At 43.6% G+C, this 72,089-nt stretch overlaps 1 protein-coding gene across 1 annotated transcript; it reads right to left on the bottom strand.

Moving 5' to 3' along the window:
* Positions 1-14,894: 14,894 nt before the first annotated feature.
* Positions 14,895-55,418, bottom strand: si:rp71-17i16.5 (phosphatidylinositol 4,5-bisphosphate 3-kinase catalytic subunit gamma isoform). The gene is given in 19 exon segments (XM_034172149.1): positions 14,895-15,590; positions 22,157-22,233; positions 22,236-22,298; positions 22,301-22,312; positions 22,482-22,565; positions 22,568-22,592; positions 23,003-23,094; positions 23,097-23,131; positions 24,422-24,474; positions 24,476-24,526; positions 24,632-24,744; positions 24,747-24,774; positions 28,028-28,083; positions 28,086-28,122; positions 32,613-32,852; positions 36,758-36,823; positions 42,801-43,464; positions 43,628-44,808; positions 54,844-55,418. Coding segments are annotated over 19 exon segments (3,375 nt in total). The 5' UTR covers positions 55,084-55,418; the 3' UTR covers positions 14,895-15,332.
* Positions 55,419-72,089: the final 16,671 nt, after the last annotated feature.

Raw genomic sequence — 72,089 nt, 5'->3', positions numbered from 1 at the left:
GATGAGCAGAGGTTGGTGGAAATTCCACCTACCCTCTGGTCCCAAGGACCCTCTGATGTAGGGCTAGTAAAAGGAGTCCTACCAGTGCAAATTAGACCAAAAACGGAATATCGCCCATGTGTCCGGCAGTACCCTTTGAGACCCGATGCGACGGAAGGGATCCAACCGGTAATACAAGATCTATTGAAGGCAGGAGTCTTGATCCCCTGCCCCGATTCACCATGTAACACACCTATCTTTCCGGTAAAAAAGGCTCCTCCCTCCATAGGTTGGAGAATGGTGCAAGACCTACAAGCTGTCAACAATGCTGTTGTTCAAAGAGCTCCTTGTGTCCCGGATCCGTACACGTTGTTAAATTTGTTGCGACCAGATGCTAAAGTATTTACTGTCGTTGATATTAGTAATGCTTTCTTTTCTGTCCCGGTTGATCCAGACAGCCAGTTCTGGTTCACTTTCACATACGCAGGACAAAGGTATACATACACACGATTGCCACAAGGATATGCTGAAAGCCCAACCATTTATTCGCAAGTAATGTCAGCTAGTATGGCCAAATTTGTACCACCAGGTGGTAGCCAGATTTTCTTGTACGTAGACGACATTCTGATAGCCTCTCATGACAAAGATATCTGCATCACAGACACTTTGGCCACCTTACATCACCTAGCCAGGGAAGGACATAAGGTCAGCAAGAACAAATTACAGTTGTGGTCCCCGACAGTAAAGTATTTGGGACATGAATTGAGTGCACAAGGACGCACTATTGTTCAAGACAGGAAGACGGCTATTCTCCAGGCACCCAAGCCATTGACAAAAAAGCAGATGATGTCCTTTTTAGGCATCACTGGCTACTGCCGTAGCTGGATTCCAGATTATGCGCAAATTACGTCTCCTCTCTTGAAATTAATGTATGACGAAAGTATATCCATGTCAACAGCATTGAAGTGGACCCCAGAGGCGGAAGCGGCATTTGTGCAAATCAAACAAAGTCTGGTGTCTAGCTCGGCTCTAGCCCTACCAAATTATGACAAACCATTTGTTCAAACTGTCGATTGCAAAGGTCATTTTATGACTTCTGTATTGACGCAGCAATATGGAGAAAGGCTTCGCCCGGTTGCCTACTATTCTTCCAAATTAGACAGAGTTGCTTGTGCACTTCCTCCGTGCGTACGTGCAGTAATAGCAGCCTCTATGGCTATAGAGAGTTCTGCTGGAGTTGTGCTTTTCCATTCATTAATACTAAAAGTACCCCATGCAGTGTCAGCATTGCTGCTACAAACAAATATGACATTTCTGTCTCCAGCACGTCATCTTTCTTGTATGGCTACGCTCCTATCTCAACCCCATTTGACTATTGAACGCTGCACAACATTAAATCCTGCCACACTCTTGCCCATCCCAGTGGATGGAGAACCACATGACTGTGTGGAGGAAGCCCAACGAGTATCTAAATGCAGACCCGATTTAAAAGATACATCTCTTTCAGAGGGCACAGTGGTATTTGTGGACAGCTCCTTAAAGAAAAATCATCTAGGAGAAACGATGACTGGGTACGCGGTAGTGACACAAGCTGTCAAGCTACCTGCTAACATGTCGGCACAAGCGGCCGAACTGGTAGCTCTCACCGTAGCCTGCCAAATTTTCAGAGATCAATCTGTCACAATCTATACTGATAGCCAATACGCATTTTCCACGGTGCATGTGTTCGCTCAACAGTGGAAAAATCGTGGAATGGTCACTTCAACAGGGAAGCCTGTCACACATGCCACTCTGCTCACCAAATTATTAGAAGCAGTCCAGCTACCCAGTCAATTGGCTATTTGTAAATGTGCAGCGCATACAAAAGGGACTGATCTTATTTCCCAAGGTAATGCATTCGCTGATGAATCTGCAAAAGCTGCTGCTGAAGGCCATCTTCATGTGGTTGCTGATCCTAACACACTTACAATTGATAAAGCAACTGAAGTAACACCTGATCTCTTGGTAGGAATGCAAAATCAAAGCCCGGACAGTGAGAGGAAATTATGGGAAAAACATGGAGCCGTCAAAAACAAGGACGGTCTCTACATGTGACCCCTTAACAAACCTGTGTTGCCCAAAAATTTGTATAAATGGGCAACTATTTCAAGCCATGGTGTTTCCCATGTCTCGACAGGGGGGATGATTAAACAAATCGAAACAGTGTATACAACATTTGGATTTAATAATTTTTCAAAATAATTTTGTAAAGCATGCATGATATGTGCAAAACACAACGTGCAAGGGAATTTGAGACCTCTACGAGGAAAGTTCCCTGAACCACAATATCCATTTCAGACCATACACATGGATTATATTCAATTGAACAAAAGTGAAGGGAAAGAATTTTGTTTGGTCATTATTGATGCATTTTCAAAATGGGTCGAGATCTTCCCCACAAAACATGCAGATGCATTAACAGTGGCAAAAGCACTGTGCAAAGACATAGTACCTAGGTATGGTATACCAGAAAAAATATATAGTGACAATGGACTGCATTTTGTAAACCAAGTTGTGAGAAACATTGGACAACTGTTTTGCATAAACCTAAAAAACCACTGTGCATATCATCCGCAAAGCGCAGGACTAGTAGAAAGAATGAATGGGACAATTAAAAATAGGCTAAAGAAGGCGATGGAAGAAACAAACAGACCATGGACACAGTGCGTGGACTTAGTAAAAATGTATATAAACATCACAAGTACAGCAGGATTAACACCATATGAGACCCTTTTTGGCCGACCGTACAGATTACCTCAGTTCAGAAATCCATGGGAAATACCAAAAGAAGCAAACCTAGCTGATTATATGAGAAAGATGCTGGAAAAGCAAAAGGACAGGACCTCAAACATTGATGATCCCATCTCTCCACAGGACGACCCTAAAGTGGTACCTGGAGACTGGGTACTGATAAGAAGCATCAAGAGGAAACACTGGCACTCACCTAAGTGGGAAGGTCCATTCCAAGTACTGCTCACTACACCCACAGCCTTAAAAATAGGAGAAAGACAAACATGGATACATTTAACACATTGTAAGAAAGTGATCTCTGTAAACCCAGTGTAAGTACGGAAAGTGAGCAAGTCTGATAATAGTGTGTGGCTCTGGTGTTAAGATCCAGGGCAGACACAAAAATCAGCAGAAGAAATTACAAGCCACTGACCAGAAACTTAGGACACTGACTTTAGGGAGATCCTAACTATGTCGCGCCATACACCATTATGGATGAAAACAGCATTGTGCTGCTGGGCATTAGTGTTAGGAGCCATAACAGTCACTATATGGGGAATGCACGTGTGGACACCATTAATGAAAAAGGGAATTGACTTTGGGGAAGTAGAGAACATCACAACCAGAACAGACGAAACTACAAGTGGAAATTCAATCCGCCGCGTTAAACGATATGTGGTTACCTCAAAGGGAGTAACCTGCTACAATCATGGGAGGCAGATACTATGCGGACTAAATCCTTGTGAAGACCAGGAAACATCCTACCAATGGTTTTATGCCTGTTACACCACACCCAGGATCTATTATGTTGTACAGATACCCTTTTTGACCCTCAGACAAGATAGCTGGATTGGTGATCCTGGACAATGGCTGGCTTATGATTTCTACATGACTACGGGTTTTCCCCGTGCCAGTCATTGGTGGGGAAATACCTTTCTGACGAATGGCTACCCGTCCGCCTGGCCACAAAATTCCTATGGGTGGACAGACGACGCGTATAATTGGAAAAATATCATATCAAACCTAACAGTCAGCGGCCGAACCAAAACAGTGACATTCACAATAAACTCGTTAAAATTCCAGATAAGCAGACCAATCGAACGGATATGTCACACGTTTGCACTGTGTGCATACAAAGCGGGGTATGATCCTTGCTGGAAGATTGTGCTATGCCCAAAGACACCAAATACAAATGCCTCAAGAGACACCACAAATCAAACAATACTGGGTGACCTTCTCCCCGGACCGGGGTCTGTAAGAGCCAAGCAGGCCCGCTTGCATAAAGGGCCTCTGTCAGCAGATGATTGGTTTTTGGTAACTACGGGAATTAGCGGACAAAATAACAATTGGCTCCTGATGGCGGAGCAAGCAGTAAAATCCACAAAACAGGATTGCGTAGTATGTATGGGGCCCCGACCAATTTTACAGGTGATTCCAGCAGCGATATCGGACGACTGCCTATTGGTGGTAATGAAAAATACAATACACCGAAACCACAATTGTTCAGTATGGGACCACATTTACCCTGTTGCGGATGCGGTAAAAAACAAACCAATATTCTCAGAAAAGGTAGCTTTGGGAAATTTCTCCTGTATCAAACTGCCCGGAACAGGGAAACCACTGGGAAATCTGAACGAGACTAAGTGGTGTAGTCGAATAATACAGATAAACGGTTCATTTGTACCAGTCAGCCGAAGTGACGTGTGGTGGTGGTGTGGAGATAATAGAATTTTTGACAGATTGCCTAGGAATGTGTCAGGCTACTGTGCTTTAGTGTCCCTACTCCTCCCAGTAAAAGCCATTCCCATTTTAGCCAAGGACTTGCTGACGCACCTAAAGTCTGTGGTGCCTGAAAATTGGCATAGAGTAAAAAGAGATTGGAAAGGAGTGGGAGATCCGACATATATTGAGGCAATAGGAGTCCCCAGAGGAGTGCCTGATGAGTACAAACTGGCTGATCTGTTGTGTGGGCCGCTGAAGAGGAGGTACTGCTGGCCCACCACCACCAGAGGGCGCCCTGCCTGGAGTGCGGGCTCCAGGCACCAGAGGGCGCCGCCGCCTCACGTGAGCAGCTACGGTGACAGCTGTCACCCATCACCTGAGACAGCTGACGGCAATCATCTGTGGGGTATATCAGTAGGACGGCACCTCCACCTCATTGCCGAGATATCGTTTCTACCTACGAGGTAACGTATCAAAGCTGACGGAGTGTATCCTTTTGGATTAGTGTATAGCTTGTGGATTACTGTTCCAACGAGAGGTGGAGGTAACTTCCCTGCTGTTCGGAGTCTTGGGTGCCAACGCGCCCCCATCTAACTGTTCTTTGTTCCTCGCCAGCAGTACCAGGTCCGACACGCGGAGGCAGTGGCCACCTGGGAGTTCGGGACTTGGCGGCTCCAGTATTTCCGGGGTCCTGTGGCGGAGGAAGCCGTGTGGTTCGGGTCTTACCTTGGAGAGGCGTCTCCTATCTTCGAGCCTGCCCACACGACACTTTTGTGAATTGACTGTTGTCCATTTCGTGATTGGTTGTATTCGTTGTGCACGTTCACAACAGTAAAGCCTTGTTATTTGACTTTCTCCATTGTCCGTTCATTTGCGCCCCCTGTTGTGGGTCCGTGTACTGACACTTTCCCAACATGATCAGATAGCAGCTGGATTTGAATCCTCCATCTGTTGGTGGTGCTCAATTAATAAGAACGTAGACAGAATAAACTACATCCACTACAACGTGCAGAAATTGGGAAATTGGACAGAGGAAGGTTTTAAAGTGGTACATTCCCAACTGGCAGCCACCTCACTGATGGCCTTCCAGAACCGCATAGCCCTGGACATGCTACTCACTGAGAAAGGAGGAGTCTGTGCAATGTTTGGAGAACAGTGTTGCACATTCATACCGAACAACACAGCAGCCGATGGAAGCCTGACCCAGGCCATTGAGGGCCTGCGGACACTGAACAAGAAGATGAAGGATCACAGCGGCATTAATGCCGAATTCTGGGACTCGTGGCTGGACGTGTTTGGGAAGTATCGCACTTTGGTCTCCTCTGCGCTTATATCTATAGCAGTTTTTGCTGCAATTCTGACCTTGTGTGGATGCTGTTGTATTCCTTGTCTACGTGGTCTAGTCAATAGAATGATAACCACTGCTATCTCACCAGCCAGACAGGATTCAGCTCAGGCATACCCCCTTCTGGGTAACCATCCAGGCGATGACGATGATGAAACTGATGAAGAAGACGACTACGGCCACTATCTTCCACATCTGTTCCCTGATCCAGGTGATTATGGTGAACCTGACGATGACCTCAACACCAACGATAAGACCTCCCGAGTGTAAATGTATTTTTACCATTGTTTAATGACCCTGCAGCTGAAAATCTGAATAAGAAGTGGTTGCTTAGTAACAATTGTTTACTTTTAGGTGAAGATGTAATACTGTTGGAATGCATGATAAACAGGGGGGAAATGTTGGAGTTATTCTGTAGATACACTGTTTTATTTTATCATGCATGTTTTGTGTTCTCTGCTCTGGTAGAATGTAGTTCTCTCTGCTCTGATAAAGTGTATTGTACTGATGTGATGGGTGAAGGTTACTTAAGATATGTGACATGACGTGTTTCTGCAAGTTGTGGTATCTCTGTGTGCACGCTAAGCTCTTTTTAGGACATGTGAAGATGACTCATGCAGGATGCAGCCGAAGCTGAGCAGTAAGATAAAGAATAGAGAATTGAATGTTCCAACCACAGTGTGATTGTGATACATCAGTTCTTTTGTCAGAAGAAGTGTGATTAATCGTTAGATGTCTTAAACACATCTTAACCGAGCCCAAGATTAAAAAGGTTCTGAACATCCTGAATGTATTGTGCAATCAGCAGTTCTTCGGCAACAGCTCACGCGCTATCACTCTTCCCCTCAGGAGCTGTACCGCCCATGTATGTAGGGAAGTCCTAAATAAAAAGAGCGGGAGCGCAGGCCAGACTTTAGTGTAGCTTTGGTGTACAGCCTGACTGCACTCCTCGCGAGCTTAAATTGAATTCTATCAATCAATCAATCAATCAACTTTTTTCTTGTATAGCGCCAAATCACAACAAACAGTTGCCCCAAGGCGCTCCACATTGCAAGGCAAGGCCATACAATAATTATGAAACACAGTCTACGTCTAAAGCAACATAACCAAGGGATGGTCCAGGGTCACCCGATCCAGCCCTAACTATAAGCCTTAGCGAAAAGGAAAGTTTTAAGCCTAATCTTAAAAGTAGAGAGGGTATCTGTCTCCCTGATCTGAATTGGGAGCTGGTTCCACAGGAGAGGAGCCTGAAAGCTGAAGGCTCTGCCTCCCATTCTACTCTTACAAACCCTAGGAACTACAAGTAAGCCCGCAGTCTGAGAGCGAAGCGCTCTAATGGGGTAATATGGTACTACGAGGTCCCTAAGATAAGATGGGACCTGATTATTCAAAACCTTATAAGTAAGAAGAAGAATTTTAAATTCTATTCTAGCATTAACAGGAAGCCAATGAAGGGAGGCCAACACGGGTGAGATATGCTCTCTCCTGCTAGTCCCCGTCAGTACTCTAGCTGCAGCATTCTGAACCAACTGAAGGCTTTTTAGGGAACTTTTAGGACAACCTGATAATAATGAATTACAATAGTCCAGCCTAGAGGAAACAAATGCATGAATTAGTTTTTCAGCATCACTCTGAGACAAGACCTTTCTGATTTTAGAGATATTGCGTAAATGCAAAAAGGCAGTCCTACATATTTGTTTAATATGCGCTTTGAATGACATATCCTGATCAAAAATAACTCCAAGATTTCTCACAGTATTACTAGAGATCAGGGAAATGCCATCCAGAGTAACGATCTGGTTAGACACCATGCTTCTAAGATTTGTGGGGCCAAGTACAATAACTTCAGTTTTATCTGAGTTTAAAAGCAGGAAATTAGAGGTCATCCATGTCTTTATGTCTGTAAGACAATCCTGCAGTTTAGCTAATTGGTGCGTATCCTCTGGCTTCATGGATAGATAAAGCTGGGTATCATCTGCGTAACAATGAAAATTTAAGCAATACCGTCTAATAATACTGCCCAAGGGAAGCATGTATAAAGTGAATAAAATTGGTCCTAGCACAGAACCTTGTGGAACTCCATAATTAACTTTAGTCTGTGAAGAAGATTCCCCATTTACATGAACAAACTGTAATCTATTAGACAAATATGATTCAAACCACCGCAGCGCAATGCCTTTAATACCTATGACATGCTCTAATCTCTGTAATAAAATTTTATGGTCAACAGTATCAAAAGCAGCACTGAGGTCCAACAGAACAAGCACAGAGATAAGTCCACTGTCCGAAGCCATAAGAAGATCATTTGTAACCTTCACTAATGCTGTTTCTGTACTATGATGAATTCTAAAACCTGACTGAAACTCTTCAAATAGACCATTCCTCTGCAGGTGATCAGTTAGCTGTTTTACAACTACCCTCTCAAGAATCTTTGAGAGAAAAGGAAGGTTGGAGATTGGCCTATAATTAGCTAAGATAGCTGGGTCAAGTGATGGCTTTTTAAGTAATGGTTTAATTACTGCCACCTTAAAGGCCTGTGGTACATAACCAACTAACAAAGATAGATTGATCATATTTAAGATTGAAGCATTAAATAATGGTAGGACTTCCTTGAGCAGCCTGGCAGGAATGGGGTCTAATAAGCATGTTGATGGTTTGGATGAAGTAACTAATGAAAATAACTCAGACAGAACAATCGGAGAGAAAGAGTCTAACCAAATACCGGCATCACTGAAAGCAGCCAAAGATAACGATACATCTTTGGGATGGTTATGAGTAATTTTTTCTCTAATAGTCAAAATTTTGTTAGCAAAGAAGTCATGAAGTCATTACTAGTTAAGTTAATGGAATACTCAGCTCAATAGAGCTCTGACTCTTTGTCAGCCTGGCTACAGTGCTGAAAAGAAACCTGGGGTTGTTCTTATTTCTTCAATTAGTGATGAGTAGAAAGATGTCCTAGCTTCACGAAGGGCTTTCTTATAGAGCAACAAACTCTTTTTCCAGGCTAAGTGAAGATCTTCTAAATTAGTGAGACGCCATTTCCTCTCCAACTTACGGGTTATCTGCTTTAAGCTACGAGTTTGTGAGTTATACCACGGAGTCAGACACTTCTGATTTAAAGCTCTCTTTTTCAGAGGAGCTACAGCATCCAAAGTTGTCTTCAATGAGGATGTAAAACTATTGACAAGATACTCTAACTCCCTTACAGAGTTTAGGTAGCTACTCTGCTCTGTGTTGGTATATGACATTAGAGAACATAAAGAAGGAATCATATCCTTAAACCTAGTTACAGCGCTTTCTGAAAGACTTCTAGTGTAATGAGACTTATTCCCCACTGCAGGGTAGTCCATCAGGGTAAATGTTATTAAAAAATGATCAGACAAAAGGGAGTTTTCAGGGAATACTGTTAAGTCTTCTATTCCATACCATAAGTCAGAACAAGATCTAAAATATGATTAAAGTGGTGGGTGGACTCATTTACTTTTTGAGCAAAGCCGATAGAGTCTAATAATAGATTAAATGCAGTGTTGAGGCTGTCATTCTCAGCATCTGTGTGGATGTTAAAATCGCCCACTATAATTATCTTATCTGAGCTAAGCACTAAGTCAGACAAAAGGTCTGAAAATTCACAGAGAAACTCACAGTAACGACCAGGTGGACGATAGATAATAACAAATAAAACTGGTTTTTGGGACTTCCAATTTGGATGGACAAGACTAAGAGACAAGCTTTCAAATGAATTAAAGCTCTGTCTAGGTTTTTGATTAATTAATAAGCTGGAATGGAAGATTGCTGCTAATCCTCCGCCCCGGCCCGTGCTACGAGCATTCTGACAGTTAGTGTGACTCGGGGGTGTTGACTCATTTAAACTAACATATTCATCCTGCTGTAACCAAGTTTCTGTTAGGCAGAATAAATCAATACGTTGATCAATTATTATATCATTTACCAACAGGGACTTAGAAGAAAGAGACCTAATGTTTAATAGACCACATTTAACTGTTTTAGTCTGTGGTGCAATTGAAGGTGCTATATTATTTTTTCTTTTTGAATTTTTATGCTTAAATAGATTTTGCTAGTTATTGGTGGTCTGGGAGCAGGCACCGTCTCTACGGGGATGGGGTAATAGGGGGATGGCAGGGGGAGAGAAGCTGCAGAGAGGTGTATAAGACCACAGCTCTGCCTCCTGGTCCCAACGCTAGACAGTCACAGTTTGGAGGATCCCAAAAAATTGGCCAGATTTCTAGAATGAGAGCTGCTCCCTCTAAAGTGGGATGGATGCCGTCTCTCCTAACAAGACCAGGTTTTCCCCAGAAGCTTTGCCAATTATCAATGAAGCCCACCTCATTTTTTGGACACCACTCAGACAGCCAGCAATTCAAGGAGAACATGCGGCTAAACATGTCACTCCCGGTCTGATTGGGGAGGGGCCCAGAGAAAACAACAGAGTCCGACATTGTTTTTGCAAAGTTACACACCGATTCAATGTTAATTTTAGTGACCTCCGATTGGCGTAACCGAGTGTCATTACTGCCGACGTGAATTACAATCTTACCAAATTTACGCTTAGCCTTAGCCAGCAATTTCAAATGTCCTTCGATGTCGCCTGCTCTGGCCCCCGGAAGACAATTGACAATGGTTGCTGGTGTCGCTAACTTCACATTTCTCAAAACAGAGTCGCCAATAACCAGAGTTTGATCCTCGGCGAGTGTATCGTCGAGTGGGGAAAAACGGGTAGAGATGTGAACGGGTTGACGGTGTACACGGGGCTTCTGTTTAGGGCTACGCTTCCTCCTCACAGTCACCCAGTCAGCCTGCCTTCCCGACTGCACGGGGTCTGCCAGGGGGGAACTAACGGCGGCTAAGCTACCTTGGTCCGCACCGACTACAGGGGCCTGGCTAGCTGTAGAATTTTCCACGGTGCGGAGCCGAGCCTCCAATTCGCCCAGCCTGGCCTCCAAAGCTACGAATAAGCTGCACTTATTACATGTACCGTTACTGCTAAAAGAGGCCGAGGAATAACTAAACATTTCACACCCAGAGCAGAAAAGTACGGGAGAGACAGGAGAAGCCGCCATGCTAAAACGGCTAAGAGCTAGTAGCTACGCTAAGCTAGCGGATTCCCAAACAGGGAATCCGACACTAGACAGGCTGTGGAGCAGCACAGGTAACGCACGACAACAGTGCTACAATAAAAAAAATCCACTACAGGCTGTGGAGCAGCACAGGTAACGCACAACAACAGTGCTAAAAAATAAAATAAAATAAAATAAAAATCCACTGGACAGGCTGTGGAGCAGCACAGGCAACGCACGACAACAGTGCTAAAACAAAATAAAAATCCACTAGACAGGCTGTGGAGCAGCACAGGTAACGCACGACAACAGTGCTAAAATAAAATAAAAATCCACTAGACAGGCTGTGGAGCAGCACAGGTAACGCACAACAACAGTGCTAAAAATAAAATAAAATAAAAATCCACTGGACAGGCTGTGGAGCAGCACAGGTAACGCACAACAACAGTGCTAAAAAATAAATAAAATAAAATAAAATCCACTGGACAGGCTGTGGAGCAGCACAGGCAACGCACGACAACAGTGCTAAAACAAAATAGAAATCCACTAGACAGGCTGTGGAGCAGCACAGGTAACGCACACAACAGTGCTAAAACAAAATAAAAATCCACTGGACAGGCTGTGGAGCAGCACAGGTAACGCACAACAACAGTGCTAAAACAAAATAAAATCCACTAGACAGGCTGTGGAGCAGCACAGGTAACGCACGACAACAGTGCTAAAACAAAATAAAAATCCACTAGACAGGCTGTGGAGCAGCACAGGTAACGCACAACAACAGTGCTAAAACAAAATAAAAATCCACTGGACAGGCTGTGGAGCAGCACAGGTAACGCACAACAACAGTGCTAAAAAATAAAATAAAATAAAATAAAAATCCACTGGACAGGCTGTGGAGCAGCACAGGCAACGCACGACAACACTTCTCACTTGTTTTATTGCCTGGTTGTCTCTTCCTCTTATCAAAGGTACAGTATTCTAAACCCGACAACCAATCATGCTTGAACCCTCGTGCGCATGCGTGAGTTTTTTCACGCGTGTCGGTGACGTCATTTCCCTGTGGGCAGGCCTTGAGTGAGATGTGGTTCAGCCCTCTCGGCTGAATTCCTTTGTTTCACACGCTGCTCGAGACGGCGCGCGTTGCTTTATCAAAATTTTTTCTGGACCTGTGAGGAGTATCCGAGTGGACACTATTCGAGAAATTAAGCTGGTTTTCGGTGAAAAGTTTAATGGCTGATGAGAGATTATGGGGTGTTTCTGTCGGTGTAAGGACTTCCCACGGAGCGGGACGTCGCGCAGCGCTTCCAGGCACCGTCGTCGGCCTGTTTCTACCTGAAAACATCCTAATTTAAGGCTTAATTCACCCAGGACGTCGTGAGAGAACAGAGAAGATTCAGAAGAGGCCGGCATGAGGACTTTATGCGGACATTCCACTGTTTAAGGACATTTTGTAATGAAAGACGTGTGCGCAAAATCTGTGTGCGCCGCGACAGGAAAAACACATCTGTGTTGAAAACCATTTGTAAAATTCAGGCGGCTTTTGATGGCTTTCAACAAGTGAGTAACTGAGAAATTGTTTAACAGCTTGGACATGTTCCAACTTGTGCGTTAAGGTTTCCAACGGAGGTGTTTTTCCTGTCGCGACCCCCCGCGGTCGGGTCCGGCCCGACATGCGACTCTGCCCACACATTCTTTCATTACAAAATGTCCGTTAACAATGGAATGTTCGAATAAACTCCTCATGCCGACTTCTTCTGAAAGTTCTCTGTTCTCTGACGACTTCCTGGGTCAACAGAGCCTGAAATGTGGAAGTTTTCAATTTGAAACGGCGAGACGCTGCCGCCTCAAAGCGCAGATTGCCGTCAGGCGCCGTGGGCCGTCCTTACGGCGACACTACCAGACCAAAATCTCTCATCAGCCGTTAAAATTTTTACCGAAAACCAGCTGAATTTATCGAACGGTGTCCACTCAGTTGTGCCTTACAGTTTTGAAAAAATTTTGATCAAACAAAGCAGCAGTCTCTGAGCCATTCCTAAACAATGAAAACAATCGATGAGAGGGTGGGCGACTCCTCACTCAAAGACTGCCCACAGGCGAATGACGTAACCAACAGGCGTGAAAAAACTCTCGCATGCCCACAAGGGTTCAAGCATGTCTGATGTAATCACACGTGATTCAAATCCATATGGTTTTTGAAAAAAATAATAAGGTCGGATACTTTTCTAATAGACCTCGTACTTCATCTATATTAAGCAAAATAAATCAGATTATCCTCATTATATGCCGTATTGATTGGTGTATTACAAGATAGTTATTGTTTTTAAGTTCCTGTGTCAATAACCTGGAGGGGATGAACTCGTGTATTAACTCAGTAGCAGCATTTTGCAGGCTACACGCCTACGCTTTTCCACAGCCTGGGAAAAGCAGCTTCAGGATGAGCTGCAGTTACTTTGCTGTCAAGGACAACAATGCAAAACATAGATATGTCACTAAATTACAGGCTGCTTGTCTGGAGTCGTGTCAGTACAAATAGCCAGACTAGCACAAAACATGGGCAAAAGTGGAATATGTGGATACATAATACTGGTAACGTATTTAGATTCCTGCCAAGGACGTTTACAGTGTATCTGGAAAGTATTCACAGCGCTTTACTTTTTCCACATTTTGTTATGTTAGTCTTATTACAAAATGGATGAAATTCACTTTTCCACTCAGAATTCTACACACGATACCCCATAATGACATTGTGAAAAACATTTTTTTGAAAGTTGTGCAAATTTATTGAAAATAATAATAATAATAAACCCTAAGAAATCACAGGTACATAAATATTCACAGCTTTTACCATGAAACACAAAATTAAGCTCAGATGCATCATCTTTCGACTGATCATCCTTGAGATGTTTCTACAGCTTAATTGGAGTCCACCTGTTGTAAATTCAGTTGATTGGACAGGATTTGGAAAGACACATACCTGTTTACATATAAGGTCCCACAGTGCATATCAGAGCACAAACCAAGCATAAAGTCAAAGCTTTCAGTCTGTGTGTTTTTTCCGATGCTGTTTAGATATTTATGGAGTACGTTCGTGTCTGCCTTTTTTTCTAATCGTGTTTTTAGCTTTCTGGTTTGCAACAAATGCAATACATGTTCTGGACCGATTGTCATGGTAACCAGTCTGATATAGGAAAATAACAGATTTGAAATAAGCCAATCAGAGCGCGCGTAGCATCAAAACCATATAATACAGTTAATTGTCCTGGTATAATATTACATTTAAACCCAGAGGTGTCAAACTCTTACAGAATGACCTTTAATCAAAGTCTTCGTAAAGAGGAGGTATGTCCCATATAAGGCTCTGCAGGCCCACTTGGTGTAGTGATTATTCCCGGGTTCCGTAGCAAGAAGTGGAAGAGAATCTTCTAATCCCACCTTGACAAGATGTTACTTCCCCGGCCAGGCTAGTAGCGGTGGGCGATACCGGGAATTTTGGTATCGATCCGATACCAAGTAAATACAGGCCCAGTATTGCCGATATTGATACCCATACCGACACCGATACGTTTTCATATTTAAGCTTCATGGATCCAAAGGATCCAAAAGACCTAGGATAGAATTTCGCAAACATTGTACATGACAACAAAATACTTTATTATCACAATCAACACTTTTGTTTAAAAAAATATCACTCAGCCAACTTAAATCAGAATCTCCTGAGGTAGGGGGGCTGACAAACCACAATACAAGGGTGCGCTGCTCCATGTTGTGTGACACAGCGCAGCGCTGCCCTTACAGACAGAGAGGAGACTTTGATTAATCTGCGTGCGCAGCAGTCAATGCATGCGGGAGAGAAAAAGCTTGAGTATCGATCTTTTTACATGAGGATTGTTCAATATCAATACCAGCGTTGGTATCGATATTATCGATATTAGGATCGATCCGCCCACCTCTACAGGCTAGTACCATTTAGAGTCAAATGGACAAAGCCAATGCTGATGAGTGTCTTGTACAAGGACACACACAGCCAACAGTAGTATGACAAGAACTGAGCCCAGGTGTTGGTAGACTGCTCACACACACATCAGGAGACAGATTGATGACAACTGACTGAAGCATGAATCCACTGACAGCTGAGAATCAGTGCATCATCAAGACATCTGAACTTGCACACTTACATTTGTGCAACACCTAGTGAGGAAACAAAGAAAAAACACTGGCTGCCAAGAAGTTAATTGCATCTAATTCACCAGAAGAGGGTGCCATTGCACTACAACAAAGAAATAAAACCTTCATAGCAGTTATTGATCTCATAAGTAATTCACATTATCAAATTTGTAGCCCAAAGTATTCTGAACAAGTTTTTAAAAAATTAACAAATAAAAGGATGTCACTGAGCTCGCCCGCTCTGCAGTGCTCCCGCTAATTACAGACGCTGCAAAAGTCTACTTGATGCCAGCCAACATGTGGATCCACCAGTTGGCTTGTACGGTCCAACCCAGCTGCTCGCAGACTGTGATTTGCTGGAGGAAGTGCTCCTTGGCCTCTGCCTCACTTTGTTCCTGCTGGAGCGCCTCCCGTAGGTATCGCATGTCCTCTGCAGCACTCAGCTCTGGGATGCCAGTGAGCAGCATGAGGGAGAAAAGAGTAACCAGCAGGCGGGAGTGGGAACGCAGGGAGAGGTATGCCTGGGTGCAGGTGTCCTGTAACAGACACAGAGGAGGGGAACATGAAAAAGAGGCAATATGGAGATAAAGCAAAAGGAAAAATGAAAACTATTGATTTTTTATTAAAAAATATATATATAATGCATGAAAAGTATTTGCCTAAAATAGAAAAGTTACTTTGTTGTCTTTTGGTTTGTTTGTTTTTATTGTGTTCATTATTTTAATCACAGGTTTTGAATTTTATTTTCTGTTGCTCCCATGTGTTAATGTTGTCACTTTGTAGCAGCTGTTTTTGGGAAGCACTACTTTATACAAATAGCTATTCCTGTGTTGTTCAGAATATCAGACTGTTAAATGTAAAGGGACTGCATTTATATAGCGCTTTTCCATTTGCATCAGATGCTCAAAGCGATTTACAAATAATGCCTCACATTCTCCCCGAAGTGAGCGTGCTGCCATACAAATACATTTGTTAGATACGTTTGCAAAAATGGGGTTGCCTTGTATTCTGGATTTAGATGTTTTATATCATATACATTTGCAACAGCAGGTGGCGAAAAGTACCCATGAAACAAGTGTGCCTTCCAGAACTGAAGGAGTTGCCCTTCAAGCTTAGAGTACTGCATGGCAGAGAGAGACAGTGATCATCCTGAACAGAACAAGTTATGATGTAAACTTTAAGTTCAAAGTGATATATGCAACAGAGTCATGAAACAACTCTCAAGCAGCCACACAATGCAGTATGAGAGTGTAATGGGAGAATTTTGCAATCTCATAAAGATGATTAACCCCTTAACGCCCGAATTTCTATAGCTGTATATAAAAAAAATGTTTTGTGTGTGTTTTTGCCTTTAAGTAGATGGTAAATAATGTTGAGATTATTAATTTCACTTTTGCACAAAAACTAGATAGTAATATTGGGTATTCTGGTAATGACTTTATGTTATAATGTTATAATAATAATGATGGTATGTTGCAAATTTGCGACAACAGGCATACAGGTCGATTTGGTAAGTTGCATATTTGAGTCAGAGATTGTAGCATATATGCGACGATGGGCGTTAAGGGGTTAAAAATGAAGACAGCCAGAAAAGCTTTCTGTGATCCTCAAAGCAGCTGTGTGTCACTATACATGACTGAAACAATTAGTGAGGGCCTGCCCTTAAAATCTACTTTTATTAGCATTATTGTCAAATGAAAGCATTTTCTTTGTAAAATAAATAGATAAATAATTCTCTTTCCTCCTCCCACTCCTCCCAAAATATGTATTGAAAAAAGGGGTTGTCTTATGATAGATGTTATCCTATATTCTGAACAATAGTGTATTATTTAAGATATTATACTTATTACTAAATAAATTATCAATTGAAAATGGAAACAAATCGACAAAAAGTTGTAGCAGTAATGTATGGGCCAAAGGGATTTTAGAAAGAAAACCCTTCACTTTGCTGATGACTGTACTTTGCTTACAGATAGCTGTATGAAGTGTCAGTGTGTTTGTCTTTACACTGGAAACCATTTGTGATTACCAACAACTACATTCATTCAGAAAACCAAAATAAAACACTTCTCTAAGCCACAAACCTCTCTTCCTAGTACGTTCCTCAGGGGGCTATTGAGGATTATCGCCTTAGCTACACTAAACTGTTGATGATTTGGTGTGATCCCAGAATTCTTGGATGTTGAAAAAGAAGCCTGACTGGTTGTCAGAGAAATATACTGTATGTGGGAAGGCAAGTCTACTCTGGACTAGATTATTCAATGTAAAAAGGATTAAACGACAAATGTTTCAGATCATTTCAGGACATAGGCACAACTACTGGCTGTGTCATTGTTGCAGGGGGCAGTGGTTGCAATCACTGAATAAATAATAATCAGGAAATTCTAAGTAGAGAGAATACGTGTTGTGCAATCCTCAAGATCCTTTAACGTACCTGAACATGTTACTCTTCCCATTTTAGGGAGTGAAAGATTTTAATGATTTCAACATTTTATTAATTAGAATGAATTTCCAATTATTTTATATTTTAACATTTCAGTATTTTACTTTAACCTGTTCCCATGTCCAAGGTTTGCTGGTACTTTTTCAATATGCACTTTGTTGAATGGAACATTTCATCTTTCACCCCATGAACCATTGCACAAATGAAGAAAAAAATTGTTTGTTTTATATAACGTCTAAAATAGATCCTTGTCATTTGATATTTTATTAATTTATAACAAGAGAGAAAGGGACTTACGTTTTGGTTGTAATTCCAAACAGTCCAAGACAAACATCAAATAGCAGTCCAATCCAATCCAAAACTGTTCTCAATCAACTTGCAAAAACACTCAGTTCATAAACAAACCTTTCAACTCGGCTTCGCCTTGTTGAATGTTATGTTCCAGCTTTCACCTCATGAAATATTCGTACCATTGAACTCATAAACATTCATTATTTGTATATTAAATAATGAGACTGTATAAATGATCATTAATGCAGAGGACACAAAATGTTTGAGATACTGAAGTTGTGACCTGCGTGAAACTGGAGTCCCATCCAAGGAGAATCATAGACTCTATCCACTTTATGCTATGGATCTGGATAAACACCAATGGCACCAATGGGCTTCAGGGCTTATACTGTTTCCAGGTTTGATACACATGCTCTAGCCCCATGCGTTCTCAACCTGTGGTACTGGTTAGAGTCTTTTTATTCAGAGAGTAGCGACATGATGAGTCAAAACAAACAAACAAACAAAAATCGGTCATGTGACTCATGGTGCCATCTTGGGGTCAAAATAGCATTCACTGTTAATCTGTCTGCATGTAAATCCAGTTATTTTATTTATTTATTCGCTGAAAATGCCGGGTTGCTGTGCATTTGGAGGCACAAATAGACATAGCAAGGGCTTCAAGATGTACAGACTCCCTTCAGATCTGAACAGAAGAAACATTTGGGAAAATAAAGTCAGCCATGTGGGATGGAAGCAACTTCATTGTCAAAGCTTTGAGAGGTAAATTTAATGTTCAGTCCCATGTACAGTAAAACTCACCTAAACTGTTATCATATAAACTGGATGCTTTGTACAGTTTTCCATTGAATAAACACCGTATATAATCAATTTTGTTTAATGGATTTTTGCTCACATCGGATACAATGTCCTGTCTGATCGCAATGTATGTCCATTATAAACTCTTCTATGTAACCGGACAGATCAGTCTGGAGGTGCAGAGTAACAGGTACAAAACTAAAATTCAGCACTCTGACACTCACAGATTCAAGTAAAGTGGGACCAGAGTCATATACCCGATCAAAAGCCCAGACGTTTTTTTTTTCCCACAACGTGCTAAGACTTGGACCCACAGCTTGACGTGCACCTATTAAATCAGACACCACATAAGGCTGTCATTTGACACTTTTCTGTTTTCACTCTTTCCTCTCAGATTTTAATAGTTTTTGTAGTGCTCACGCTGATTAAATAATGGATCAGAAAAGTCCACAAGTTTACAACACGGAGTCAGAAAAAGAGGAACTTGTACAGGTTACCTTTGAATTGGAAGTGATGATTGCAGAAAGAAAAGCTTGTTGAGGAACACAGTCCAGAATAAAGCATAATCCAGAGACGGAGAACTTCAAAACTGTCACACACGTCGACAGCGTGACACGGAGTTACAGAGTTGCAGAAGCATGAATCAGACTTAATCATCATAAATGGTAAATTTATGTAAATCTGATAGCTTAACTATTTTTATATTTATTTTGACAATACCTGCACCTGGATGTGTTGCTGTACGTGAGCTCCCTCTGGTGGTACACTAAGTCACTGAGATTTTGTTTTTTTCAGAGAGAAAAAAAAAATACAAACACTCCAAACACACCAGAATACACACTGAGCTGCAAATCAGACTCTGCTGTAAGAAACAAACATGATGGCAATTCTAAATTGATGTAAATCTCCTAGATGCGTGTAATTAACAGTTTGCAGATAATTCACGATTTGCAGCTGATTCACGTTTTGGGGGTTAAAACAGCTTATTATGTTACACTTACAACTACAAGGTCTGTCGTTGTCAATACATGTGCAACAATTAATTATCATTCTCATGCTTTTAATACTGACTCTGCACCAAGATGAATATATACAGCCTGCCTGTTGGTGCTCTCTGGCGCCTCCCAGAGCCTTCTGGTGTATAGTCATACCCCAGTGAATTTATAGAATTTTTTCTGGGTTCAGTCACGTCAGCACATATGATTAATTACGAGCGGCTGAGCTTACAGAGACAGGGCTATGACATCAACGTTTCACAGAAGTTCGGTACATTCAGTGCTGACGGGACTGAACCCAACTCACCCGAGTATCAATTCCAAATATTTGTCCAAACTCAACCCGACACCTCTGGCCCGGATCAGGTATCAAGTCAAATGCACTGGCAGATTCTGAACCAATGCTGTCTATGTGAGAGGAATCAATTCTTTACTGCCGGACACGTCCTGGATGTCACAGGCGTCCACGACAAATACAAAAATGCTTTAAGCCGTCAACTTCAGTTTAAACTGATATAAACCATAGTAATCCATACTGCTTCTGCTATTTTGAGCTGTTGTGAATGTAACCAACATTCCACAATGCAGTAGGTGAGTCAAGATGTGCAACCGCTCTGTGGTAGCCTAGTTTCTTTGTAGGGAAAACCGGGGCACAGTGAATCACAGGGCACAGTGAATTAGTAGCTACTGTCTGGAAAACTACAAATACAGTTGCAGCAGTTATGCCATATTTTTATGTATAAAGACATCCCCCTTATAAATTAGTGTTTTGTTTTTGGATACATTAAGGATAAAACTAAGTCAATCAATCAATCAATCAATCAATCAAGATCTTTATTGTCATTATGCAGGCATAATGAAATTTTGCACACTCCCGGCAAGGCACATAATAAATAAATCAGCACACACATAAATAAATAAGTGGCAAGCGAAGTCAGTTTTTTCCTATCAAAAGTAAATTTTGTGGATGTCAGTGTCTTTGTATTTATTTCTCACAACAGAGGAAAGGTGGCCCAAAAAATTGTTATTGGTTAGAAGACTACCCCATCCATCTGATGAGCATGTGTTATGTCTTCTCCAGACTATCAGCTATTTGATAACATGACTTGTGTGTCACATGCACCCGGGGCACAATGAATCAGTCTAGAAAGTGATTTACTAAGCCCCAGTATCAAGTGGATGACAAATATTACTTGTTGAAGCTTATACATTTATTTTTCCATGAATTATTTCTATAATTTGTATATATAAACAGCTGGACTTATTTCACTATATAAGACACTCACACATTACATAGCTGGTTTGCTGGATTATAGTTTGTATATGCATCAGCATATATTTAATAATTTTAACGAAACCTTTATAATCATGTGTTTTTTCATTATATTCTAAGTTGATTCACTGTGCCCCGGACACTAATTCAAAAATTTTAAAATCGATTTTAAACACCTGTAAATTACTCTTGGGGAGACATAAATAACACAGCCTTATAAACAATAACTTGCTGTATTAAATCCACAATAGAATGACCTAAACCTATGCATAATGTACTTATGCTGCCACAAAACAACATTTCTGATCCGCTGTGCCCTGGCTTCCCCTACACTTGGATTCTTCCAAGAGGTTTTTCCTCACCACTGTTGCCAACATGCTTGCTCAGGGGGTGGGTAAGGTTAGACCTCAGCCTTGTGAAGTGCCTGTGACTACGTTGTGGTTTGGCGCTATATAAATAAACTGAGTTGAATAGAATTATTTTAATTCTGGTTGTAATGGTGGCACTTGGAAAGCCAAATATTTTCTATGGTGGTACTCGTCAAAACACTGAGAACCACTGCTCTAGCCAGTGATCACAGACGATTGTCACGGGGACGACTTTCTTCCATGTCAATTAAATGTATCACTGGACATGGGAGATTTCAGTTTGTGAATATTATTATTTTATGTAAAGATTACAGATATTACTAGAGATAAGGACTGAATTTTAAAAAAATTGTTAACTCCAGATTTTAGTTACTCTTCTGTAATACACAAGGTGACACAAACTTTTATCAGTCCAAATTTTCAAAGCAGTCAAAAGCTAACGTGTCACAAGTGATGCAATCCATCAAACTGAAATGATATGAAAAATGAACAACAACAACAACAACACAGCCCAGTCTCACATTTTTTTCATGCCCGTCATGAAAAGTGCCCCATTTTCGTGACACATTTTTTAAAATTTTGCTATGTATAATTTTCCCCTTCTCCTAACTCTAACCAACGTGAAAGTGTCTACCCTCCCCTAACTCTAACCATAAGCCCCCCGACCCCCCGTCACTCCGCATTTTGTGCCCCCGTCACAAAAAGCACCTCATTTTCATGCCCACAATAACATATATATACTATAGCAAAACATTTGGTCAAGGTGGTAATGCGTATAATAGAATCCACATCAAAGCTGTGTATATTTCTTGTTCCGATTTCCAAAATCTCTCTTGGATCATTAAAAAAAATTGTTCTGTTGTGTTTCACATTACACCTCAATGAAAATGAGGTGATAATCTTCTGACACTGACAATCAGCCAGGTCTTCTCACCTTGAATCGTTGGAAATAGAGGCTACTGCGTCCTTTGACCCTGCCCATGACGTATAGGAAGTCAGGTGTGAGGACAATGGCACTCGCTCCCTGCTCACGCCAAGAAAGTGCTTCCTGTTGCCCAGAATGTGGCCAAAGTCATGTGAAACAGGTTGCCTAGGAGTGAGAAAGCCAAATACAAAAACACTGCTTCTATAAAGACTTGAATAAATTATTTCACCTGACATGCACTTAAATATATTTTATTGTGTCCAGCATTCTCTCATAATCTGAAAGTTACATTTGTGTTACAGTAATAGTAGGTGGTTCACTCTCTGAACCATACCTTGGTCTGTGATCATGATGTTGTCATTGTGACGATCTCCTATACCTAGTACGTAGGTGGCCACACAGTAACCAGCACAGGATTCACAAATCTCTCCACCGTCTGATAGTGCTGCAGTTAAATCAGATTATCACATCAGTTCAGTGGTAAAGTGGAAAAATCATCAGGACGGAGACAGAAAATACCCCAGTCGGCTGCAGTCCATCATACAAATCACAACCTGCATTGATAAAACATCAACATCCATCCATCCATCCATATATACATACATCCATCCATCCATCCATCCATACATCCATCCATACATCCATCCATCCATCCATCCATCCATCCATCCATCCATCCATCCATCCATCCATCCATCCATCCATCCATCCATCCATTTTCTAAACCTGCTTATTCCAGTCTATACCTGCAGTCCATCGTCCCTTCATCTTGTGTTATTATGATTATGTTACTTCATAAATGAAAAACATGTAATAGTCCAAGCGGCACTAAAACATCTTTCCCATGTTACTCACAATTTCCTGGAGTGGACACTTTGACTTGAGCCACTCAAACAGAGCATCATTTCTGAACGCGCCGGTGGTTCCTCCATGGCACCTTTGGACGCAGCAATAGTCATTGCATTCCTCACAATCTCAATCATACTGTGAAAAAAAGGGTCCTTCTTGAGTAAAATCACTGTACAATAAAAATAACAGTTTCTTTTTCACTTGACAGAGGCACTGACTGATTATGTTGAGGCACTGGTCATTTTCTGTTATCTTGTTTTATTTATTGCATTAGCTTGTAGTCACTGGGTTTTAGTCTCTGTTTGCATATAGGTTGTTTTGCCACCTGATTATCTTTTATTTCTTCCTTCAGTCATGATTTGTTTCCATCTTAATTTTGTTCTTATTCTGATGATTCACTTTTCAGTTCATATGTTTATGCGTAATACATTCCAGTCATAGTTGCTTTGCATTCTGTCCTTGGTTTCTGATTTTGCCCTTCTTATTTGACTGCCCCTGCACCAGCCCTTGTGTCCTCATCTCTCCCACTATGATTCTTTCTGCTCAGTGTGTTCATCCACTTCCGCTCTTGCACCTGCTCACGTGTCTTTGTCTCTTCCATCACTCCACTCTGTGTTTTCTTGCACTGTGCACAATCTTTGTCTTCCCCGGTCACGCCCCGTCCAGAACTTTCACTGACATCTGCATCTTGTTTCACTGATTACACCACAAGTCATTTAAGCCCTCACAGTCCTCACCGCCAGATTGTTGTCTTTGTACACTTCCAGCCCTGTTCTTTGCTCTGTTTTTTGCCTGCATGTGTTTGACTCCACCTTGTTTTTTTGACCTTGATTTTGCCTTGCCTCTGATAGCCCTTACACCGTGTTTTGTCCTGTGCCTGTTTACTGTACCACGTCTCAGCCTCTCGCCTTTTGCTACTTTTGCCTCGCTGCTGGACCTCCTGTGTACTGAATCCCTGCCTGTTATTAAACCATCTGAACATTGCCAAGTCTAGTGAGCTTGCATTTGTGTCCATCTGGTTTGCTACACCTGATAGGCACAAATTACATCTACAAAATTATAATATCATGAAAAAGTACAATATTTTTGTTAGGTATTTCAGAAAGTGAAATTGTTTTTACATTATAGACTCATTATATATAAAGGAAAATATTTAAAGCATTTTCTTTATTTTCATTTTGACCTGGATTAGAGTTGGAGCATTTGGTCATGAGCTGTGGTAAGCACCGTAATAGTGCAACTCCAGTTGGAAAGTTCATGCCAGAAGTGGTTCCATCAAGGCTGTGGTTAAAAGTTGCCCGTCTGGTTTTGGTTTACACTGCATCATCATGTGGTGATTTCAGTCACTTTTTCAGTTACAACCCTATTTCCAGTTGTTTTCCCCAGTTACCACTGGGTGACAAGATGCTGTTGGAACAACAGTACTTTTGTTCAATACCTATATTGTATCCTGTGGAGATGCAGCCGTAGGGAACGAGGGTTGAGGTTCACAGATTTCTCCTGCCAGATAGAATCCATCACTATCAATGTCTATTTAAAAAAACATCAAAAGAAATCAGATCAGTCACTTTTCCTAAAGTAAAATACACACACCAACAAGTAAAATCAGTATCTTAACTAAGGGGGGAATCTGACCTGAATGACCAGCATGTCCTGTCTGAGGTCGTCCCCCTGTTTGAAGATTATTCCTACAGGTGTGGGGTTGGTGGGCGATGGCATGGGACAGAATTCCAGCCACAGGGGTTTCTCTTGGATGCCATCACCTTGCATTTTTCCAACTGCACAAACGGAGCACAGCATCAGGGTGTGCATGAATTTTTCCCCAAGGCCAAAATATGGCCATTGGGTATTGCAAAGACTTTGCCCCCATCCGTCCATCTGTCTGTCCAGTCCTATTACTGCCAGCGTCTTCAAATTCACAGGGAACATTCTTGGGACACAGACCTTGGACAAGTTCAAGATGGCTATAACCTTACCTATTCTAAGGGGTCAAAAGGTCACATTCTTTCTACACGCTCTTTCATTGATTACATGCTCATACAGCCCAGGGTATTTTAGCACTGCGTTATATTAATACTTGAAAGGAAGATATAGATGTGTAAAATCCTTTTGTTAGCGCTGCTTTGACCTGTTCATCAAACGGTGTCCTGCACTGGGAATTTGCTTTCCTTTTTGCTCAGTTGAAGCTGATGTGTAGGTCAGCTTCATACATTCATCCTGCTTTCCTTTAAGTCTTCCTTTGCTGGATCCATTCACCTCCATTTCAGACTTCCATTTATTGCCTTTCATGGTTCTCCCATAGGTCGCACTCTTTGTCTGACATATTCCTTGTTTCTTTCCATTGCATGCCCAAAACACCTTACATTTAACTCTTGCCTCAATTCTCTGGTCATGTTGTATGTCTGACATTCAGCTCCAGCTGTTCACCCAGCTGAGTTATTTCTGCATTCATGTCTCCCTCTTCAGCTTATTACTCTTTTCATTACCTGCAAGCAACTTCCAAATTTTGTCCAGGTCTTACAATCACAATAGCAAAACTGGTAGCAAAAGACCTCTGATGATTTGGACCTTTGTTCTCATGCAAAGGTAGCAGCATCACTGTCCAGTGGCTTAATGTCATTATCCAACACTGTCTTTTCTGTCTGACTTCATGTCTTATTTTGAACACCTCCCCCCCCATGTCTGTTTCTGCTGCTTTCTTCTGTTCCCTGTCAATCAATCAATCAAACTTTATTGCAGACCCCAACGTCCAAATAGACACACCATCACATACAGTACATAAAACAATCACACAGTGTAAAAGGCATTATATCACCTAATATGTATTAAAAAAAGCGCTCGTGCAAATTCACTAAAAGGCATCTAATAAATAAGAGCAGTAAAAAAAGCCATTTATACATTTATAAAAGCGCATACCTATTCTATAAAAGGCACAAATACCAGTGTTTCCACATATGGGATTGGTATCTAACAGAACTACACCTTGGATTGTATAATAAGAATAGCAACATTATTCTGGCACCCCTGCAGTCTACATATAAACGTATACATCAGTCTTCTCAGGGTGGCCTGGAAGGTGTTATCCCTAAATCACAAAAAAGCTTGCTGGCACTACTACCCCTGGGCTTCTTGAGCAGGATTCTGAGACAGTCATTATACACAACCTGGAGTTTGCGCAAACTTTCCTTCTTATACCTCACCCAGAGGGGGGCCATGTACACATAGGTGCAGTAAGCTCTAAACAAGTTCAGCTTCACTTCATCAGAGCAGTAGTGAAATTTTCTCACTAACATATTTGTTGTGGGCTGGGGTGTTTGGCTGGTTTGGTTTTTGTTTTCTGTTTCTCCCACCAGGTGGTATGCATTCAGGACTGAGTGGCTGAGCATCAGGACCTCACCCTGAACACCTGAGGCTTGTTATCACGTGCAGGTCATCAGGACTCACAGCTGTGGTGTATTTTGTCATAATCAGAGATTGCTGCATTTAAACCTTGAATGCACAGTGTGTGATGGCCAGAGACTCGACGTTGTGAGCAGACGTGTGAGATCGACGTCAGGAGAACAATCTCACCATCACGGATGCAGAGACCGCTCCAGGTTTGACGCCACAGTCTGTGAAGGAGGATTGGGTGAGGTCTCACGCTCTTCAGCACACTTCCTGAGGTAATTTGGTTTTTGGTGACTTTTATGAAGTAATGACAGTGGATTTGGTGTCCCCTCACACCTTGTGTTATCGAGCTGTCACGTTATGCTAATTGTCTAATCCGCTTCTGCTGCAGTGGAGATTTGAACTGAGTTGTTCCGTGCCTGCAGGGTGAGAAGCTGATGTATAGATTTAAGCCAGGAAGTGTTTGCTGATTGCGTGCACCTTTGAGTTGTGTCTCTCTGTGTGGAGTTGGACTCACCTCATGCTTTCTTTCTTCACAGACTCGGTTTGTCGCGGCCACCTGGGGGGTGTCGGCGGGGTCCCTGGGTCCGAACTGCTGTGGCTCCGGACCGTTTGCGCTGCTGAGAGCGCGCCGTGTTTTCACCTCACCAGACCGCGGACTGTTTAGTTGTTTAATATCACTCACGGTTATGTTTATAAATTCTGTTATCCTTTGAACCGTGCTCTGCTTATTTTATGCTTGGTCCTTCAAACGCTGGGTCGGTGCTCCGACCGCGTCCGACACATAACAATATTGGCTTGGACATATAGCATTCTCCTCCATCTGAGCATATCAGCATCATCCTCCGTCTTATTGATGATGTGACCTAGATATTTTGCATTGGTACACACAGACAGGGTTTGACCAGACAAACAGAAACCTGGGAAATTAAGATGAGGTCGTACATATCATTATCATAGTCTTTCTGGCATTATACTTGATGTCAAACTTGACCCCATAGTCTGAACATATGTTGAGAAGCTGTTGGAGCTACTGGGAGATGTAATGGCCAAATCATCAGCATACATAAAGCGACTGATTAAGGTGCTACCCACAATACACCCTATTGTACAATCTCTTAACTGCCTTGACAGGTCGTCCATGTACAGGCTGAATAGGCCAGGGCATAGAAGCCCCACCTGTCATGCCTGTTTCTAGTTTAACTTAGCTCCTAGTGTATTTAAACCCTCTCTACAGCTCTGTTGTGCCAGAATGTTATGCCAAATTTTCAAGTGTCTGTTCTCGTCCCATGTTTCAATGGCTTTTGGTACCAGACGGGCTGGTTGACTATGACAGAAACTGCTGATCTCCCAGGATTTGCACGTACAGCCATCTTTAGGAATGCACAGAGAATAGCAGTGGTCACACAAGAATGACAAGGCTGGTTTGAGCTACTAGAAATTCACCAGTGAACTCAGATCATCACTCATCACAATCAAGTATGCATAAGACCATCTCTGAATGCACAATACATTGAACCCTGAAACAGATGGGCTACAGCAGCAGAAAGTACATTGGGTCCCACAGGTGTCAGCGAACAAGAAATTGAGGCTACAAAGGTCATGGGTTCATCAAGAATGGACATTATAGAAAATCAGACTCACCAGGATTCTCCCAGCTTTGACTCGAGGGTCAAAGGGCAAAACAAATTCATATGGAGATTGCAGTTTCGGAGGAGCTCCTGGAGCTTCAGGGGCAGCTAAAACAGCATCAACACAGAACCACAAAAAAATAGAGAAAAGTTTGATTTAATACTACACTGTAACACTTCTTACTATAAATTATATAACACCTAAATAGATCTTTGTCATTTCATTGGTAGTTTGTATGTCACATGATATTGATCATTTGTCCCATTTGCAATTTTGTTCCATTAATCGTAAAAACACGACGTATTGCGTTTGCGTGCATGCAGCAATCTAGCACTGACAGACTGCCGTTCATACGAGCTCTCTCGCAAACTTTGACACGGCACCGCCGCCTAGTTTAAAATCAAACATGGTGGGTTTGTTTTGGTGGCAGAAGATGATTTGAACGAGCTTACTGACACTGCTCAATTTCAATTTATTTTCAATCCAATTTTTCAATTTATTTTAATTTATATAGCGTTAAATCACAACAGAGTTGCCTCAAGGCGCTTCACACAAGTAAGGTCTAACCTTACTAACCCCCAGAGCAGCAGTGGTAAGGAAAAACTCCCTCTGAGGAAGAAACCTCAAGCAGACCAGACTCAAGGGGTGACCCTCTGCTTGGCCCATGCTACAGACATAAATTACAGAACAATTCATAAAACGAATATACAGGAAAAGCTGTTGGTGCACAGGACAGGAGGGTTTCCAGCACAATTACCACACCCATCTCTGGATGGAGCTGCACCTTAAACGGAGAGAAAAAACAGAATCAAGCATCAGAAAGACAAGAAATACAGTGTAATTTGTCAGCATTAAAGAACAAGAAAAACAGGGAATACTAAGGTGATCGACGGCCACTCGCCCTAAACTTCACTAAAAGACCCAGACTTTAGATAAAGTTGAGGCTGTGGCATGCTCTGTTTCCTAATAAAATGAATTAAAAGAGTGAAAAGCGTAGAACTATACTATGCCAGTATGCTATCCATATAAAAGGGAAAATAAGTGCATCTTAAGTCTGGACTTGAAAGTCTCCACAGAATGTGACTGTTTTATTGACGCAGGGAGATCAATCCACAGAACAGGGGCACAATAAGAGAAAGCTCTGTGACCCGCAGACTTCTTATTCACCCTAGTGACACAAAGTAGTCCTGCACCCTGAGAACGCAAAGCCTGGGCCGGTACATAAGGTTTAATTAGGTCAGCTAGGTAGGGAGGTGCCGGTCTGTGAACAATTTTATAGGTCAGTAGTACAACCTTAAAATCTAATCTCACAGGGACAGGAAGCCAGTGAAGAGATGCCAAAATGGGTGTAATGTGGTCGAACTTTATGCTTCATGTCAAACATCTGGCAGCAGCATTTTGAACCAGTTGGAGACCCCTAATGCTGGACTGTGGTAAACCAGAAAATAGAATATTGCAGTAGTCCAATCTAGAAGAGACAAACACATGGATCAGGGTCTCAGCATCAACCATAGACAGGATGGGAAGAATCTTTGCTATATTTCGCAGGTGGAAGAAAGCAGTCCTCATAATACATCTAATGTGGAGGTCAAAGGACAATGTAGGATCAAAAATTGCCCCAAGGTTCCTCACTTTGTCAGTGTGATGTATGACACACGAGCCGAGGCTGAGCGTTAACTGGTCAAATTGATGCCGATGTCTCACTGGACCAAGAACCATCATTTCAGTCTTATCAGAGTTTAAAAGTAGGAATTTTCTAGACATCCAGCTTCTCACTGATGCAAGGCAATCTTCTAAGGATTTTATGTGGATGCTCATTCTTGGAACACACACACACACGCACACACAAAAACAAATCCAGCACACCATAAGCCGTTTATAGAGGTATTGCAGGGACGTCTCTAGCTGAAGTAGAACCACTGTCAGATGAAGAGCTCAACAAATTTCTGTTACAATTTTTTGCGGGACTGAGTTAAACAGATGTCAGTCTGTCCATGAAGAAGTCAATGCACGACATCAGATACAGACAACACTGTCAGGATTGTTTTTGAATTATCTGACTGTTTTTTGCAAGTTGACTCAGAACAATTTTGGATTGAATTGCTATTTAAAGTTTGTGTTGGATTCTGTGGAACCCGTTGACCTCAAAGGACCAGTGACGTACAGCAAAATGTAGGTCCCTTTTCTCTTGTTTATAAATTAATAAAATATCAGATGACAAGGATCCATTTTAGGTGTTACATAAAACAATGCACCTTGCTGAATGGAACATTTCATTTTCACCTCATGAAATATTTTTACCATTGTGATCATAAACATTCATTATTTGTATACCATACAATGAACTTTGAGACAAATACCAATAGCAGATCATTCATTACAAAAATCAGTCATGTCCCACTGACAATAGGAAAAATATACTTTAATTTTCTGGTATTAAAACATCCATTCATCCATTTTCTATACCTGCTTACTCCAATTAAGGGTTACAGGGGGAATGGAGCATATCCCAGCAGTCATAGCGTGAGAGGCGGGGTACACCTTGAACAGGACACCTGTCTATCACAGGGCCACATACAGTTGTACTCAAAAGTTTGCATATCCTGGCAGAATTTTAGATTCTTTTTTTCAGGGTCATTTGGGTTGTTTCTCTTGTCATTATGATTTAAAAAGAGTAAACACAGTTGTTTGACAATATAACCCCAATTCCAAAGAAGTTGGGATGTTGTGTAAAATGTAAATAAAAACAGAATACAGTGATTTGCAAATCCTCTTCAACCTATATTAAATTGAATACACCACAAAGACAAGATATTTAATGTTCAAACTGATAAGCTTTATTGTTTTGTGCAAATATTTGCTCATTTTGAAATGGATGCCTGCAACATGTTTCAAAAAAGTTGGGACAGTGGTATGTTTACTACTGTGTTACATCACCTTTCCTTCTAACAACACTCAATAAGCATTTGGGAACTGAGGACACTAATTGTTGAAGCTTTGTAGGTGGAATTCTTTCCCATTTTTGTTTGATGTACGACTTCAGTTGTTCAACAGTCCAGTGTCTCCGCTGTCATATTTTGCGCTTCATAATGCCCCACACATTTTCAATGTGCGACAGGTCTGGAATGCAGGCAGGCCAGTCTAGTACCCGCACTCTTTTACTACAAAGCCACGCTGTTGTAACACGTGCAGAATGTGGCTTGGCATTGTCTTGCTGAAATAAGCAGGGATGTCCCTGAAAAAGACGTTGCTTGGATGGCAGCATGTGTTGCTCCAAAACCTGGATGTACCTTTTAGCATTGATGGTGCCATCACAGATGTGTTAGTGCCCATGCCATGGGCACTAACACACCCCCATACCATCACAGATGCTGGCTTTTGAACTTTGCGCTGGTAAAAATCTGGACGGTCTTTTTCCTCTTTTGTCTGGAGGACATGACAGCCATGATTTCCAAAAACAATTTGAAATGTGGACTCATCAGACCACAGCACACTTTTCCACTTTGCGTCTGTCCATTTCAAATAAGCTTGGGCCCAGAGAAGGTGGCATGGTAGAGTTTTAACTTGCACTTGTCGATATAGTGATGAACTGTGTTAACTGACAAGGGTTTTCTTAAGTGTTCCTGAGCCCATGCGGTAAGATCCTTTACCCAAAGATGTCGGTTTTTAAATGCATGGTCATTCATGTTGTTTTTTGGCCTTGCCGCTTATGTGTAGAAATTTCTCCAGATTCTCTGAATCTTCTGATTATATTATGGACTGTAGATGATGGAATCCGTAAATTCCTTGCAACTGAACGTTGAGAAACATTGTTCTATTTTTTCATGCAGTTGTTCACAAAGTGGTGATCCTCGACCCATCTTTGCTTGTGAACGGCAGAGCCTTTTGGGGATGCGCCTTTTAAATCCAATCATGGCGCTCACCTGTTTCCAGTTAGGTGTTCTTTGAGCATTCATCAACTTTTCCAGTCTTTTGTTGCCCCGTCCCATCTTTTTTGAAATGTGTTGCAGGCATCCATTTCAAAATGAGCAAATATTTGCACAAAAACAAAAAAGTCTATCAGTTTTAACATTAAATATCTTGTCTTTGTGGTGTATTCAATTGAATATAGGTTGAAGAGGATTTGCAAATCATTGTATTCTGTTTTTATTTACATTTTACACAATGTCCCAACTTCATTGGAATTGGGGTTGTAAATGGTTTCACCCAACCACTAACCATGAGTGGAATAAAATGTTTTTTTGTTATTCATATTCTCTGAAAAATTGCCAAAAAAAAAAACAAACAAACAAACAAAACACAACTTTTGAGCACAACGTTATGCACTGTGCACCTTCAGTCTTCCTTGTTTGTAATCTTTATTTTACATATCAGGAACATGGGACCTGGTGGCAAATATCAGTGTGTCTCTTTGGTATAGCTGTTAGAAACATTTATTCTTTTGTATGCTAAGCGGTGCTATTCTGTTTCTAAATATGCATTTCATTGTTCCTCTAATTTGATCAAAACGTCCAGACTCATGCCTAAAATGGTATAAATTCAGTGAGTATCACTGTCATAAAATAAGACAAATGTCAAAGGATGGATTTGCTATGACTTGATGTATCCTACCTGATGGGGGAAGGTCAGTCTTGTCAGGGTAGAGTTTCTTAACCATGAGAGACACTTCATGTAGTGCCTCCACAGCTCTGACCTGCTGGCAGAAGCTGTTCAACATGGACTGACCGCAGCCCAGCAAGTAGGCCTCCAGAATCACAGCCATACGCTGACGGAAATATGGACACCCTGCCACTTCACTGCGCACATACCAGAAGAAGAAGTGTCCGATCCTCTTGCTCTGCAATGACAGAAGACTCAGAGTGTGCTTCATACATGACAACACCAAAACTGTTGTTGATCATCATTAAGTAATACAGTGATTGCAAAAACTGATTACAGTCAGCTGCTTTACATAGAAATTGTAGGACAACACCTAAACCTTGTACTTGTATTATTGAGTGTGTATGTACTGTATTCTCTGCATACTCACACAATAGCCACAACATGGAAGATCTCACCTGTGGCTCTTAGGGAATCAGAATATTTAAACTATGGCTATCAAAATAATGACAGATAATCTGAAGCTTTGTACAACAATCATTTCCACATAAATTCAGCATTATTTCATAATAAAAGATGGGAGAGCGATCAGAGCACCACAGCAGCCTATCTGAGTCTGACTCTCAGAGTCTAACTCTCGACACCCAAATCAATCTAAGGGAATAAGGTGATTATTGACCATCAGATGGCAAAGTAAAACTGAAGTCAGTTTTAAGCAGAAATAAGGCCGTTTAAAGCAGAAAAGAGGCGATAATTGGTGAATCGCTGGTAACGCTCCGAAATGATGCATGCACAGTGACGGCAGAGGGGGACCAGTTTAGGGGGGGGGGGCATTCGGTTGGCGACACCGGTACTTAATTGGTAAATAAAGAGTGTTTATGCATGTGCCTTTGGACAGTTTTATTTTCTTTGCATGGTTCTGTAAAAATCAGCACCAATCTATATTTTTGTTAATCATAGCAATGAATAATAACGCTATCAGCATACCAACAGTACTCTGATCAGCTTGATTTTGCTCTGAGACGTGAGAAATAAAAACAGGCTTGTTAACTCAGCTCCACATATCAAATTCCTAATAAATACTTTTCTTACAAACGTAATTTGCTTGAATACCTGTCATTGATATATCTGTGCACAACGAGCAGATGTTTAGCGCTGAAATTGTTGTGTGCTCAGTACAGAATGAACTCAAAATACAGACAGCAACCATACAGGATGTAAAGGGGAAAAAACAAAGGTGATTTATTTACCGCTTATCGTTTCAGTCCCACAAGCAGATGGAGTCCAAAAAGAGCAAACAGGAGTAAATGTAGAACTCAAACAAAAACACAGGCAGTAGGAGGCAGCAAAAACAACCGGGGGTCAGACAAAAGGCAATTGGGCAGTGCAGTCTCGTTAAAAGGTGGGTGCTAAAGGAGTAAACTATGAGACATATGACTAGGTTGGGTATCGAGAACCAGTTCTTGTCGGGTATCGTTAAGAAATGATTCCATCCACCGATATCAGTAGTGCTTTGCTTAACGATTCCCTTATTGGTCCTTTACAGCGGCTGTTGTTTTTTTAAGGTGTTTGTCAGGAAATGAGAATTTCTCTACATTGATTACAGACCCTGCAGCGGGTCTGTAATCAACTGCTTCTGCACCACGACTCGACTTTGAAGCATGAACCAATGAAGAAGTGCTTAGATCTGCTGGCTTGTTGGTTCTTTGATTCACTGCTCTTCAGAATCAGCAAGTCCGCTTCTTAACCCCTCTCAAAGCCATTAAAATATGTCAATAGCGAGTCACTTTTTTGTGGATTAAAGTGGGACTCTTGTCCTGTTGCAGTCAAGAAACGAGAATCGTCCTCCATTTCGTTTGCACAGCTCCAAACGCTGCGCGGCTCTCTGCCGAGACAGAGTCCGGGCGGAATTAATAACTTCAAAATGAATTGCTGCTTTAAATAAAATGACACCTCTTTCCAAACACTGTAATACAGACAATAAACTACAATCAACTAAAATGTTTTATTCCTCCCAAAATGAGACGTCCTGCATTCTTTATGAATTACATCCTGATGTGCAGCATAGCCATTTGGAGGATGGGGGTTTCAGAATGGTTTGTGCTGGAACTCCTACACTCCGACCGGGGATTCTCTGCCTTGTTCGTGCCTGCTGCCCCAGATGTAATCAAATCCCACGATATCACGTAGGGGTTCAAACGAGACTGCGCTGCCCTATTTCGGCAAAGACTTCACAAATAGCAACAAACGGGATGTGTCAAAGAGTAACCAGGCAAACACAAAAGGAAACAGTGCAGTCCTATATAGTGACACAAACAAAACAGATGAGCAACAGGTGGTGTGATTGAAAATGTGCAGCTGCTGTGGGGGAGACGGGTGACAAATACACACCTATAAGCACACACAGAAACTGACAAAAGACAAAAGTGTCACAAACCTCAAGGATATAAACATCAAAACTGTCAAAAATGTGGTTTGAGGTCATTGACCACTTGCTAACAGCACAGGGTAGGAACTCTCGAACAGGCATATATCTACCCTTTGGGTAATAAACTTTCCAAAGGTACTAAATTTGTACTAAGATATATTTTGGCAAACAAACACAATTCAGCAGCCTTTTTCAATTTTGCTTGTCATCTACATAAGCAACATAAAACCTAACTGCAAGAAAACACAGGCCAATATTACACCAGCATATTTAAGAAGAGAAAAAAGAAATGTTAACACATGTACAAATAAGACACTAATGTTATATATTCTTAAGGGCCCCTTCACACATAGTACGAATGTGGTCGAACTGCGCATGAAGTGCGCATGAAGCAGGAATCATATGCAATACGTGTAAAATTGTAGCTGCCTCCAACGCCTCATACACCTATTGCTACAACTATTTGCGCACAGCAGTAGCTGAAAGACAGAATGTGCCCTGTGTAGAGCCCATTCAATCCCTCTCGTGGCAGGTGTCAGCCAAATTCCAGGTGACACACACGAACATCTACACTCTTGTCTAAGTGGCCCCATGACTGTGAAGTTGCCAAGTACACATGTGGCATGCCAGAGTGTCAGCTCCCCCAAACACGTGTGTGTGCTTTGAGCGCTGCCGCCGCTCCCCCCCCAAAACATTGTGTGCATGTGGTTTGTGCACCCCCGCAGGCGAGGCGCCTCTCATCTGATCACAAAGTGACACCTTGGTCTGTGCGCTGAATGGACGGGGGCGCATGGCTGGATACCACACAGCTGGACATCACAGCTGCAGAACACGTAGTGTGTTTTGACAGACACGTGTATGTGTATGCTTGCTGGCCTCACGTGGAAATACATAAAAACATATCGCTTTTGCGACAGGCTGGAGAAACGGACCGTCATTTCATGTGGACACACAGCAGGCGATATGTCACATCTGTCTGACAGGACACGCGTGTTGGGCTGGACACGCGCTCAGGCCCAGCCCGACATGGTGTCCTGTGAGCGCCGCAGGACACACGTATGACAAGCGGTGTATTTGTCGCACTGTATGACAAGCCAACAGTGCGACAAATACGCCACTTTTAGTCATGTATCAGCAGAAATACGCTGTAACAAATGCTGTTTGGTCAGTTATCACTGCGCTTTTTTCTCTTTTAAAAAAAAAATACATTATCTGTTTGTTTATTTTAGGCATTTCACACTCCTTTTATAATCAGACAGTGATTGTAGCACAGTGGTAAATTTTCCATCTGGTAATCAGAGCTTTCGTAAATTGCAGGTTCGAATCCCATGAGTGGCATTCATTTTTAATTAACCATGGTTATTTAACCGCGGGGTTCTGTATTGCCTCCCCTTTTATTTATTATTTATATCAACCCAGTGATATTCACTAATTATACAGCTGTTTTTTATTTGATTTTCATTCACATCAGCAGCACAATGTGGTGCACCACATCAAAGCTGCTCGCACTGAGTTCTTGCTCGCACGACACCGTCGCGTGCATGACACCGTCGCAGCGGGTTCGTTCACGCCTGCCTGTTGCCTCAATGTTTTTGTGGTTCTCTCATACGAGCTGTTCCACCATGATTTGCCCTGATTCATGCTATGTGTGAAGGGGCCCTTAGTGTTGTGGCCACTTCATATTTGAGAGGCTTAGAATTAAATACATTACTTACTCTTAGAGCTCTTTGGATCAGGTACCGAGCCAGGAAACTGTCATGATAAGGTTCCACTTTGAGGGTCTGCATGAATAATAACAGAGTAATGAGCTGGCAGCAACAGTACCAGTCAATAGTTTGAACTTCAATGTGCCAGTATTAAAAAATACAACCAGTCCTAGGCTTTGGAAATGAAAGAAACAGCTAAACAGGCTAATTTCATGCTGCATGTAACTTAAACCACACCTAGTCATAACTGTTGTGTGGGCCGCTGAAGAGGAGGTACTGCTGGCCCACCACCACCAGAGGGCGCCCTGCCTGGAGTGCGGGCTGCAGGCACCAGAGGGCGCTGCCGCCTCACAGGAGCAGCCGGGGTGACAGCTGTCACTTATCACCTACGACAGCTGTCACCAATCATCTGATCAGCAGTGGTATATCAGCAAGACGACATCTCCACCTCTTTGCCGAGATATCGCTCTACCTAGAAGGTACAGTACTCAGCCGACTGTGTTGTCTTTTTGACATTAACACTTTGTTACTTTTGTGCGTTGAATAGCAGACATTCTTCCGACGAGTGGTGGAGGTGGTTTTCCCGCCATACGTGTTGCTGGGTGCAAACGCACCCACATTTAACTGTTTTTGTTCCTCGCCAGCAGTACCAGATCCGACACGCGGAGGCAGTGGCCACCTGGGAGTTCGGGACTTGGCGGCTCCAGTATTCCCGGGGTTCGGTGGCGGAGGAAATCGTGTGGTTCCGGTTCTGCTTTGGACAGACGTCTCTTATCTTCGAGCCTGCCCACGTGACACATTTTGTGAATTGACTTCTTTGTCTATTATTGTAATCTGTTGTGTTTGTTGTGCTTATTCACAACAGTAAAGTGTTGTTATTTGACTTCCTCCATTGTCCGTTCATTTGCGCCCCCTGTTGTGGGTCCGTGTTCCTACACTTTCACAACACATAACATCCATCATCCATCCAGCAGCTACCAATGATCCAGCATTTTGCAGACTGGTCTGTGGTGTATTGCATAAGTAAAACAAAGTTTATCTTTGTTATATGACATTTTATAATGTAATGTGGAGAGTTACATGATATGTTTTCTTTTTTAGAGATTAGATAGATTCATTCATACACTCACGGGATTGTACAAGGTACATAGGCTTTTCCAGTGGCCGAAAGGACAACCTGGAGAAGACCTGAATCCCAGTAAAATAGAGCACTAGTAAATCAGTGAGTTCACTGATGCCAGATCAGTTAGTGATGTCACCCTCTGCACACCATCATCAGCAACCAGAGGAGCCTCTTCAGCCACAGACTGCTCCTCCCCAAGTGCAGGACCAACAGACTGAAAAACTCCTTTGTCTCTCAGGCCATCAGACTGTACAACTCCTCACTCAGGGGGAGGAGAAGTAACAGGAAGAAAGAGGATAGGATTGAGAGGAACAGTAGCAGGCAGTAAACCAGTATGTCTGTTATTTATATTGCAAGCTGTTTTTTCTTGTTTTACTTTCACTTTGGATACTTTGTGTGCTTCTTACACTTTGTGCTGCTATACAATGCTGCTGGAACCTCAATTTCCCTGAGGGAGTCTTCCCAAAGGATCAATAAAGTTCTACCTAATCTAATCTGATATTGGACATACCCCAGTTCTCACCCCAACCAATTTTCAATTTCAATTTATTTTCATTTATATAGCATCAAATCACAACAGAGTTGCCTCAAGACGCTTCACACACAAGTAAGGTCTAGCCTTACTAACCCCCAGAGCAGCAGTGGTAAGGAAAAACTCCCTCTGAGGAAGAAACCTCAAGCAGACCAGACTCAAAGAGGTGACCCTCTGCTTGGGCCATGCTACAGACACAAATTACAGAACAATTCACAAAACGAATATACAGGAAATGCTGTTGGTGCACAGGACAGGAGGATCTCCAGCACAAGTACCACACCCATCTCTGGATGGAGCTGGACCTTAAACAGAGAGAAAAAACAGAATCAGGCATCAGAAAGACAAGAAATATAGTATAATTTGCCAGCATTAAACAACAAGAAAAACAGGAAATACAAAGGTGATCACCAGCCACTAGCCCTAAACTTCACTAAACGACCCAGAATTTAGGTAAACTTGAAGCTGCGGCCTGCTCTGTTTCTTAATAACATGAATTAAAATGTAAAAATCATAGAACTATACTATGCCAGTATGCTAGCAATATGAAAGGGAAAATAAGTGCGTCTTAAGTCTGGACTTGAAAGTCTCCACAGAATCTGATTGTTTTATTGACGCAGGGAGATCATTCCGCAGAACAGGGGCATGATAAGAGAAAGCTCTATGACCCGCAGACTTCTTATTCATCCTAGGGACACAAAGTAGTCCTGCACCCTGAGAACGCAAAGCCCTGGCCAGTACGTAAGGTTTAATTAGGTCAGCTAGGTAGGGAGGTGCCAGTCCATTAATAATTTTATAGACTAGTAGCAGAACCTTAAAATCCGGTCTCACTGGGACAGGAAGCCAGTGAAGAGATACCAAAATGGATGTAATGTGGTCAAACTTTCTGCTTCGTGTCAAAAGTCTGGCTGCAGCATTTTGAACCAAATGGAGAGCTCTAATGCTAGACTGCGGTAAACCAGAAAATAGAACATTTCAGTAGTCCAATCTAGAAGAGATAAACGCATGGATCAGGGTCTCAGCATCAGCCATACACAGGATGGGACGAATCTTCGCTATATTTCACAGGTGGAAGAAAGCAGTCCTCATTATATTTCTAATGTGGAGGTCAAAAGACAATGTAGGATCAAAAATTACCCCAAGGTTCCTCACTTTGTCAGCGTGATGTATGACACACAACCCTAGGCTAAGTGTTAACTGGTCAAATTGATGTCGATGTCTCACTGGACCAAGAACCATCATTTCAGTCTTATCAGAGTTTAAAAGTAGGACATTTCTAGACATCCAGCTTCTCACTGATGCAAGGCAATCTTCTAAGGATTTTATGTGAATGAGATTACCAGCAGTTATCAGCATGTATAACTGAGTATCATCAGCATAGCAATGAAAGGTAATCCCAAAATGCCGCAATACAGTATGTGCCCAAGGGGTGCTATATAAAGGGAGAAAAGCAGGGGGCCTAAGACGGAGCCCTGTGGAACCCCAAATTTCATGTCACTAAGGTTAGAGGTAGTGTTACTGTATAAAACACAGTGAGAATGACTGATCAGGTATGATGTCAACCATGCAAGGGCACTCCCAGTAATCCCAAAATGATTTTCCATCTTATCAAGTAGAATATGATGATCCACTGTATCAAATGCAGCACTGAGATCTAACAGCACAAGAACCATAGTGGTGTCCGAATCCATTGCAAGCAGAAGATGATTCACCACTTTAGTGAGAGCCGTCTCTGTGAAATGACATTTTCTAAAAGCAGACTACAGTTGCTCAAAGAGATCATTCTCAGTAAGATAGTCCATGAGCTGCTATGAAACCACTTTTTCTAGAATTTTAGAGCAAAATGATAGATTTAATATTAGTTTTAGTTTTTCAATACACTAGGGTCAAGATTAGGTTTCTTAAGCAATGGTTTAATCACTGCAGATTTGAAACATTTCGGAACAGATCCAGAAGTTAAAGAAAGATTAATAATTCTCAACCCTGATGCATTTCCAACTCGCCTACAAAATAGCCCATATCTAGCAAGCAAGTCTTAGGATTCAAAAGCTCCAATGCACACTGCAAACATTTCCACGCAGAAGAGTCACATTTCAGATGTGATGTAACACCAGTTCACCAACATCTCTCATCAGTCCCCAGTTATTTCAGTCCTGGCACTCATCCACATAACCTGCTAATCTACCTCAATGTGAAGGGAAATCTGTCTGTGCCCGTTGCTTAAATGTTCCTTTTTCCGTGTCAGTAACTTCCTAATTTGACCCTGCAGGCTGGTTCTCTTGCAGCTCATTTGACACCATCATTATCTACAGTATACCTATTAATCCTTTTGTGGGATATGAGTACGACTCCTGATCTCTGCACATACTGGACAAGTGTAATGATGCAATCTAGACTGGTCACCATGGAGTTATAAATGGCCTCACACTGCATCCAACAGGCTGTTCTGTTTGTCAGTAACACACTATAATCTTTGTTTTAACAATGAAAGGACAGGGGATGTACCCTCCAAATGACGACACTCAATGTCTCTCTACAAAATCAACATAACTGCAAGTCTGACAAACAGAGCATGAATAGGAATAAATTCTGCTGTTATCACCAAATTCCGATAATTAACGTATCTATATAATTCATTTATTTATTTTTGGAGACCAATCAAATATATAAAGATATCCACTACATTATGCTAATCATTTACAAAGGGAAATGGAAGACCCAAATTTGCTTTGTGTCAGTGTCGATGGAATATATGTACAATCATGCATTAACATTAGGAATATATATTACTCTGTTGTTCTGAATGAAAGACAATGGTTTTCCCCAAAAAAACACAGTCATGCTACTATGGGCTAATCGTGGAGACAATACAGTTCATCAGCATTGTCTTTGACCACCCAGGTTGAGTGCCTTCAGCTAAGGAAGTAAACTGTATTTGACTGATGTCCCATTCATGGGGACTTGTGGTCTCTAATATGGCATCTGGGACATGTAGTACTAGCAATGGGCCTCAGAAGCTGAAAAGGACTTTCTTCTTCTTCTTCTTCTACTACTCAGGGTCTCAACTTTTACATGTCATGTATATCTGTGATTTAGATGGTGGCAAATACCTCTGAAACAAGCATGATGTGGGGAGGTGATGGTCTAGTGGTTAATGTGTTGGGCTTGAGTCCAGAAGATCATAGGTTCAAATCCCCACCTGACTAGAAAATTACTAAGGGCCCTTGGGCAAGGCCTTTAATCCCCTATTGCTCCTGGTGTGTAGTGACTGTCTTGTATGGCAGCACCCTGACTTCGGAGTGAATGTGAGGCATAATTGTAAAGTGCTTTGGGTGTCTGATGCAGATGGAAAAGCTCTATATAAATGCAGTCCATTTACCATTGATCATTTATGATGTGAACATTGAGATCATGGTGATAAATACAGCAGTCATCACACAATTCTCAAGCAGCTAAGAAACATGTTCTGACAGAGTGTAATGTGAGAAGATGGCAAACCCAGAAAATCTTAACATGGTCCTAAAAGTGATAAAGTGTCACTATATGGTTGAAAATAAAAGGGATGTCCTTAAAATGAGCCTTTTGTTAGCTTTATTTTCAAATAAAAGCATTTTCTTCATGAAAAGAAGAGGAAGAAGATCATAAAATCTTCTGCTGAAAACGTACCGAAAAAGGTAAAAAAAAAAAAGTCATCTTATAATCAGAGCTGTCTTGTATTCGGACCATTGAAGTATGTACTGTACAAGTATGGCTGCTCCCTTGTTTACACTTGGGGTCACCACAGCAAATTCGAGGTGGATCTGCATGTTGAATTGGCACAGGTTTTACAACGGATGCCCTTCCTGAATGTGGCAGGGGTGGGATTTGAACCAGGAACCTGCTGCACCGAAACCAAGTGCACTAACCACTTGGCCACCACCCTTGCTACTAAATGATTTACATAATGTATTCATTCAAATGATGTGTTTCAGCTGGTTGGTAATGTTAGACCTTACCCATGTGAAGCGCCTTGAAGCAGCTCTGTTGTTATTTGGCGCTATATAAATAAATGGAATTAAATGGACTTGAATTCAGATACTGTACTTTCTATTTGTCACAGTGGTCATATTCCATTAGTAGGAGATTATTAGACATCTTTATCAGCGGGCCTGTTGAACACGAATGCTCATGTAATATGGCCCTTTTCAAGTTGACATGCTGTTTCTTTACTCGTAAGAAGTGTAGGCTAGATTCATCTTTGACCTGATCGAACAGTACTTATGCAGTCGCTGTTTAATGGATTATGCAGCAATCTTGGCACAGTCAACCATATACACTCATATTTACACCAAAAGGCAAATCAGAGTCATTCATTGTAATCCAAAAAAGCATTAACCATTGTTGATACAAACACATACCTGCACCAACTGCAGCAAATATCTCAATACTTCATCATTGGACAAGCTCTCCAATCTCTGGACCGCTAGTCTCCTGACTTTCTCATCAGCAAAATCCATACTAAGTAGCTCAAGAGCGACTGTGAGGTCCAGTTCTCCAGGATCCCAGTGGCTCAATAACCAGTGGACATCCTCAACCACTTGGCGATTCATCCAATCAACACTGCACAGGAACGGTCGTAGGCTGGAGGAATAAAGGACACTTTCCTGTCGAAATTTTGTGAGGGTATTCATGTCCCTTTGGGGCACAGGTCTGTCAGAAATGGTGCTGGGGTTTTGGTCCTGGAGAGTTTTTGAATGTGGAGAGGAAGAACGTATGTTTGAAAAGGTGGTAGGGGGTTTGGGTGGTAAGGAGGAGGATGAACTTGGTGCATGAGAGGAACCACTATCCTTGCTGATGAAAAAACTGGATGTTGGACTGCCAGAATAATCAGGGTGGCTCATAGTATTTGGGAGAACAACAGGGAAACTGTAGCGGTCAAGAAGGAAACTGATAGCCATGGAGTCAGCGATGTCCGGGTTAGTAGCAGAGGACAACTTGTCTGCCTGGTAAGTGAAGGCCTCTTCTTCTAGCTCAGGGTAAGACCACATGTGGAGGGTGTAGGGGCCTTGGCTCAGGACAGATCTACAGGACATAACAAGTGCTTGATTTCATTCTTAGTATGACAATTTACAATTTTAAAAGATTGTAAATAATTTACTGAGTGTCAGCATGGTTAGAAAAAAAAAATGAAAATAGGTAATTATTAAGTACATTGCAAATTTAAAATTGATTATAAATAACTGACCTGTGATCTATGAGGAGAAGATTGACAAAGTAGAGCACCTTCCCCTTCCATTTCTGTTCTGGTGCTTTGTTAACTGTAGGCCTTGAATCTTTGGTTGGTGAGTTGCTGTCATTACTGCTGCTGTTAATGGTGAGACCCAACTTGGCTCCTCTTGGCAAATCCCTCAGAAAAACATCAAAGTCCAGCCACTCATTCCACAGTACTTCATCTGTGAAAGACTTGGGGCTAGAGGATACCGAAGAGAGAACCTTACTGCCGTAAAGTATGGAGGCCTCTACATAAGCGGATTGCGGACATTTGCTTGGTAGTTTTGGGATGTCGAAGCCAAGCAGTTTGACTCTGAGTCTTCTATTGCAATCCCACAAAGATATCATGAAGATGTCATCCACATCCTTCCCTTCAAGGGACAAATCCTCATGTGAACTGAATTGACCTGTAAATCCATCAACAAGTGGCCAGTCCACAAGCCCGACTGTATCATCGCCAAGCTGCGACATACACATCACAGACAAATGGAGCTCTTGGTTGGTTTTCAAGCACTGCCGAACCCAAAGGAAATCAATGAGTCTGTGTTCTCCAGATAAAAACTCTTCCCTCCCTGTGATTTTCAAAACCAGCTCCTCAGACGTATCACAGGCAATTCCATTATCATAACTCACCCGTCTAAAAACTTGAAGAAGAACATTTGGTGTTTCACTCACATAAACTTGTACAGTGAAGCTGAGTTTGTTTTGGTAATGGAAGGTGATGGAGAACCTTCGACTTAGCCAGTCCTGCAGGTCATTTGGCATGGGTGCAGATGTTACCCAAGGCTCTGTAGCATACAGTGTTTTATCCTGATTCCTTAGTTCTTCTTTTCTTGGAGATGCCAGTTTTCTGCGAGTGAAGGTGAGCTCACTAAGCCTGTCTGACACTGTTTTGTCCAGGTCATGTCCAATCAGGTTGGCCAGAATCTTCTGCTGTTTTTCCTTCGCTTCGTTATTAACTGTCACTACTGGTTGGACCACTATCTTAGCAAACAGATGTCCAGAGTCATTGCATGACCACGGAATGTTCAATGTCCTGATGACCTGACAGTCATCATAGATCTCATACCAGTCTTTCCCTGTAGCATAGAGCAGAGTGTATTTCTCTGGCTCCAGTATTGCCAGTGGGTCTGGGGGGAAATTCTGCTCCTCCGCCTGCAATCAAAGAAACAAGGGAGAAAACAGATGCTTCACCTCAGAGATATGTTTTAAAAATGGTGCAACATTTATTTTGTCTTCATCTGCGATTCAAAGATGATGTTTAAAGAAAGTGTGACTAGTCACACAACCTAGTTTTTCAGGCTTTACACCTGCTTGGTGATGTAAATATCTGATTGGACAACCATGTGGCACTAACCATACATAAATCACAGAGACTTGGTTTAGACGTTTCGTTCATTAGTGCAAACATCATGTGGAAGAAGAAATATGATCTTTGTGACAGAGAAAATAACTAACTTTTAAATTTAGTTTTATAGATAAAGCAGACCAAACTTTATATAATTCTATAATCTGTCTATGCATGGCATTTAGGTGTGGCATCAGGGTTGCTGGACTGAACTGGATGAAAAGACAGGGTTCATCCAGAAAGTATTCACAGCACTGCACTTTTTCCACATTTTGTTACAACCTTATTCCCAAAATGGATGAAATTCACTTTTTTCCTCAAAATTCTACACACAATACCCCATAATGACAAAGTGACATTTTTTTTTTATTTTTTCTTATAAAAAAAACTAAGAAATAGCATGTACATACTGTAAGTATTCACAGCCTTTGACATGAAGCTCAAAACTGATGTCAGGTGCATCCTGTTTCCACTGATCATCCTTGAGATGTTTCTGCAGCTTAATTGGAGTCCACCTGGGGTAAATTCAGTTGATTGGACATGATTTGGAAAGACACACACCTGTCTACATATAAGGTTCCACAGGTGACAGTGCATGTCAGAGCACAAACCAAGCATGAAGTCAAAGGAACTGTCTGTAGACCCCCGAGAGAGGATTGTCTCGAGGCACAAATCTGGGGAAGGGTACAGAAACATTTGTGCTGCTTTGAAGGTCCCCATGAGTACAGTGGCCTCCATCATCCCTACATGGAAGAAGTTCAGATCCACCAGGATTTTTCATTTTTCAATTTATTTTCATTTATATAGTACCAAATCACAACAAAGTTGCCTCAAGGCGCTTCACACAAGTAAGATGTAACCTTACCAACCCCTAGGACTCTTCCTAGAACTGGCCGCCCGTCTAAACTGAGCAATTGGGAGAGAAGGGCGTTAGTCAGGGAGGTGACCAAAAACCCCAATGGTCACTCTGTCAGAGCTCCAGAAAGAAAGAACCTTCCAGAAGGGTAAACATCACCGCAGCAATCCACCAATCAGCCCTGTATGTTAGAGTGTCCAGACAGAAGCCACTCCTTAGTGAAAGGCACATGGCAGCCCACCTGGAGTTTGCCAAAAGGGACCTGAGATCATGAGAAACAAATTCTCTGGTCTTGTGAGACAAAGATTGAACTCTTTGATGTGAATGCCAGGCATGATGTTTGGAGGAAACCAGGCACCATCCCTACAGTGAAGCATGGTGGTGGCAGCATCATGCTGTGGGGATGTTTTTTAGCGGCAGGAACTGGTAGACTAGTCAGGATTGAGGGAAAGATGAATACTGTTGTGTGGGCCGCTGAAGAGGAGGTACTGCTGGCCCACCACCACTAGAGGGCGCCCTGCCTGGAGTGCGGGCTCCAGGCACCAGAGGGCGCTGCCGCCTCACAGGAGCAGCCAGGACGACAGCTGTCATCCATCACTAGAGACAGCTGATCCCAATCAAGACGGAGGTATATCAGCAGGACGGCATCTCCACCTCATTTGCCGAGATATCGCCATACCTAAGAGGTAACGACTCTCAGCCGTTCGTGAGTATTGTTCTGTACGTGTTTTTGCAGGAGTACCTGGTTAATCTCTGGACCGCAGGAGCTGGTGACTGGGAGCTAGGACTGCACTCCTTTTCCCCCTGAGAGATAACTGTTTACTCTGCACATTCTTGATTGTTGTTGACGAGAGGTGGAGGTGGACTCTCCACCCTCCGTGTTGCTGGGTGCAGCCGCATCCACGCCTGACTGTTTCTGTTTCCTGCCAGCAGTACCGGATCCGGCGAGCGGAGGCAGTGGCCACCTGGGAATTCGGGACTTGGCGGCTCCAGTATCCCCGGGGTCCGGTGGCGGCGGAGATTGGGTTGGTTCCGGTTCGACTTGGACAGACGTCTCCTATCGTCGAGCCTGCCCACACGACACCTTTGAATTAGACTTAATCTCTCTATTGTTATCAGTTGTATTTGTTGTGCCCTTTTTTCACAACAGTAAAAACAGTGTATTTGATTCCTCCATTGTCCGTTCATTGTCGCCCCCTGTTGTGGGTCCGTGTTCCTACACTTTCACAACAGGATATCGCGGCCAGCGTCATGGATCCCGAGGGGCGTCAGCCGGCTGTTGAACGGCCAATGGAAGAACAGGACGCGCAGGTGTCCGCGGGAGGGGTAATCGGTGAGTTGCAGCGGATCCTCACCGCTTTCACGACTCGGTTAGATTTGATGACCGAGCAGAACGTCCTCCTGAACCGCAGGGTGGAGGCTCTCGCCGCGCAGGTGGAAGCGCGCCCTCCGGGCGCCGCTGCGGCTCTCCCTCCCGCAGACCCTGTGCATAGCGTTGACGTTCCACTGGTTGTTCAACGACCTCTCCCACCTTCCCCGGAAGCATACATAAGCCCCCCAGAGCCGTACGGAGGCTGTGTGGAGACGTGCGCGGATTTTCTGATGCAGTGTTCGCTCGTCTTCGCACAGCGTCCCGTTATGTACGCGACCGATGCTAGTAAAGTAGCTTATGTTATAAACCTGCTTCGCGGTGAGGCACGCGCTTGGGCTACAGCGCTCTGGGAGCAGACTTCACGGCTCCTTCTGACATACGATGGGTTTGTTAGGGAGCTCAGAACCGTGTTCGATCACCCTAATAGAGGCGAGACCCGCTTCAACCGTGCTACTGTCAATGAGACAGGGGCGCCGGAGCGCAGCTGCCTATGCAGTCGACTTCCGCATTGCGGCTGCGAGAAGCTGGAATAGCACTGCCCTCTGCGCCGCCTTTGTAAACAGACTGTCTTTGGTTCTTAAGGAGCACCTGGTGGCTAAGGACGAACCGCGGGACTTAGATGGGCTCATCGATCTCGTCATACGGTTAGACAACCGGTTAGAAGAACGTCGGCGGGAACGAGACGAAGGGCGTGGCCGGGCACGCGCCGTCCCTCTCCCTTCCGGTTCCGACCGCGCTCCGCCTTCCCCACGCTCCACGGCCCCTGCGCTCCGTGGGGCCACAGCTCCCCCTACTGACGAAGCTATGGACACGAGTAGGGCAACATTTAGGGCACCAGATGCACAGAGGAGACGGGCCCATGGAGCTTGTTTTGTTTGTGGTGCAATAGAGCACCATATGAGAGACTGCCCCGAGCGGTTAAACTCCAACGCCCGCCCCTAGAAACTGGGCTAGGGGTGGGCCGAGACATTCACGTGGGACACACCCACATCGCCACACGACTCCCAGTTACGATCCTTTATGAGGACTCAACCCTGAAGGCCCCAGCACTGGTGGACACGGGCTCTGAGGGGAATCTGTTGGATAGCAGATGGGCCAGGGAGATAGGGCTCCCTCTGGTGGCGCTTACCTCGCCTGTACAGGTTCGGGCACTAGATGGCTCCCTACTCCCTCCGATCACGCATAAGACACCACCTGTAACGCTGGTGGTGTCAGGAAACCACCGGGAGGTGATCGAGTTTTTTGTGACTCAGGCCACTTCCCGTGTGGTTTTAGGTTTTCCCTGGATGTTGAAGCACAATCCCCGGATTGATTGGCCGTCCGGGGTAGTGGTTCAGTGGAGCGAGACCTGCCATCGGGTGTGTCTAGGTTCCTCGGTTCCTCCCGGCTCCCAAGCTAAGGAGGAGGTCAGAGTCCCGCCCAATCTGGGGACGGTGCCGGTGGAGTACCACGACCTTGTCGACGTGTTCAGCAAGGATCTGGCTCTCACGCTTCCCCCCCACCGTCCGTACGATTGTGCCATTGATTTGGTTCCGGGCAGTGAGTTCCCGTCCAGTAGGCTGTACAACCTCTCACGGCCTGAGCGTGAATCAATGGAAACCTACATCCGGGACTCGTTAGCTGCCGGGTTGATCCGGAATTCCACCTCCCCGATGGGCGCAGGTTTCTTTTTTGTGGGTAAAAAAGACGGCGGACTTCGTCCATGCATTGATTATAGGGGGCTGAACGAAATCACGGTTCAAAACCGATACCCGTTGCCCCTGTTGGATTCGGTGTTCACACCCCTGCATGGAGCCAAAATTTTTACCAAGCTTGATCTTAGAAATGCGTATCATCTGGTTCGGATCCGGAAGGGAGACGAGTGGAAAACGGCATTTAACACCCCCTTAGGTCACTTTGAGTACCTGGTCATGCCGTTCGGCCTCACAAACGCCCCCGCGACGTTCCAAGCCTTGGTTAACGACGTCTTGCGGGACTTCCTGCACCGGTTCGTCTTCGTATATCTAGACGATATACTCATCTTTTCTCCGGATCCTGAGACTCATGTCAGGCATGTACGTCAGGTCCTGCAGCGGTTGTTGGAGAACCGGCTGTTTGTGAAGGGAGAGAAGTGTGAGTTCCACCGCACTTCTTTGTCCTTCCTGGGGTTCATCATCTCCTCCAACTCCGTCGCTCCTGATCCGGCCAAGGTTGCGGCGGTGAGAGACTGGCCCCAACCCACAAGCCGTAGGAAATTGCAACAGTTCCTAGGCTTTGCTAATTTCTACAGGAGGTTCATTAAGGGCTACAGTCAGGTAGTTAGCCCCCTGACAGCCCTGACCTCACCAAAAGTCCCCTTCACCTGGTCGGATCGGTGCGATGTCGCATTCAAGGAGTTGAAACGGCGCTTCTCGTCTGCACCTGTTCTGGTGCAGCCCGATCCTAATCGCCAGTTAGTGGTTGAAGTGGACGCCTCGGACTCAGGGATAGGAGCCGTGCTATCCCAGAGCGGGAAGACCGATAAGGTCCTTCACCCGTGGCCTATTTTTCCCGCAGGTTGACCCCAGCCGAACGGAACTATGACGTCGGCAATCGAGAGCTCCTTGCGGTGAAAGAGGCTCTTGAGGAGTGGAGACATCTGTTGGAGGGAACGTCCGTGCCATTCACGGTCTTCACTGACCACCGGAACCTGGAGTATATCAGGACCGCCAAGCGGCTGAACCCCAGGCAAGCCCGCTGGTCACTGTTCTTCGGCCGTTTGACTTCCGGATCACCTACCGTCCCGGGACCAAAAACCAAAGATCGGATGCCTTGTCCCGGGTACATGAAGATGAGGTCAAAACAGAGCCATCGGATCCCCCGGAACCCATCATCCCGGAGTCCGCTATCGTGGCCGCTCTCACCTGGGACGTGGAGAAGACCGTCCGGGAGGCCCTGACACGAGACCCGGACCCCGGAACCGGACCGAAGAACAAACTTTACATCCCACCAGAAGCCAGGGCTGCAGTTTTGGACTTCTGTCACGGTTCTAAGCTCTCCTGTCATCCTGGGGTGCGAAGAACTGTGGCAGTCGTCCGGCAGCGCTTCTGGTGGGCGTCCCTGGAGGCCGACGTCCGGGGTTACATCCAGGCCTGTACCACCTGCGCCAGGGGCAAGGCGGACCACCGCAAGACACCGGGATTGCTACAGCCGCTGCCCGTGCCTCATCGCCCCTGGTCTCACATCGGCCTGGATTTCGTCACGGGTCTCCCGCCGTCCCAGGGAAACACCGTCGTCCTCACGATAGTGGACCGATTCTCCAAGGCGGCCCACTTCGTGGCCCTCCCGAAGCTACCAACGGCCCAGGAGACAGCGGACCTCCTAGTCCTCCACGTCGTCCGTCTGCATGGGATACCATCAGACATCGTCTCCGATCGCGGTCCCCAGTTCTCCTCGCATGTTTGGAGGAGCTTTTGCCGGGAACTGGAGGCCACGGTCAGTCTCTCGTCCGGGTATCACCCCCAGACCAACGGACAAGCAGAACGGGCCAACCAGGAAATGGAGCAGACCCTACGCTGTGTGACAGCCGCGCACCCGACGGCCTGGAGTACCCACCTGGCCTGGATCGAGTACGCCCACAACAGTCAAGTGTCGTCCGCCACCGGCCTCTCCCCCTTCGAGGTGTGCTTGGGGTATCAACCCCCGTTGTTTCCGGTGGTTGAGGGGGAGGTCGGTGTGCCCTCGGTCCAGGCCCACCTACGGAAGTGCCGTCGGGTGTGGCGTGCCGCCCGTTCTGCTTTGTTGAGGGCCCGGACGAGGGCGAAGAACCATGCAGACCGGCGCCGGGCCCCGGCTCCCACATATCGTCCTGGGCAGGAGGTATGGTTGTCCACCAAGGACATTCCCCTTCAAGTGGACTCCCTGAAACTGCAGGAACGATACATTGGTCCTTACAAGATTCTCAAGGTCATCAATCCCGCCGCAGTGAGGCTCCAGCTTCCGGCCTCACTGCGGATTCATCCGGTATTCTATGTCTCCAGGATTAAACCCCATCACACCTCACCCCTCTGCACTCCGGGTCCGGCGCCACCTCCTGCCCAGATCATCGACGGAGAGCCGGCCTGGACCGTGCGCCGGCTCCTTGACGTTCGACGAATGGGCCGGGGTTTTCAGTACTTGGTGGACTGGGAGGGGTACGGCCCCGAAGAACGCTCCTGGGTGAAGAAGGGCTTCATCCTGGACCCGGCCCTCCTGGCCGACTTCTACCGTCGCCACCCTGACAAACCCGGTCGTGCGCCAGGAGGCGCCCGTTGAGGGGGGGGGGTCCTGTTGTGTGGGCCGCTGAAGAGGAGGTACTGCTGGCCCACCACCACTAGAGGGCGCCCTGCCTGGAGTGCAGGCTCACAGGAGCAGCCAGGACGACAGCTGTCATCCATCACTAGAGACAGCTGATCCCAATCAAGACGGAGGTATATCAGCAGGACGGCATCTCCACCTCATTTGCCGAGATATCGCCATACCTAAGAGGTAACGACTCTCAGCCGTTCGTGAGTATTGTTCTGTACGTGTTTTTGCAGGAGTACCTGGTTAATCTCTGGACCGCAGGAGCTGGTGACTGGGAGCTAGGACTGCACTCCTTTTCCACCTGAGAGATAACTGTTTACTCTGCACATTCTTGATTGTTGTTGACGAGAGGTGGAGGTGGACTCTCCACCCTCCGTGTTGCTGGGTGCAGCCGCATCCACGCCTGACTGTTTCTGTTTCCTGCCAGCAGTACCGGATCCGGCGAGCGGAGGCAGTGGCCACCTGGGAATTCGGGACTTGGCGGCTCCAGTATCCCCGGGGTCCGGTGGCGGCGGAGATTGGGTTGGTTCCGGTTCGACTTGGACAGATGTCTCCTATCGTCGAGCCTGCCCACACGACACCTTTGAATTAGACTTAATCTCTCTATTGTTATCAGTTGTATTTGTTGTGCCCTTTTTTCACAACAGTAAAAACAGTGTATTTGATTCCTCCATTGTCCGTTCATTGTCGCCCCCTGTTGTGGGTCCGTGTTCCTACACTTTCACAACAAATACAGCAACATACAGAGACATCCTGGATGAAAACCTGCTCCAGAGCGCTCTTGACCTCAGACTGGGGCGACGGTTCAACTTGCAGCAGGACAATGATCCTAAGCACACAGCCAAGATATCAAAGGAGTGGCTTCAGGACAACTCTGTGAATGTCCTTGAGTGGCCCAGCCAGAGCCCAGACCTGAATCTGATTGAACATCTCTGGAGAGATCTGAAAATGGCTGTGCACCGACGCTCCCCATTCAACCTGATGGAGCTTGAGAGGTGCTGCAAAGAGGAATGAGCAAAACTGCCCAAAGATAGGTGCGCCAAGCTTGTGGCATCATATTCAAGAAGAGTTTGAGGTTGTAATTGCTGCCAAAGGTGCATCTACAAAATATTGAGTGAAGGGTCTGAAAAGTTGTGTACATGTGATTTCTTCATTTTTCATCACGTCCGCCAAGGATGTAATAAGATCATCTGCGTTTATTTATTTGTCTGTCTTTTAGCAGGATTATGTCAAAACTACTGCACGGATTTTGATGAAATTTTCACCACAGATAGACATTAAGCCATGGAAGACTCCATTAAATTTTGGAGGTGATCTGGATCTGGCTTCTGGATCAAGATTTCATTTTATATAGGCTTTTAAGGATGAAAGCTACTTCACGGATTCTCACCACATTTGCACAACAGATAGGTATTAAGACATGGAAGACTCCACTTGGAAGTGATCCCACCCCTAACAGATACACATACATACAGGGATATGTACTGTATTTATCTACCTCAACACAAACTCAGCACCACAGTGTGTTGTTTTAACAACACACGGCCAGAGTACACTAAAGGCAAGTGTATATAACAGCATTATACACATCAATGACACTTTTGGCCAACACTACAAGAATAATTAATATCCACTGTCATGCATTTTATTTTATGCTATTTTAAGCCATAAATTTATGTATACTTACATACATACAAACATCATGCAGAAGGAGAAATGTGATCTTTGTATAAAATGTGATCTTGCTCAGAATGCTCAGAAAACAAAATATGAGATAATGTGTTTTGCTGTGTGGATAGTTGTACTAATGGACCATCTAAAAAGTTGGCACTCCTGTAATGAGCCAAATTTTAATATATATATAATTTGAATGTCAGCACCTTTTGCATGAGCTGGCAAGTATCGACTACTGAGTAAAGTTAGCTGCAGTGTTAGTGCTATAGTTATTGATGCTATTTGCCAATCATGGTTTTTTAAGCATTGATTAAATCAACAAAGCTAATTTATGGCTTATTAGCCTTAAATAACTTGGTAACTTTGAGATAGGCAGGTTTGTTGCGCCTATGCTCCACCTCTTTACCTATTTATGGGTTGGCTGGGAGTTAGACAGAGTCTATACTGCCTTGGTAATGACATCCAAAATCTTAAGCTTGGGACTCCGGCGAGGGCGGTCACATCTCCTCTTGTCTCCTTTCATTTGTGTTTCTCCATCTCTGCTCCAACCTTCAAAGTCCCAACTTCACCAACCTGTGAGATCTTCAAACTATATTTGGAATAACCATGGAATTGATCAGCTGGTCTCTGAACGCTATTGACACCATTTTTTCAACAAGGAAATCTGGGCTGGGAGACCCTACGTGCCCAGATGGAACTTACCCTACGGGCTATGTTTTCGACGCCTGGGAGAACTGACACATTGCATGCAGAGTGCTTGTGCTTATTGGTTAATGTGCTGCCCTGACCTACTGGAGAATTGGCAAGACGGCTGCTACCAGAACCATGACCCCTCACCTGGCCAACATGATTAATGGAGTGGGTAAACTGGTACAAATATCAGACTGCATTAACCCTTGAACTTAGAAATAAGTTGGAAAACATCTCGGAGCAACTGTCCGCCTTGCAAAGGAAGATATCAAAGACCAGGGAATACTCATAAATTGGATTTGGTCACTCAGAGGAGCTGTAAATGGAATTTCTGTGATTCTCTGCTTAACCCTAAACATGGCAGGCTTATCAGCCACCAAAGGTCAACACTCCCCATTTGTTTTTCTCACACTGCCTCAATTTGGATGACAGACTGTCTTAAAGTTTAGTGTACATAAACAATCAAATGTACAATATGTACAGTGTTTTAATTCTGATGTGTGCCATTATACGTTCAACTAGTAATAACTGTGGATTAATTGCTGTATTTTTTGTCTGATGTAATTGGATGTGATATGAATTGCCCTTTTAGGGATCAATAAAGTTGTTTGAGTCTTAAAAATCTATGGGTGATGTCACATAGGGTTTGATCAGTATGTACTAAACAGTCTATGGTATCTCCCCAGGAGAGAGAGGCTACTAAGTTATATTACACTGGCATTTTTCTAGACCGTGCTTTCGGGAACTGTATGTTATTCCCCACAGTGGTGATGAGGAACTGGACACACAACCACCTGCTGTAGTCTACCTCATTGTGCTCAATTGTCAAAAAAGGGCCACTCTGCATTTGTATATCGTATGTTCAGTACAAGCATTCAGTACTACCATGGTGACTACTGACAAAAATCATCACTACACTTTTTTGTCATACAATCTGGATTTTCCTACCTGCATGCAGATACGTAGTCGCAGCTGGTAAACACTGCATTGTGCAGGGAGGATGACTGACACAGACTTACAGCTTATATCATCTCTGTAACTGTTATCACCAGACGCCCACCATGAATCAGGATCAGACTTGAACTCGCAGATAAACATCAGATTGTTCTCGTTGCACTTTAACATTCCTGATGGAAGGTCTGCAGTCTTTGGACTTACAGACTGATGCAGGAACACCCCAGAATCCATCGATGTTATAAGAGACCAAAAACCGGATATAAAAAAACTTTATAAATTTCTCTTACCGACAGATGCAGTTTGGTAATTGGATAGATTATTAAGAGAAATAATCTTACAACGATAGGTAATGCTTCCTTCAGTCTTCTGAGTCGAGTTTTTGTGCGTCTGTACCTGTTTGTCTGTGTGAAAGCAAGCGTTTCCTTTTTGTAATTACCTGCAAACTTCCTCATTCTTTTGTGCACAGCGGTTTAAAGGTGAATATAAACAAAGCTTTTGGAGAATTCACTGTTCCACTTTTTCAAGATTCAAAGTGTTTATTGTCATACACAGCAAGAGGAAACAAGCTTGTCTGTGCAATGAAATAACAGAAATAACACTTTATGAGTCAATTTTTGTTTGCAATAAAAGCAGTACTTTGAGGCAGGATGTTAATGATTAGAGCCCTGAGTGAAATGTGTCTCACTTGTTTGACCGGTCAACATTTATTGTAGGAGGCAGTTAAATCCACATCATGATGAGCTTGGGAATGTTTAGATTTCAACTCAAAAACAGAATAGTACTAGTTGTGATAGTACTGAATAACTGCAGTGTGACTCACAGCAGTGGACAAAAAAACCTGTTTGGGTTGTTTGGCTTGTCAGCACAATGTAGAAAGGAATGCTGGTGCATGTTCACTTCAACACAAGCTTTACTGTTCCTGTCTAGTTATATTTTACTGCTTCACTGTAACTAACTGGAAATGAACCGATGGGGACTGTGGAGGGGGCGTAGTTTATCGTGCCATCTGACAGACGACCATGACACATCAGCGCCGGCACATGAAAAGAAATGTGTGAATGAATGTATGTGTATTTATGTATTTTTACCACTGCCACTGTAATGTTTGTCTTTGGCAGTATAACCTAAAAGATTATGAGCAGATTTCATTGAAATTTGGTGAGCAGATTGATAATGTTACAAAGTATAAGTGATTCTGTTTAGAAGTTGATTCAGAATATGTTCTGGAACTGAGATCCAGAAGAATGTTTGGCACATAGCAACATTTAACTCAAAAAGTTGTGAGAGGATGTTGAAGTTTGCAGATGGATCGGTGAGTGACTGGGAGCAACCAAAAGAAGAAGAAAAGCTACATGTCTCCTGAGGCCATCAAATATGGTCATCTGGTATTGCGAAGACTTTGTGTCTGTCCATCCGTCTGTCTGTGCTCAGCTTAAGTCCTATTACTGCCAGAGTCTTCAAATTCATAGGAACATTCTTGGGACACAGACCTTAGACAAGTTCAACTAACCTTGATGTATTTTAAGATGTTAAAAAGTCACATTCTTTTTCATGCTGTTCTATTTTTTATTTATTTATTTATTTTTTTTGAGTGGCGGGGCTGACAGCCAATCAGAGTAGTGCAGCACCATGACATCAGTGGCAGGTCTCTGTAAAACCACTTCATTTATGTGTTTACATGACATGTTTCTCATATGTTCTGTAAAGGTTAATAAGAAATAAACACTTCTAAAACAGAACACGCTGTTTCTGGAACCTAATAACACCTATGAAGTGATTTACTGTCAGGTTTTTTATTTTTTGGGTTGCTTTTGGGTTCTGTCTGCCTCTTGCTCTGTCTTTCTGGTTGGTTTTATATATATATATATACATATATATGTATATATATATATACATATATATGTATATATATATATATATATATATATATATATATATATATATATATATATATATATATATATGTATATATATATATACATATATATGTATATATATATATATATATATATATATATATATATATATATATATATATATATATATATATATATATATATATATATATATATAAAGATCTTATTGTCTTACTGACAATTTGTACATGTTCAGTAAAGCCCTCTATCAACCAGTCAATCAATCATAAACAATATTTCCATTTATGAGCTTTTGACAAGAGCTGAAGTTAGCTTTGAGTTAGCGGAAGCTAGTTTGCACACTGACATCCACAAAATGTCTTGTAAATGACTCCAGAGGTGTTATCAGCTTACAAAAATGGCATTTTCAGTTTTAGAAGTGTTTAGTTCTCGCTAGCGTTTACATAATATATGACAAAGAGGTTATATTTACACACAAACGAAAAGGTTTGCAGCTACCCTGTGATGTCACCATGCTGACGGTCACTAAATGTCTTGTAAATATCAGGTTTGGTCGATAGGACAGGCTGGACGCAAATGCAGGATGCAGGAACACAGCTCAGTAGCGTAAAAACATTTACTAGGTTAACAGGCTGAGGTCAGTACACGGAGAGACAGTCCATACAGAGCAACAGTATCAAAAACATCAGGCTAAAGGCGTGGTCGAGGTACACAAGCAGGTTGACAAAAACACAAAGAGGCAATCTGAGCAAGGCAAAAATACAAGAACAAGGCTGGAAAGAGGCACTAGGCACATCGATCTGACAAAAGACAAAGGCAGACTGTGAGGCTTATAAAGCACCCAGGTGATTAACTGCAAATCAAGAACAGGTGTGTGGAGAAGCTCCCAGAACCGGGGTGTGGCCAGACAGAGAGAAACACCCACCACCAAGAGCCAAGAGAGGAAGACAAGAGAAAGCAGTACAGAGAACAACCAACCAGAAAGACAGAGCAAGAGGCAGACAGAACCCAAAAGCAACCCAAAAGACCAACAACCTGACAGTAAACCCCCCCCACGGGCCAACACCTGACAGCCCAGGAGCAGAAGGGTGAGAAACATGAAACTTACGAACCAGACCAGGGTCCAAAATAAACCGGGAGGGAACCCAGGACCGCTCCTCGGGGTCATAACCTTCCCAGTCCACTAAGTACTGGAAGCCACGCCCCCGCCGCCGGGAAGCCAGGAGGCACTGCACAGAGAAGACAGGCCCCCCCATCCACAAACTGGGCAGGCGGAGGGGGACCGGCAGGTGGGCACAAAGGACTGGAATGGACTGATTTCAAATGGCTGACATGGAATGTAGGATGGACCCTCATGGACCTTGGAAGACGGAGACGAACAGAGACAGGATTAATGATCTTAGAAACAGGGAACAGGCCAACAAACCTGGGAGCCATCTTTCAAGGCACTCCACAAAGCGGCAGGTGATGAGTAGAAAGCCAAACTCGTTGTCCTGGCACGTAGGATGGTGCCACCGACCGTTTGCGATCTGCTGCCTCTTTGTAAATCTTGGAGGACCGTAGTAGGGCCTTCCGGGTCTGCTCCCAGGTCCATCGGCACCGCACGATGAGTCCTAGAGCCGAAGGTTCAGGTGAGCACAGATCTGTGGTGGTGAACAAAGAAGGTTGGTGACCAAAGACAAGTGGAAAGGGGAAAAACCAGAAGAAGAGGTAGGCAGGCAGTTATGAGTTAGTTCAATCCAAGGTAACAGAGAGGACCAGGAGGCCGGAAACTGAGAGGATAGGATTCGTAAACCCTTTTCTAATTCTTGATTCGGATATTCTGTCCGTCCATTAGCTTGGGGATGGTAACCAGATGTAAGGCTAGACGTGACCCGAGTAGGTGGCAGAATTCCCTCCAGAACTGCGAAATAAACTGGTGACCCCGGTCAGAGACTATATCCTGAGGCAAACCATGTAATTTGAAAACATGTAACAACAGTGCTTCAGCAGTTTCTTTAGCAGACGGAAGTTTGGGTAAAGGCACAAAATGGACCATCTTAGATAACCGGTCAACCACAGTCATGATCACAGTTTGGCCCCTTGAGGGCAGCAGACCTGTTACAAAATCCACAGAAATGTGGGTCCAAGGTCGAACAGGGACAGGTAGAGGCAATAGCACACCCGCAGGTGGGCGCGTAGACGATTTATGCATGGCACAGATAGAACAGACGTAGCCCTTTATGTATATGGGGTAGATGGCATTCACTGCGCATCGAACATTTCAGTGTGTCACAGAATTTTGCTGAGTTTTTGCTTAAAACAGTGGCAGTAAGTAAGAAATCAATAAGAAAGTAAGTAAAGTAAAGAACGGATTAGCCGTGAAGCTAACGGCGACCTACCCAGGCCGGCGGCGTACCATCCAGGCCTGTGGCGTCAGCGGAGGCAAACCATCCAGGCCCGCGGAATCGGCGGAGGCGAACCATCCAGGCCCGCTGCGTCGGCGCAGGAGGTGACCTATCTAGCGTTGGTGGAGGAGGTGAACCATCCAGGCCCGCGGAGTCAGCGGAAGAGGCTATCCATCCAGGCCCGCGGCAGTGGCAGAAGAAGCAATCCGTCCAGGCCTGCGGCGGTGGCGGAAGAGGCAATCCATCCAGGCCCGCGGCGGCGGTGGAAGAGGTGATCCATTCAGGCCCGCGGCGTCGGTTACATCCGGGGCTAGCGACGGCTACACCCGAGGCTGGCGATGGCTACATCCGAGGCTGGCGGCGGCTACATCTGAGGCTGGCAGCGGCTGCGACCGATGCTGGTGGCGGCTATATCCGGGATTAACATCGGGGAAGGTCGGTGTGCGGCGACCGGATTTGTGGTGGTGGAGGTGGTGGAGTCTACGAGTGGGAATTGTTTTATAATTAATAGTGGCCTGTACTGAACTACAAGAGTAACTTAATATGGCACCACCTAGGAAGACAGGTAAATTGGAGGAAGATATAGAGGAGATAAAGACCTCATTAAACCGTATATCAAAAGACATGACCAATTTAGACAAGCTGATGAAGGAGATCAAGGAGCTCCAAAATCTTGTTAAAGAAAAGGACAAGATTATTAAGAAACTTGAGCAATGGGTGGATGAACTTGAACAATATTCTTGAAAAGACGATGTTATAATATCTGGTTTGGAAACAAAACATCGGTCGTACGCAAGGGTGGTGGATTCTGGTGGACCCAGTGGGGAGGATGCACCACCTGAAGAACTACAAACACTAGAACAGCAAGTTACAAATTTTTTTATATCAAAAAGGTGTTGTCATACATCAAGATACTATATCAGACTGTCACACAATTCCACCCAAAGACAGTAAAAATAAACTAGCCAATATTATTATATGATTTACAAGCAGAAAACATAAAAATGAATTACTAAGACCGAAAAAAGAATCTGAAAGGAACAAATGTCTATATAAATGAGCATCTAACGAAAAAAAATGCACATATTGCCAGGGAAGCAAGACTATTAAAAAAACAGAAACACATTGTTGCTACATGGGTCTGAACTGTAGGGTTTGGATTAGAGTGAAAGAAGGAACAAAGGGTATACAAATCAGAGACATGGAGGACCTTACAAAGTACAGACCTGAGTAGACAAATAAATATGACGTCAGTTGGTAGTATGACCAACAAAAAAATCAGAACAAACATGGAAACAGATGATAAAATATATGACATAGACACCAATATTGACTTGACTACAATTGGTTGTGAGTATTATATGGAAAAACAGTTAAATACTGAAAAAATTACTGAAGATACCCTGTCACTCATACATATAAACATCCGAAGCTTGTGCTGTAAAATGTCAAAAATAAAGGATTATTTAAACCAGTTTAAAAATAGATTCAGCATTGTTGCAATCACAGAATCTTGGCTTAAAGATGACCTCATGGCTGATGTTCAAATGGAGGGATATGAGCTATATTTTGTAAACAGAAGAGATAAAAAAGGCGGAGGTATTGTTTTGTACATAAAAACAGATCTGACATGTAAAATTGTAGAAGAAATGACAATAATAGATGATGTCATAGAAATTGTAACTGGAAATTGTACATGAAACATCTAAAAATATTCTAATCAGTTGTGTATACAGAGCACCAGACTCTTGTGTTGTGAAATTTACAGATAAAATAATAGAATTATTCCATCAAATCAAAAACAAAACGCTCTTTATGTGTGGAGACTTTAATGTTAATGTGGAAAGCTCCAGTTGCCAAAGAGCAAGTGATTTTGTGAATTCAATGAATAGCTTGGGCTTATTCCCCTTGATAACAAAACCAACCAGAATTACATCGCAAAGTGCAACTGTAATTGACAATATATTTACAAATAGAACAGATGAGATTATTAAGAATGGGATCTTGATGACAGATCTTAGTGATCATTTACCAGTTTTTTCAACATTTAAATATAAAAATAGGTACAAAAAAAAAAAAACAGTTATAAACTTTAAAAGAGATAAGTCATTAAAAGCCTTATGTTATGTGTCGGACGCAGCTCGGAGAACCGACCAGCGTTTGAAGGACCCAGTATGAAATAAGCAGAGCACGGTACAAAGGCTAACTGAATTAATACATAACAGTGATCATAATATAACAAAAAGGTGCGGTCTGGCGTGGTGCGCTCCCAGCAGCGCTAATGGTCCGGAGCCAGAAGCTGTTTCGGACCCAAGGACCCCGCCGACACCCCCCAGGTGGCCGCAACAACCGAGTCTGTGAAAGAAGGAACCATTATGTGAGTCCACACTCTACACACAGAACACTTAAAGGTGTACAAACAGCAAACACTTCCTGGCTTGATTACTGATCAGCTTCCAACCTGCAGGCATGGAACATCTCGTTCACAAATCACCACAGCAGTGGAAGCTGATACATGACTAACATACAGCTCAATACAATAAGGTGTGAGGGACACCACATTTACTGACTGTATAACTGTTAGTCACAAAATCCAACGTACCTCAGGAAGTGTGCTGACGAGCGTGAGACCTCACCCTCTCCTCTTTCACAGACCGTGCATCAAACCTGGACGTTTCTCAGCGTCCGCTGCTGATGAGATGGCTCCCAAGACGACGATCTCACCCGTCTGGTCACAAGGTCGAGTCTCTGGCAAATGCCCACTGCGCACTTCAGTCTTAAATGCCAACATACTCCAATCCCTCCAGATGCACCTCAGCTGTGAGTCCTGACGAGTCGCAGGTGATCAGGGTGAAGTCCTAACAGCCTCAGCAACACAGCCACTCAGTCCCAAATGCATGCCACCTGGGAGGAAACAAAAGGCAAACAAACCAGCAGCCAGGCCCCCCCAGCCATACAACAGTACCCCACCCTCACGGGAAGCCTCCCGGCGACCACACACACCTGGCCCAGGAGAAACACCCCCCTCCAGGGACCATGGCTGGAAACCACGTCCGCGCTCGTCCTCCAACAGACTGCCCGAACTGGCTGCATATTTGCCCTTGGTTCTAACAGTCTTAGCACAGGTGTGGCCAGGAGTTCCTACACCTGTGCGGTCAGCCTTTCACCAAAACATGTGTGATTAGTCAAAAACAAAACAACCAAAACATCCCCCCCCCTCCCCAGGGGACCGTCCCATCAAACCCCAGGGAAGGGGAGAAAGGAAAAACAACCCAACAAACAAAAACGCTAAAACACCCCCCCCCCCCCCCCCCCAAACGACACGCCGGGACCAACACCCCCCAGAGGGCCACTCGCCAACTCCAGGAGTAATAACCACGGCCGAGGTCCCTCTGGGATCCACCGTCACCCACGGGGACTACCAGCGCCCCCCAGAGGACCACTCGTCAACCCCAGGAGACGCCTCCCCACACGACCAATGGACCCAGCCCCGGCCGCCCACGGCTAGATGGACCCAACGCCCGTTCCCCCCCAGAGGACACCATAGTCAAACCCTGAGGGCGGAAACTGGGGGAGGGAAAACAAAACAAAAACCCCAAAAACCCCCCCCCTCCCCTCCCGGGTGCAGAGGCCACCCGGGAAACGCCCAGCACAACCCAACTGCACCCCTCCAGCAATGCCGACACTACGGCACCCCCAGCTGGAGTCAGAGGAGAAGAGAGGGCATAACAAAAAACAAAGAGAAAAAAACAACCCCAAATACCACCCCATCACCCCCCCAGGGGACCGTTCCACCTAATCCTGGGGATGTGAAACAAAAAGAAACAAGAAAAAAAAAAAAAAAAAACAGACCAACACACAGTTATTTGGGTCCCCGTCTTTCCTTTTTTTTTTTTTGTTTTTTTTTTTTGTGTAGCAAAGGCCGCAGGATCGCACCCCCAGACAAACAGTGGGCAACAAAAAAAAACAAAGCCCACAAAAACCCACTCAAAAAACACCCACACAAAATGAACCAACACAAAACAAATCAGTGAGTTATACCGTCAAGCTCAACCAAATGGAACACACCTGTTCCTACTCAAGAGCTTGACGGTACCGTGAGTCAGTCACCACAAGGGGGAACCAGAGTGCTAAAAAATGAAAAACCCCCTTTGGTGACAAAAAACAAACGAGCTGCATCCTCGTGCGCAGCTGTGTGCAACAACCAAAATGTGCTCAACTAAATAACGCCGGAGCTGAAACAACAGACGCAGTAGTTACCTTTTATCCGGGGGAAACGGGGCTACGACTGTAGCACAGGAAGCCCAGCGACCCGTGCTAACAGAGCTCCGCCGTGCGCGTGAACCCATTACAACCGCACTCTTGCAGCTCCCGTTTCAGCCTCTTATCCGGTCGGAGTGTGACGCGAAGCTGTCGCCAGTCACACTCCACCACGACCCACGGATAAGGCACAAACACAGGACACGGCTGCAAGAGAGCACAAATTAGTATCTAGTAATGGGTTCTCAAACACGCACCTTCCGGGCGGAGAGCCCCGCAACTGATCCGGATAACCACTGAACGTCTGCTGCCGCCTTCCCGGCGCGTTACCGTCTCTGCTACCGCTGGGTCCGTGATGTTTGGCCAGAGACTACTGTTATGTGTCGGACGCAGCTCGGAGAACCGACCAGCGTTTGAAGGACCCAGTATGAAATAAGCAGAGCACGGTACAAAGGCTAACTGAATTTAATACATAACAGTGATCATAATATAACAAAAAGGTGCGGTCTGGCGTGGTGCGCTCCCAGCAGCGCTAATGGTCCGGAGCCAGAAGCTGTTTCGGACCCAAGGACCCCGCCGACACCCCCCAGGTGGCCGCAACAACCGAGTCTGTGAAAGAAGGAACCATTATGTGAGTCCACACTCTACACACAGAACACTTAAAGGTGTACAAACAGCAAACACTTCCTGGCTTGATTACTGATCAGCTTCCAACCTGCAGGCATGGAACATCTCGTTCACAAATCACCACAGCAGTGGAAGCTGATACATGACTAACATACAGCTCAATACAATAAGGTGTGAGGGACACCACATTTACTGACTGTATAACTGTTAGTCACAAAATCCAACGTACCTCAGGAAGTGTGCTGACGAGCGTGAGACCTCACCCTCTCCTCTTTCACAGACCGTGCATCAAACCTGGACGTTTCTCAGCGTCCGCTGCTGATGAGATGGCTCCCAAGACGACGATCTCACCCGTCTGGTCACAAGGTCGAGTCTCTGGCAAATGCCCACTGCGCACTTCAGTCTTAAATGCCAACATACTCCAATCCCTCCAGATGCACCTCAGCTGTGAGTCCTGACGAGTCGCAGGTGATCAGGGTGAAGTCCTAACAGCCTCAGCAACACAGCCACTCAGTCCCAAATGCATGCCACCTGGGAGGAAACAAAAGGCAAACAAACCAGCAGCCAGGCCCCCCCAGCCATACAACACCTTAGAGGCATTAAATTATGACCTTAAAAATCAAAATTGGGAAGAAGTTTATGTCGGTGACATTAATGTAGCATATAATTCATTTATGAAAATACTGATGAAATCATATAATAAAAATTGTAAATTAATAAAAACTAGTAAGAAAAGAGTAAATAAACCATGGCTGACTAAGGGAATAAAAAACGCCTGTGTAAAGAAAATCTATTTATATAGGTGCTTTTTAAAAATGCAAACAAAGGAAACAGAACACAGATACAAAAAATATAAAAATAAACTATTGACAATAATTAGGAAACAAAAAAAAAAAGATTATTATAGTGAACAATTAAATAAGAGTAAAGATAATATGAGGGCAACATTGGGAATTATAAAAAAAAATCAACTTTTCCAAATAACCTTGTCAAGGAAAATCAAGAGATATATGACATAAAAGAAGTTGTAAATGAGTTTAATGATTATTTTTCAAAGGTGGGATCAAGTCTGGTGGGAAATAAACCAATAGTAGAAGATAAATTAAATGCAATTGTAAATACGGTCAATAGTATTTTCCTTGACAATGTGGAAAAAGATGAAATAAGGAATATTGTAAAAAACTGTGTAAGCAAAAGATCAACTGACTATGAAGATTTAGACATGATGACTGTAAAAAGTATAACAGAAACTGTTATTGAACCATTCACTTACATTTGTAATCTGTCTCTGTCAACAGGAATTTTCCCAGACGAAATGAAAATTGCCAAGGTAGTCCCATTATATAAAAATGGAGACAAACATAACGTTTCAAATTACAGGCCAGTGTCATTGCTTCCACAGTTTTCTAAAATTATGGAAAAAGTTTTTGTGACAAGGTTGGATAAATTCATTGAGAAACATCATATTTTAAATAATGCTCAGTATGGATTCGGAACAAAACATTCGACAGCTATGGCAATTATGGAATTAACAGAGAAAATATCAACAGCAATAGATAATAAGGATTATTTTGTGTTTTTTGTTGTGTGGGCCGCCAGAAGAGGAGGTACTGCTGGCCCACCACCAGAGGGCGCCCTGCCTGAAGTGCGGGCTTCAGACACGAGAGGGCGCTGCCGCCTCCAGGAACAGCCGAGGTGACAGCTGTCACCCATCAACCATGACAGCTGTCACTGATCATCTACTTCACACCAGGAATAAAAGCAGGAAGACACCTCCACCACATCGCCGAGATATCAACTTCATTGAGAGGTAATAGACGCAGCCGTTTGTGTATAATCTGTATATTGTGAGTGTTTGCAGGAGTACCGGTCCCTCTGTCAGTGGAAGCTGAGTGAGTGCACTCTTTTCCCCTGAGGAATCACTGCATACTCTGCAAGATATTGAGTGAGAGGTGGAGGTGGAATTCCCACCATAATTGTTACTGGGTGTACACACACCCACACTTGTCTGTCTTTGTTTTCCGCCAGCAGTACCAGATCCGACACGCCGAGACGGTGGCCACCTGGGGACTTCGGGACTTGGCGGCTCCAGTATCCCTCGGGTTCGGTGGCGGTGGAAATCGTGTGGTTCCCGTTCGTCTCCAGACGGGCGTCTCCTATCGTCGAGCCTGCCCACACGACACCTTTATTGATTGACTTGTATTCATTCTGTAATCTGCTGTGTTTGGTTGTGGCATTCACAACAGTAAAGTGTTCTAATTTAACTCCTTCTATTGTCCGTTCATTTACGCCCCTGTTGTGGGTCCGTGTCACTACACTTTCCCAACAGTTTTTATTGACCTGAAAAAAGCTTTTGATGTTATCGATCATTCAAGATTGCTTCACAAGTTACAACAATATGGAATAAGTGGGTAAAAAGCTACTTAGAAAATAGAAAACAGTTTGTTCAGATAAATAATACTAAATCAGAATTGTGTATCATTATGTGTGGAGTACCACAAGGGTCGGTACTTGGACCCAAACTGTTTATTTGTATATCAATGATTTTGTGAATGTATCTAATGTACTTGGTAGCATTTTATTTGCTGACGATACAACATTATTTTACTCTGGATCAGATATACAGGAAGTAGCACAAGTGATAAATACAGAGTTGGAAAAAGTTAAATATTGGTTTGGTATAAACAGATTGTCACTTAGTCTTAATAAAACAAATTTCATATTGTTTAAAGACAGAGTAAAAAAAATGATGTGTCATTAAAAATAGATGGAATGGACATTCAAAGGGTAAAAGAAACGAAATTTTTAGGAGTTATGATTGATGAAGATTTTACATGGAAGTCACACATAAATTACATAAAAGGAAAAATAGTGAAAGCTATTGCTGTTTTGCATAAAGTTAAATACTCATTAAATAGTTATGGATTATTAACATTGTACAATTCATTGATTGTTCCATATTTGACTTATTGTGTAGAAATCTGGGGATCATTTTGCAGAAAAGAGCTTTAAAAGTGATTAGCAACAGTCGTTTTAGAGACCCATCTAGTCCATTGTTCATTAAGTATAGGGTACTTAAATTTCATGATTTAGTTGATTTGAAATTATTACAAACAATGTACCAAGCGAATAACAATACCTTACCAATAAACATTCAAAATATGTTTGAAAAAAGAGTAAGTAGTTATAATTTGAAAGGCATAGAAGTCTTTAAAAAACCAAGATTCAGAACCAAGATAAAGGAGTATTGCAGTGAATGGTGTAAAATTATGGAACAACCTCAACAAAGAAATCAAAGAATCAAGGTCGCTTAAATTATTTAAAAAACATATTAAACTAGATGTATTTCGTAAGTATGAAACTATGAAATAAGTCAGTGGGCTGTGACAAAGCCAAAAATGTAATCTGTTAATAATGTTTAGAATGTGTTGGGTATGTAATCTTATAAATAATGGTTAAAATTATGAAATAAGTCGGTGGCATGTGACAAAGTCATAGAAATGTAATCTGTTAAATTATGTTGATTAATGATGCTTGATATTGTAAGATTGTATTGTAAAAAAGGGGCAGAAAATATAAGACTTGTTCTTTCAATCTGCTCCTTTTCATTCAAGGGTTTGTAAAGTTTTGTTATTTCTGCTATTTTGTTTTTTTCTTTTAAATGAATGAAATAAATATTAAAAAAAAAAAAAAAACAAGCATTTGCGTATTCCTTAACATCAGCTACCATTTTGGGCCACCAAAACCTTTGATTAAGTACGAGTAGGGTTCTTTGAGCGTTTGGGTTACAAGAAAAACGGCTGTCATGACCCCATCGAATAACCTCCCCCCTAAGCGAGGCTGGAACAAATAATTTGCCGCGAGGACACTCTGAGGAACGGGAGTATTACCTAACACTGACCTGATTTTGGATTCAATATTCCAGGAGTGGACACAAAACAGGTTTCAGGCAGGATCGGTTCAGGACTGCGAGTGGAGACCGTGGACTCTCCTATACGTGAAAGCACGTCAGGCTTGCCATTCTTGGACCCTGGACGGTATGATAAAACAAAATTGAACCTGCTGAAGAAGATAGCCCACCGAGCCTGACGCGCTTTAAGTCTCTTAGTGGTGTGAAGATATTCCAGATTCTTATGGTCAGTCCAGACTAAAAAAGGTAACTGTGCCCCCTCCAAACAATGATGCCACTCCTCCAAGGCCACTTTGACCGCCAGCAATTTGCGGTTTCCAATGCCATAGTTTTGTTCAGCTGCTGTGAGTTTCTTTGACAGCAAAGCACAGGGATGTAATTTGTTGTCACCGGACCTTGTTTGAGAAAGAACTGCCCCAATACCAATATCAGATGTATCGACTTCGACCACAAACTGCCAGGCAGAGTCAGGAAGGAGCAGCACGGGGGCCGTTGTGAAACGGTTCTTTAGGTTCTGGAATGCCTCATCACACTCAGGTGTCCACACAAAAGACTTAAGTGAGGAGGTTACATTATGCAGTGGAGCAGCAACCGAACTAAATTTGCGAATGAATTTGCGATAGAAATTGGCAAAACCCAGGAACCTCCGAACACTTACCGACACTTAGGAACTACCCAATCCCGGACTGCCGCTACCTTGTCTGGATCTATCTGGATCTGCCCTTCAGAGATCTCAAAGCCTAAAAATGACACAGTGGAGCGGTGGAACTCACATTTTTCTGCATTAACATAGAGATTGTTTTGTAGCAGAGTGTGGAAAACGGAGCAGACCTGTTGCACATGTGTCTTTAGATCAGGGGAGAAAATAAGAATGTCATCCAGACAAACAAAATGCACTTGTTCACGAATTCGCGCAACACATCATTAACAAGATTCTGAAACACCGCGGGTGCATTGTTGAGTCCAAAAGGCATCACTAAATATTCATAGTGACCAGTAGGTGTATTAAAAGGGGTCTTCCATTCGTCACCCTCACGAATATGAACCAGATGATAAGCGTTCCTTAAATCCAGCTTAGTAAAGACCTTGGCTCCTTCTAACAGCTCAAATGCTGATGAGATTAACGGAAGAGGATAACAATTCTTTACGTCATTAAGACCTCGGTAACCTATACAGGGACGAAGTTATTTGTCTTTCTTTTCTACAAAGAAAAACCCCGCCCCGGCGTGAGAGGACGAAGGGCGAATCAAGCTGGCCATGAGTGATTCCAGAATATAGGTATTCATTGCTTCACTTTCCGGCACCAACAGAGAAAACAATTCCCCCCCCCGTGAGAGGATCGGTAGCGCAGTCATAATCGCGGTGTGGTGGAAGCGATTTAGCTTTAGCTTTGATGAATACCGCTGCGAGATCATGATAACAAGCCGGGACCCCCTCTAGATCTGACACATTTACACCAGAGGTGCTCACAGGCTGAATAAAGCAGACATTGTTACAAGCTGGTCCCCATGACTCTATCTTCCCGTGAGACCAGTCAAGGCAGGGTTTGTGACGTTGCAACCAGGAGTGCCCCAGGATTACAGAGTGAGTAATTTTTATCAAAAATGTGAAAACTGATGAGTTCAGAATGATTGTCGGAAATAGTCAGACGAACTGATTGGGTACGGAACACAGTTTGGCCCAACTGGCGACCATCCATCGCATGGACCACCAGGGGACACGATAGCCGGAACAATTTAAGGTGGAGGGACCTGGCAAGAGAGGATAACATTAGGTTAGAGTCAGCACCTGAATCAACGAATACTGGACAGACCAGTGAGCTATAATCTGACTTTAGCTCTGCGTTTATCAAATTCTGAGAGGAAGGAACAATTGAACTTTGACTCACCTGCACTACCGTTCTCGGCCACACCGGGGCACCCCTGGCAGGACAGTGTGTAACAACATGACCAGATTGTCCACAGTAAAAACAGAGTCCTGCCACACGGCGGTACTCCTCCTTGCTTGATAGACGAGTCCATCCCACTTGCATGGGTTCTTCAATGGAAGGGGAGGGGCCGGAGCTCGGATGACCGGAAGCAAGCGGACGGTCAGATGCAGCGACGGACCATGGAAACGGGTGATGGCTGTCTCGGTGTGGGTGGTCAGATAGGCGACAGACAGTGCGGATTGCCAGGGCGATAAGGTTGTCCAGGTCTTTGGGGAGGTCCACCGCGATGAGCTGACTCTGAATGCTATCGTTAAGGCCCTGGAAGAACACACCCTGGAGGGCTGCAGGATTCCACTCGCTCTTTGCAGCCAGGATGCGGAAGTCAATGGCGTAATTGGCCGCTCGGCGATTGCCTTGCTTCAGCCTCATCAGCGAGCGCACCGCCTCGCGCCAAAGAGAGGTTTGTTGGAAAACCTGCTGGAGTGACTTGGTGAAGGCTGCCAGGGAGGAACAAGATGGCGATCCTCGGCTCCATTCAGCCGTGGCCCACGCAGCTGCCCAGCCGGTCAGGTGAGTGATGACGAATGCTATCTTCGACTTCTCAGTTGGGAACATTGGTGCCATCAATTCAAAGTGAAGTTCACATTGAGTAATAAAGGGCTTGACATCCCCAGACTCACCAGAAAATGCTCAGGTCGTGAAAGCTGGTTGCAGAATTCTGGAACTGATATGGGGGCTGGCGGGGCAGCGGACAACCCCGAAAATGGTGTAGCGGTGGGGGTCGTGCTGGTCGTAGCCTGAAGTTTCATGGCGTCGAGTAGTTGCTTCATGTGAGCGCTCACAAGGCCATAAAGGAGTCTTGCCATTTCGCCAGCTCACTTATTCCAGAATTCAGAGCAGCAAGCCGGTCCTCTTGCTGAGTTAACTGCTGGCTGTGATGGCGTACTGCCTGCTGGTAAGGGTCTGTGTCTGCTGCGCCCATCGTTGGTCACATCGACCTGATTGAAAAGGATGGAGGTTTCATTCAAGAGGTGAATTCACACTGTAATATTTGAATGAAGACAAAAAAATGATGCTTTATTCAGCAGGAATACAGCCTTTCAAATCAAATGGTCCCAGGATGTTAGTCTTCACACAGCAGTTGGTCCACAGGTGGTTGACTGTCCCAGACAAAGTCAGAGGAAGAATGTGTTCCCAGATGTGATACTCCTTCACTCTGCGAATGGCTCGTCCCTCGAGGATTTAAAGTTGGCCGATTGCTTGGGTTTTCAGAGCATCTTCTTTGCTGAGCTGCCCTGTGCTTAGGCGTGAAATTAATTAATTTATATTATGTCAGTAACAATTGTTTGCACATTTTAAAAACCTTAATACTAACTCACAATTTTCATTTGAAATTTTGATTTTGTGTCATGCCCACCTGTCATCTTGAAGGGTGGTAAAATCTTTATCCAGCTCCTTTACTTCAGTCTCCAGCTGCTGTATGCAGCATCCAGTGCACCTGTATAAAATGAGAGGAAAAAAAAAATTAAAATGAGAACACTTTCTACAGGTCAATATTTACCTTTACTTGCTATTGTTAGACTATTACTTTTAATATTACTTTTAATTGAGCAGATTTTACCATTTATTATCATTACTTCATTTGATTATTCATTATTACTTAATTACTTTATACTTATTACTACTATTAACTAATATTACTTTTAATTGAGCAGAATTTCACACTGTGGTCAAATTAACAAAGGTGGTCAAATGCTAAGACGTCAATTAAATTGAGATTTGCCGATCAGATTTGATATCTGGACTTAATCTTGTCAAAACGGGCGGGAGTCCATCACCAGGAGCAGCTGGACCCGCAATGCAAACTCCCAGACAAGGCTTTGGTGGAGGAGAAATCATGGACTTTATTCCAGGCTTGGTTTCAGTACACATGTAATCAGTCAGCGTGGCAGAGGTACAAACAGGATCAGGCTGAGACGCAGTCACAAACGAGCAGGGTTCAGAGGCACGAGCAAACTCAGACATCCGGGATGAAGCAAATGGTCGAATTGAACAGAGCAAGGATCAGAACACGGCGAGACAAAAACAGGACTATGAAGGGCGCTGGAAAGAGTACTACAATCTGGCGGGGAAGTGAAGGATTGTGGGGTTTAAATACATGTGGACAAATTAGTGAGAAGCGAGGGGCAGGTGGTGTAAATGAGGTGCACGTGAGAAACAATCTAGAAGGGGGCGTGGCTAGTGAA

The sequence above is a fragment of the Thalassophryne amazonica genome, chromosome 6 (assembly GCF_902500255.1).
Source record: "Thalassophryne amazonica chromosome 6, fThaAma1.1, whole genome shotgun sequence".
In the NCBI taxonomy this organism is placed as follows: Eukaryota; Metazoa; Chordata; class Actinopteri; order Batrachoidiformes; family Batrachoididae; genus Thalassophryne; species Thalassophryne amazonica.
The sequence above is the reverse complement of the archived record's forward strand: the minus strand, read 5'-3'. Positions and strand labels throughout refer to the sequence as shown.